The 72,089-nt window shown below is 35.0% G+C and overlaps 1 protein-coding gene across 1 annotated transcript; it reads right to left on the bottom strand.

Annotated features, from left to right (window-relative positions):
- Positions 1–22,499: 22,499 nt before the first annotated feature.
- On the bottom strand, positions 22,500–48,434 carry ADGRF4 (adhesion G protein-coupled receptor F4). Its single transcript, XM_051997116.1, has 9 exons — positions 48,337–48,434; positions 46,523–46,577; positions 42,222–42,373; positions 38,012–38,275; positions 35,333–36,709; positions 33,390–33,431; positions 33,035–33,094; positions 28,223–28,279; positions 22,500–23,093 (listed from the first exon to the last, which is right to left on the bottom strand). Exons 1-8 carry the CDS (start codon positions 48,427–48,429, stop codon positions 28,226–28,228), a joined length of 2,097 nt encoding a protein of 698 aa, XP_051853076.1. The 5' UTR covers positions 48,430–48,434; the 3' UTR covers positions 22,500–23,093; positions 28,223–28,225.
- Positions 48,435–72,089: the final 23,655 nt, after the last annotated feature.

Here is a 72,089-nt window from a genome sequence, read left to right as displayed (position 1 = left end):
CAGGTTCTTTAATTTCAGATTCAGTGCTCTTCCATCTGTGTCACACCTAGAGAACTTTTTGTGGGGTTCTAAGTGCAGAAAAAACTGAAAGACCATTGTTCTAATCCTTCATTCATATGACACCTTTAAAACACCATACCTTCCCAGAAAGTATGATCAAAAAGCTGTTCTATTTTGGAGGACTTTCCTTGGGAGAGTGTACCTTATAACTGAAGCCATTTGATTTGCCAATTTCAATATTTCCATGTTTTCATCAGATTCTGCCTCACCAAACCCTTTTCAGGATTTGATTGCTAGAGCTTCTTCTGGGAATGTTAACTGAATCAATATAGCAGTTTCCAAGAATGAAAAAAAAATGTAATCACTAGGTGGCAGTAAAGAGTTTCACTTAATATTGTCAAGCAAAAAATTTACATACATTCAGTTGAATAGAAATTTCATTTTAAGAAACTGATGAATTGGGTAGAACTAAATAGCATTAGATATATAGCAAGGACTTTGGGAAAATTAAAAAATAAAAATTCATTTTCTCCTTTGCCTCCCAGTCACAGTCTCTGTCACCTAGTATCTTTTTAAATTTAACAAACATATAACTACTGTGTTCAAGGAGCTCTGTTAGGCAATGGAGATAGAGACAAAAATCAAGTAAAAAAACATCCCTCTTCCTCAAAAAATTTACATTTTACAACTGTCCTTTGGCTGCCAATGCCCTTATGCCAGTCCTACCTCCTCAAAGGTCCCTGTCCTCAAAAAATGACTCTCTCCCTTCTGACACCAAGTCAAAATGATTTCTTTCATGGTTTTGAAGAAGATGACTAGCTCAAGCATAGTTAATAAGCTAATTCTTATTTTCTAAAAATACTCAATAAACTAAGGAATAATTCTATTATTAAGAATATTAATTAATTAATTAATTAAGAATATTAAGAATAATATCTGTCCCAGGGAGATCTATATTTTTAAAAGATTGTCCAATGGTTAAACAAAGTGGGGTACATGAACATGATGGAATATTGCTGAAATTATAAACTTGATGAATACAGAAAAGCATGTAAGGACTTATATGAATGAAAGCAGACTAAAGCAGAACCAGAAAAACAATATATTCAATAATTTCAACAGTGTAACAGAAAGAACAACCACCACAAAAGAATCAAAACTGAATGTTGTAAAAGTTTGATCCTAAAGAAGAGGATTGGGAAAATATCTACACACCTATGACATCCCTCTTTTGTGAGCCAATAAATATTAAGTACCCACTATTACCAAAAACTATGCTAATTTGGAATACAATAAAAAGCAAAAAACAATCTTTACCCATAAGGAGTCCACAATATAATAATCCTCTTTTGTAGAGATCCAGATTCACAATTGTGGAACATTGCATAAAAATTCTATGTATTGATTAATTTTAGTAAATGCTTTTCTTTCTTTTTTTCCTTTTAAAAAAGTTCTGTTATAAGGGATAGCACTCTCTCTCAGACTAAGGAAGAGCAGGGATACATGAGTAAAACAAGGAAATTTTTTAAAATAATAATATCCAAAGGAGTCAATGATTTAATCAAAGGAGTTAATAGCTAATAATGGATTTTCCAGAACCAGGGAAAACCACTGGAGGAAATACTCTTGCAAAGCAAGGATTCTTAATCTTTTTTGTGTCACGAACATTTTCACTTCAGTCTGGTGAAATTTAAGAGCCCCTTCTAAGAATACGGTTTTAAAATGTATAAAGGAAAATATATCAGATGACAAAGGAATCAAATATGTTGAAATACAGTTGTCAATTTTTTTTTAAAGCAAGGTCATGAATCCCACTAAGAACTTTTATCTTGTTCAACCCTTTATTTTATAGAAGAGGCAAAGAGGTCTGGAGCCATGGTATGATCCTTGAATTATATAGAAAAGCAATTGATTGTTTCTATGGATGTCCTCTGCATGTTAGCATATTTTAAAGAAGGATAAGGTACAATATATTTAATTAGAAGGAAAGTGCAAAAAAACAGTGTTGATAAACTTCCTCACTCAGACACATTCTCTCCTTCTCTCTCCTCACCTCCAAGATCTATTTTTCTTTTCATTATTTAACTTCTTTGATTGAAAGAAAATAGTTAGTTTCAGAGTGTACATGGAAATGTAGAACCATTATCAATGTTTACACACATGAGTATCAAAATTATTACTGGTCTTTTGGGGGAAAGAGGGGGAGTCTAAGTTGTGTTTGTTTCTACATCCTCTTCTTCCCAATTAGCTCAGTTCAACAAACATTTATTAAGCACCCAAGTGTAGACCATGCACTAAGAGCTTACAGTTTGCCAAAAAGAATATTTTTTTTTCATGAATACATTTGATACAAAGTAGAGTTTGAAGGAACAGATGAAAGATGAAACACAATGTTCTATAAAAATTGGAAGAGGAAAAGAGAATCAGGGATGTTTTCATGGAGATGGCAAGTCTTGAACTGAGCCTTTAAAGGATAAAGAGTTCTACTAGGAAAGAAGGAAGATAGGGAAAGTCTTAATCTTATTATAAACTCAGAGTATTAATTGAAGGGAGTGGGAAATACATGGTACCACCAGAAAAACCAAAGCCAATATAATACACTGGTAAGAGTATTGGCTATACTCTCAAAGAGCTCAAAGGAAAAAGAAAAGGACCTTTGTGTACAAAGCTATTGACAAGGGCACTTTTTGTGGCAGCAGATAACTAAAAAATAGTAGAGTACTCATCAACTGAGGAATGGTTAAACAAATTATGATATGTGAATAAAATGGATCATTATTGTGTATTATGAAATGATAAAGTAGACTATTTCAAAGAAACCTGAGAAGATTTTTATGAATTGATGTGAAGTGAAATAAGCAGTACCAGAACAACAATGTATTCAGTAAGATCATAAAAGTACACATCATTCCAACACACAAATCCACAATTATGAATTGAGCTAACCACAAATCCAGAGAACTGTATGAAGCATATTACCATCTCCTGACAGAAAAATGATAGACTCAACATGCAGAATGAGAAATACAATTTTTGGACATGGCTAATGTGAGAATTGGATTTTTCTGATTATGTGTGCTTACTTCAAGCTTGGAGGATCTGTGGGGAAGCAGGAAAATAGGATAAAGAAAAAAATAGATTTTAGCTGACAAATAAAATAAGATTAAAAAAAGAAAACCAATGAATTTAGAGTTAAAAAACTTATGTGCAAATCCTACCTCTATGACTTTGGACAAATTGCTTGATCTTTCTTGACCCTTTTTTCATCTGTAGATGAGGTTTGGACTAAATAATGAATAAGGTCCCTTCTAGCTCTAAATTAATGTTTCATAAGAAAGAAAAAATATACCTAATGAAACTGATAGCTCATCAACACTTTTAGTAGTTTGCTTCCTAACCCCATATTAACTCTGCTAGTTTCACATCTGACTTATTCCTATTTGAATGCTCTTATGATAATTAGGAAATATGCATATTATAGGAATTATATACATAAGTTATTTGTGATAGATTAGAGGATTTGAAGTTCATTCTTTCTTTCCCAGATTTAGTATTTCCTTTATGGGATAATCTGTTTCTTTTTGGAGTCCCGAGTAAAAAGCATTTAACCTCCAATAAAAGATTCTCTACCTTGGTGCCAAAATCTTTAGACATACAACAGAGTAAATGCTTTAAAAACGGTGGTATTTAGAAGCTCAAATGAGATTAACAGACAGGAAGCATTGTGCAAATCTTAAATCATTTTATTGGTTTTTTTATTGTTATCATTATTATTAGCTTGAAGTCACCAGATCTCCAGATGGGTGGTAACTTCAAACCCTAAGTCTTTTATTAAATTTCTGCAGAGCTCAAGCAATGTTTACAATGCAATACAGGAATGTGCTAATGAATGTCTAAAACAATTCTGCAGAGGAAAATGTACATCTAAGTTTAATCTGCATGATTGGCATTTTATTAAATCTAGATAACTAACAAAAGAATAAAACAAGTCCTAATTTGTAGTAATTACAATTTCAGAAGTGTAAATGCTCACAGTTAAATTTTTACCATGAATTTTCACATCCCCATTAAAGACAGTTCCAACATACCTCTGCTACATAATCAATCTTTTCTTTGGACTTCCTGGTTCATGGGGCTTGGTTCTTTCTAGAGATCTCACCTTATTTGATGATGAACAATCCAATTGCTATCTAATTTTAATCTATGAAGACTAAATTATATTTGGTCATTACCTATGAAAGGGTTTATTCACCCAATAATTACCATATGCTCTGTAGTTGAGTACTGCTGTTTTTTTTTTTTTTTCTATTACAAATCCCTGATGTTTTTACAAGAAGATGAGTAGGTGAGGGGAAGGCACTGAGATAATACCAAGCTCAGCCTACCTGCCTAACCACATTTCTAGCTTTTGATATGCATATATAACATTGAGCTTGTCCTAATGTTATCTTCTCTCTCAAGACCACTTCCTCTAATCTACCCTCATAAGATATGGTCTTCAGTCTTCTCATCATCTTCATTTACTTCTATGAGATGTGCTCCATTTTCATAATATCCTTCATAAAATGATACCAAGAAAGGAAGAGTATATACCAGATGCAATCTCACGAGGGCCAAGTATAATAGTAGCATTATTTACCTTGTTCTGAGCACCATGCCTCTATTAATTCTAGCTTAAGTTCACATTAGCTTTTTTTTTAAATAACACATCACACAAATTTATATTGAACTTTCAGTTTACTTATAGCTTTTATTTTTTTTAAATATATGAAGCATTGTATAACCAAATGTTCACCATTTTGTATTTGTATAACTGGGTATATTTTTAAGCCAAAGAAAGGATATTGCATTTATCTAAATTAAATTTTATCCTGTGGAAAGCCACCACATATCTAGTCAAAATATTTTTAGATGCTGCCTCTGGTATGCCATATTTTAGACAGAGATCTTATATTTGTGCTATTTTCAGTCTTGATAAATAAGATATCTTTTTCCATCGGATACAATGGTAAAAATATTGAACTTCATAAGCCAAGGACAGATCTCTGGATCATTCTACAATAGATCCTTCTCCAACATGATATCAATCACTACTCTTTATGAATAGTCATTCAATCAATTCAAATTCACCAAATTGTTCTGCAATTTCCACCCCAACTTTCTATTTTATCTGCTAGAATAAAAAAATGAAGCTTTATCAAATGCTTTGCTGAAATACAGGTTATTATTTATTTATAATATTCTATTAATTTAGCAGTCTAGTATTTGTCAGAAGAGGAAATTAATTTTATCTTATTTAACATGTTCTTAAAGAAGCCATGTCAATTTCTTATGATTATGACTTCCTTTTCTAAATGTTTATGAATCATATTTCTAGAATTTTGCCTGGAATGGAAATTAAGCTCATGGATTTGCACTTTGAAGTCTCTATGGTCCTTCTTTTTTGAAAACTGTTATATTTTCTCCCCATATCTTTATGCTTTGGTGAATTAATAAAACTCTATATTATACTTTTCCTTAAATTCCCTTGTCCCTTTATATTGTTGCTAATCTTGTGTGCCAATGGGATCTAACATAAATTTATGTCAAATAATCTCAATTGAAATCTCCCTACCATAAGACAATCCTTTCAATCTAATCCATTCACCATCCTATTCACTAAAGCAGCTTTTCCAAACTTTTTTGTTTTAATAGTCAAAGGATGTGAACAGACAATTTTCATTTGAAGAAATTAAAGCCATTTCTATTCATATGAAAAATGCTCTAAATCAGTATTGATTAGAGAAATACAAATTAAGAGAACTCTGAGGTACTACTACATAACACTCAGATTGACTAAGATGATAGGAAAAGGTAATGATAAATGTTGGAGGGGATGTCCGAAAACTGGGACACATATATTGTTCATGAAGTTGTGAACTGATTCAATCATTTTGGAGAACAATTTGTAACTATACCCAAAGGGCTATCAAACTTTGCATACCTTTTGATTCAGCAGTGTTTCTATTGGGCTCATATCCCAATGAGATCATAAAAAAAAAGGGAAAAGGACCCATATTGCAAAAATGTTTGTAGCAGCTCTTTTTGTAGTGGCAAGGAACTAGAAGCTAAGTGAATAGCCAGCCATCAGTTGGGGAATGGCTGAATAAATTATGGTATATGGATGTAATGAAATATTATTGTTCGATAAGAAATGATTGGCAGGCTCATTTCAGAAAGGCTTGGAGACACTTACATGAAATGATGCTAAGTGAAGTGAGTAGAGTCAAGAGATACATTGTACATAACAATAACAAGGTTATATGATGATCAATTGTGATAGAGTTGGCTCTTTTCAACAATGAGGAGAGGCAGGTCAAGTCTAATAGATTTGTGATGGAGAAAGCTTTCTGCATCCAGAGAGAGGATTATGAAGACTGTATATGAATCACAATATAGTATTTTCATCTTTTTGTTACTGTTATGGTTTACTTACTTGTTTTTTTCTTTCCTTTTTTTTCCCCTTTTTGATCTGACTTTTCTTGCACAGCATGATAAATGTGGAAATATGTTTAGAAGAATGGCACATGTATAATGTAGTGGATTATTTGCTGTCTAGAAAAGAGGAGGTAGGGGAGAAGAAAGAAGAAAAATTTGGAATGCAAGGGTGAATGTTGAAAACTATTTCTGCATGTATTTTGAAAATAAAACCTATTATTAAAATTTTTTTAAAGACAGACTTTATCCTTTCTAAAATCTGCAATGGTTCCCTATTCCAACAGATTGCCCCTTCTACCAACTTCACTCTCAGTAATGTTCAGTTTCTCCTATCTGTGGCTTTCCTACTGAATATAAGTATATTGATCCCAACCTTCAAAACCTTTATTTAAAAAAAAAAAAACCTTTATTTGATTCATTCATCCTTACTAGTTATAACCCTTTATCTCTCCTCCCTTGTGTTATTAATTCTTTGATAATCTTGATAATCAAGGGCAGCTCATGGTGCAGTGGATAAAGTGCTGGATTTAGAAGACTTATCTTCCTGAGTTAAAATCTGTTCTCAGACATTTACTAGTTCTATGATCCTAGGCATGTCACTTAACCTTGTTGCCTCAGTTCCTCATATAAAATGGGCTGGAAAAGGAAACGGCAAAATTCTCTAATATCTTTGCCAAGAAAATTCCAAAAGGGCTCACAAAGATCATAATTGCAACAACTCACCAACAAAAAACCTTGATCATCTACAATGATAACTTCATTTCCTTTCCTCTCACTATCTTCTTAACTCTATCATTTTTTGACTTTTATCATTCACTTGAAACTGTTCTCTCCAAAGTTACTAGTGATCTCTTCCTTACCAGATCTAATGATCTTTTCACAAATTTTCATTCTTCTTGACCTTTCTGCAGTCTTTGAAACTGTCAATCACTGTTTTCTCTTTAATAGTCTCTTCTCTTTTGGTTTTCATCATGTTCTTTCATTTTTTCTTCTTATCTGTGCAACTGCTTTTTTCTGGCTCTTTTAATTAATTTTTATCCAGGCCATATCTTTTAATCATAGATGTCCCTCAATAGCCTGTCTTGGGTCTTCTTCTCTTCTCCTTCCAAACTATTTCATTTGATGGTCTTATTATAATCTATAAAATGATAATCAGTTGCCACAAACTCTCTCATGACCTCTGTTATTGGATCTCTAACTGCCTATTGGTTATATTGAAGTTGACATTCCTTAGATATCTTAACCTCAGAATATCCAAATTTAAAGTCATTATGTTTCCCTAGAAAGTCTTCCATATTCTTAACTCCTCTATTGGTTTCGAGGTCACTGCCATCTTCTCAGTCACCTAAATTTCCTTTTGTTAGTCACTCAATAAACAGTCCCTAAATATTTATTATGCTCTTATTATATGCCAATTACTGTGTAAACTCTAGGGATATAAAGAGACAAAAAAATATTCTCTACTCTGGAGGAGTTCAGTCTAATGGGAAAGACAACAAGCAAATCAATAAGTACAAATAAGTTAGTAGATGATAAATGGGAAGAAAAAGAAGGCACTAGAATTAAGTGGAATTGAAAAAAAATCTTTCTTAAAAAGATAAATTTTAGTTGGGACTTAAAAGAAGCCAGAGATATCAATGAGAAGAGATAAAAATGAAGATCATTCTTTACTCTTCACTCTCCCGCATCCTCCATATATAATTTTTTATCAAGTTCTAGTGATTCTACTTGATGAGGTTTAGATTTGGGGTACCCAAATGAAATTAGGGTTTCTGTGGTCAGGTAGTTAAATGAGGTCTAGTGGCAGGTTTGGGGTTCAGGGAGTCAAATGGAGTTCCCCTACAACCCTCAAAATTCAGCACAAGGGTAGGGAGTTTGGGGAACTCCCTTCTGGTGGTGCAGTTCTCTGTAAAGGAATTTACAGACCCAAAAACCTAGATTGATAAAAGAGATTTATTATGGGGATTGGAAGTAAGGTTAAAGTCTAATTAAGGAAATAGGTGAGAGTAAAGAGAATATAGCACTGGAAACAGTATTCCAGTGGTCAGAGACCCTTGGCATGCCAAGCATAGGGCTAGCATGTTTGGAACCTCTGCAGAGAGGATTTTAGTTTGGCTCCTTTTATAATGAGAGATTTAGCTAAAGGGGGCCCGTGGGTGGAGTCCCAAGTTGGCTCAGATCTGATGGTGGCTGTGAGAGCCTAAGTTAGCTCAGATCCAGTGGGGACTTGGACAAGCCTGGATCTCCTATTGGAATTTAAAGGGGTGCTTTTGACCAGGACTTGTGAATCAAAGGTCCTACCTTCCTGAATTGATAATGCATCAGCCAGGAGGGGTTGGGAGTAATCTGAATCACAAATCAATCTTAAAGGATCTTAAAAGGACCACAACCCGCTTCACACCTTTATATCCTTTCTCCTTCCCTAATTTGATACTACTACCAATATGGTTCAGATTCTCATTATTTCATTCCTACTCTACCATAATAACCTCTTGGGTAGTGTCCTTTTCTCAAGTCTTTTCCTCATATATTATTTGCAAATAGCTCTTTCTTTATACCATGAGTTTTGTTAGGACAGGGACTGTCTTTGGATACATTGTGGTGCTTAATAAATGCCTCTTAACTTAACTTGTCTCTCTATTCTAGTTGTAACTTTCCTATTCTCCCTAAGTTTTCAGAAATTACCTGATAATAGCTCCACAATCACATCTACTAGGTCTGTCAGTAACATATTTACTTTGTCTATGCCTGATTACTTGAGCATATCAGGACTAAATTAGATGCTTCTTAACACATATTTCAGTTTCAGTTCCCTGTTAACCATTTTTTATTTTGTTTTTGGTTATTTTGTCTTTTTCCAATACAGCTTCATCTTTTCTCTATTATCATCACTTTAACACGAGTTCTATGCCTTACTGAAATTTTTCACACCAAACATATGAATAATTAGCCATTGTTATCCTTAGTATTCATCATTTAGGTTTAGGTGATTTGAGGGCTTTGGTCCATCTTTTTCATTCTTTCATATACGTCATATATCATCTGCCTTTACTTCTACATTCTACATGTAAGAAATGTGTGAGACTCAAGTCTTCCCGACAAACCTGGTGCTCTATCCACTGTGCCACTCCCCTACCCCATACTACAAATTTCTTGAGATAATAGTCTTAAGATCAATATACTATGCCCATAATCACATTCTTTTTCTTTTAAAAAATTATTATTTTTTATTACAGGTTTTTATTTTCAAAACATATGCATGGATAATTTTTCAATAATGATCCTTGCAAAACCTTGTGTTCCAAATTTTCCCTCCCTCCCCCCAACCATTCCCCTAGATGGCAAATAATCTAATATATGTTAAACATATTTAAAAACATATATGTTAAATTCAATATTTGTTTACATATTTATACAATTATCTTGATGCACAGGAAAAATCAGATCAAAAAGGGAAAAATGAGAAAGAAAATAAAATGCAAGCAAACAACAAAAAGTGAAAATGCTATGTTGAATCATATCTTTTTTCAATTACTAGGATGGTTATTTGAATATAATAGATGTTATATAAATGCTAAAATGGACTGAAGGATTGAATAAGATGGAAAGAAAAAAGATTCAGAGATTGAGATGTCACCTGGTCTCATAGGACACACAGAATCATAAAGCTAGAATTAGTAAGGGCACTGAGCAGCTTTAAAAAGAGGGAGTACTGAATAAAGGAAAAGGACATTAAAAGAAGAGCCTAACTATGGGCCTTGGTACTAAGAAATGATCCATTTCAATCTAGATAGCATTATATAAGTAGAGAAATGAGTATATTTCTTCCTGACAAAAATGGAAATTTGAAGTTCATTCTTCCAGAGAATGGAGACTTTCCTATAGAAATACCTCAGTTCTAAAACAGAAGATGTGACTTTAATTAATTTGTTTAGAATGCAAATTCACATCATAGATCTATACCAGACAGAGAGCCTAAAGATCACATCTCCACTCATTTTACAAATGAAAAAACTGAAGCTTAGACAGGATAAATTCAAGATCACACAGTTAATAATTAGCATGATCATGAATAGAAACAAGTACATTTAGCAAATATTATGATGTTAATTTCATCCATGTTAACTACTACTTAAAAAAAAAAAAACTTCCTGTGTAACTCTGGACAAGTCACTTAACGTTATTACACCTCACTTCCCTCAAATATAAAATGAAAATACTAAAGTACTAAAATACCACTGAAGTACCTTTTAGCTTTTAATCTATATTAGTTTCAATATATCTATCATTATTTCAAGAAATACAATCAGAGATAGTTGATGTGTAGGATAGTGTTAACTGAGATTTTTATTGTTTGCAAAAAGGAAAAAGAAAGTCATTTGGAAAAAAAAGTTCTTTAAATATGTATAAAATTCTAGGTACACTGACTCTAGCTATTTCATAAGATGTTTCTGTAGTGCTGTCAGTGTGCCTAGAAATGAAGAATCAAAACAAGCGAATGCTAACAAGGAATCACTGAGCCATGATGAATGGAACGAAACTCTTTGGAACTGATGAATCAAGGTGCATATGACTTAAACAGTCTGTTTAGATCTACTTCTACCTCTTGCTTTCATGCACACACTAACCAAATGCCATTGTGCAAAGCATTCATAGAATCACAAAGCTGATTGTATTGCAGAGTAGAAAATTTAAATTAATAAGATCACAGATCTAGTATTGGAAGATATCATTTAATCCAAACTTTTTATTTTATGGATAAGTAAATTTGGAGTAGGGAAATTAAATGGCTTCCTTAACTGGTTATTGGCAAAGCTAGGAAGCTTTAGGTCTCCTAATTCCCGTTCCAGTGTTCTTTTCCTCATACTGTAGAGATAAGGACAATCAACAAGCATGTACTATATACCTACTATGTGCCAGGAACTTGGCTCTGTACTGGGTCTACAAATACAATGAAACAATCCTTTCTCACAAGATTTTTCCATTCTGAGAAAAAGGTGGGCAAAACAGCTCCACTGGGGTCTGGAATCTCATTAAAGCCTTGACGTCACTGAAGAAAGAAATAGAAATGGCAGCAGTCATGGAAAGATACCTTCACATACAATACAACATGAAAAATTGTTAGTTTCCTCCCCAACTTCATCCTAGCCTGTCCATCCAACTTTATCTCCTATAAACACCTTTGTGTTAATCAAGACCATCTATTCATTTCTATTCTTAAGGTTTTGTTCAATCTGCTTCTGGAGTTTAGATTTTATACTCCCCTCTACATATCTATCAAGGCTCAGTTAAAGACTCATTCAGACCTCTTCTAAAAGCTTTATTGACAATTCTAATTTCCTGATATATATACTCCCTTTTTAAAAATAAATGTAGCCAGGGGTTCTTCATCATCTGTAAAATGAACTGGAGAAGAAAATGGCAAAATTCTCCAGTATCTTTGCCAAGAAAAACCCAAATAGGGTCACAAACAGTTGGACATTATTGAAATGACCAAATAACAATAGCAGCAAAAAGCTGAGAGTTTCAGGTATAAGTATTGGAAAAAGACTCCTCATTAATGGAAAATACAATTATTCTATGTTCTGTGTGTGTGTAAAGGATAGAGTTTGCAGAAGTCTGATACAAAAGCTCCTGATTTTGAGAAAGGACATACATAGTTCCAAATTCTCTTCAATGAGAGGTCCCTGAAGAGAAAGAAAGACTAGAAAGGGATTTGGGGGACTTTCCCCTTAGATGAGAATATGGATGGAACTGTGTCTCTTGGTTGAGTTAGTTTGAGTGCAATGAAAGCTCTCATTTACTCTACATGTTGTCTGATATATTCTTACCTCTGTAGTTTTCTCTGATATGTGTTTGCTAAAACCTCAGGTTATTTGCTGATCACTGTTTGAAAGGGTCTTTGTTTAACTAGCATTTGATAGAAAGGAAGTTGCACCTTTGGATATAGTTTGGAGTTTCTTGGTTTCTTTCTTGCAACCTGGAAAATGGCTTGAACCTGTAAATAATTTTCCCCAGATTGGCAATATTTAGGGGAACAGATAGATATAATTCTACTCCAGTGTCCTTTCCCTGAGAAGAACAGAATAGTCCAGACCCCCTGACCTCAATCTCCTGTTCCCCTCTGAGCATTATTCAAAATCTGTCTTGGAGAGGAATGAGCAAGTAGAAACTCCTTGTGAGAAAGGACTGTGAGAAATTGGGCAAGTGGGAAAGATTACAGATATCTTATTCATGTTTTCCTCAGAGCCATATTTAAACAAATCCATGTGAATTTATACTTAACCTACGTGGATAACATACATATTCATCTTACATTTAAATATCACAAATTTGGTATTTCATTGCTATGGGCCTTCCTTCCATTGAGTTATTTCAAAATCCACATACCTCAGATGTTAGTTGTCAAAATTATTTAGAAAATAATTTATAAATAATGGGATCTATGAATTAGAAAGCATGCCAAAATTAGAATTACATGACCCAGATTCAAATCTCAATGCTGATTACTGCCTTGTTACTTTGGCAAACCTCAGTTTACTCATATGTAAAATGAGCAGTTTGGACTTCTCTTCAATTGCTAAATCAAAACTAAAATCATACTATGACCTTGTCTCAGTTCCTGTCAAAATTTTTGTTTCTGTTAACTAGGTTGTCAAGGGAACATCTAGAAAAGAGAATAGTGATTTGAAAGTCTGCATGTCTCCATTAAGAACAAGTCATAACAGGCATTTTAAAATAGCTACTAAACTGGTAGATCAAGGAGTACAGAAGATGCCCAGGGGTGCTGTAAGGTTCAAATGAGATCATTATAAAGCACTTTGCAAATCTTAAAGTACCATGTAAACATCTATTATTATTATTATTAATATCATAATTATCATTATTAATCTATAGTCTCTAAGCCTCCAGGGTTGTGATGGCTTAATTCCCTGAGTCTTTTCCTACAATTATTCTAAGTTCTAGCATTTTTTAGAATAATAATGAAGTGTTTAATAATCAGGTTCTCAAAAAAAAAAAAAAAGAGTATGCACATAATTTAATGAGGTGTAAGTACACACACCAAAAAAATGGTTCTCAAACCTATTTAGAACTAATTCCAACATACCCCTAACAATACAGTTTACCTAGATTTTAGAAAAGCATTTGAGCTGGATGCAATGGCACAAGCCTGTGAAAACTGGCTCTCTTAAAGTCTAAGGCAATTGGATCACTTGAGATCAGGATTTCTAAGTTGTAACAGAACTTAAATTGATTGGGTATGCACTAACTTCTGAACCAATGTGGTAAATCCCTTGGATCAGAGGGTCACTGGGCTACTACCTAAAGAGAGGTAAACTGACCCACCTTAGAAATGGAGCAGTTCTATAAAGTTCAAAAGTGCATCAAGCCTAAGATGAATCATTATATTGAGAGGGATAAGAAAGTCCCGTCTCAAAAAGAGAAACGAGGAAAGCATTTAATAACCTTTCACACTATTGTGGAAAAAAAGAATAAATGTAGATGTTGATGACAGCACAAATAGGTAGATATAGACCTTGTTGGATATCTGTCCCTAAAGTATATTCATTTTTTGCCAGTTTATCTAGAATTTTTTTAAAATAGAATTTATCTTTCTGTCTTTTCCTGGTGGGTTTTATTGATAATATATAGAAATGCTGGTGATTTGTGTGGGTTTATTTTGTATTCATGGCTAAAGTTATTGTTTCAGTTAATTTTTTTAGTTGATTCTGGGGTTCTTTAAATATACTATCTTTATACATATAAAGCCTTTATACATATACATATATATAAATACATATAAAATCTTTATACATAAAAAATAAAAGTAATAATTTTATTTTCTCATTATTATGCTTATCTTTCCATTTCCTTTTTTTCTCTTATTGCTATACTTACAATATTGAATAATAATGCTGATAATGGGCATCTTGCTTTACCCCTGATCTTATTAGAAAGGCTTTCAATTTATCTTCTTTACATATAATACTTGCTCTTAATTTTAGATAGATGCTTTTTATCATTTTAAGGAAAGCTTTACTTATCTCTATGATCTTTAGTATTTTTAAAGGAATGAATTTTTATTTTCTTATTTTTTTTTCTGAATCTATTGATAAAATCACATGATTTTTGTTGTTTGTGTTATTTTTTGTGAGGCAATTGGCATTGCGATTTGCCCAGGGTCATAAGCTAGTAAGTGGCAAATGTCCAAGGCTGTATTTGAACTCAGGTCCTTCTGATTCCAGGGACAATGTTCTATCAACTGTATCATCATTAAACATTTCAACAACAATAAAATGTGATAATGATGGTAATACTAAGAGTGATAATGATAATGTTGATATTTTCATTAAAATCTATTTTTCCCCAAAATATCAAGCAACATTCACAGGAATCATCTTATTGATCCTAATATGATTCCTGTGTGAAAAGGAAGGATTAATATTGGATCACTTATTTTATATGATTTGGATGCAGTAGAGTAGTTTTCTCTGGATCACGTGGGGCAGATGGGACAAGGATCTTACTCTTGAGATTTCTATTCTAATGCTCTTAGAAATGGAAATCCTGGCAAAGAAAAGTTTTTCCCTAAAGAACATTCTGTCTTAAATGTCATTCCTCTCTATCATAAGAGTCATAGATTCTACCACCATCATTTGGTTTACTTGAGTCTGGCAGCTATGTGGATAAAGCAACTAGATTTTGAATCAACCTGAATTCAAATCTGGCTTCAGACAGTGCCAACTGTATAACCCTGGCCTAGTCACTTTATGTCTGTTTCTTTATTGTACAAAAGGAATAGTAATAGTACCTACATCCCAGGTTTACTATAAAGATCAAATGAGTGCATTGTTAAATACTTAGTATAGTGACAAATATATATTAAATTCTTTAGAATTATTATTATTATTATTGAAGAATTGTATCTAAGGCCACTTAGGAGTATATCTTTATAATTCTTTCATGCCAGTGGCAATTACTCTAAAAGTCAGGCTAACATGGGCTTTTCTTCTTGAGTGATGATTCCCTCTATTTCCCTTTTCTATATTTCTGCATTTTTCAACTCCCATATCTAGAATGCAATCCAACTTCTCCTCTGATACTTAGGATGTCTAGCTTCTTTCAATACTCAGCTCAAGTATTACCTTCTATGAAGCCTTTCCAGATTTCCCCCAGGAGTTTGTACATTCCTCCCATTTTACCTCTCCTCCAAATTCCTTTGCATCCATCTTGCATATGTTTTCAAAATGCATATATATTCCTTTGCATCCATCTTGCATATGTTTTCAAAATGCATATATATATATATATATATATATATATATATATATATATATATATAATCTCCTCTGATGGAAAGTAGTCTTCCTTGAAGGTAGGGACAATTTCATTTTTTCCCCTTTGTATTGTCATTGTGTTTTGCCAAGCCCCGTGTCTAAAAAAAATGAATGACACTTAATAAATGCTTGTTCATTGACCAATTGATAATTTCCTCTGTATTGATTAGTTTTCCAGAAACTTCCTCTTACCTTAGCAACTGGCTCCCTCCTCCCTGGGCAGATGGATACATCTTAAGAAGCTGTCAGGCTGGGAAGACAAGTATGGCCACAAAACCACTCCTTCATTGGAGTAACTCAAGATTTCCACCACACCTCTAAAAGGAATGAATGGGGAAAACAATGACTGGCTATTACCTCACTGCCATCTACAGGGAAGGTATGAGTCTCTCACAAGGTACACTTTTTGACCTTTGGAAGCCTGTAATGAGAGCATATGGACCCTAAGACAAGTATGGTTCACAATACTTGGAACATAGTAGGTGCATAATGTATGCTTGTTGACTGAATGATAAAGGGACAGGTTCTGAATGGAAAGTTAACCCCTTAACTAAATAGCATGAGGATCAAGGCATTTCTTTTCCTCATTTTTACTGAAATGTTTTTCCTTCCATGTTGGAAAATACCATCTTCCTTAGCTGGAATGTCACACATTGACTCTTCTTGTTCCCTAATCCAATAATTAGTTCTCCTTATGCCAAATTACCTTGTATATACTATGCAGATGCAATGCATGATAATATAATAATAATAATATTGTTTGTGACTCTCATTTGGGGTACTGTTGTGATTTGTCATTCTTCTCTAGCTCATTTTACAGATGAAAAAATTAAGGTAAACAGCGTTAAGTAATTTGCTCAGGGTCACACAGTTAATAAGTGTCTGAAGCTGGATTTGAAGTCAAGAAGAGGAGTCTTCCTGACTCAGATCTGGCAGGCCATGCTGTGCCACCCAGCCCTTTTTGTAGTGGCCAGAAACTGGAAACTGAATGAATGCCCATCAATTGGAGAATGGCTGAATAAATTGTGGTTTATGAATATTTTGGAATATTATTGCTCTGTAAGAAATGACCAGCAGGATGATTTCAGAAAGGCCTAGAGAGACTTACATGAACTGATGCTGAGTGAAATGAGCAGGGCCAGGAGATCCTTATATACTTCAACAACAATACTATATGAGGATCAATTCTGATGGATGTGGCCCTCTTCAACAATGAGATGAATCAAATCAGTTTCAATTGTTCAGTGAAGAGAACCAGCTATACCCAAAGAAAGGACACTGAGAAATGAGTGTGGACCACAACATAGCATTTATACCCCTTCTGTTATTGTCCGCTTGCATTTTTATTTTCCTTCTCAGGTTATTTTTACCTTATTTCTAAATCCAATTTATCTTGTGCAGCAAGATAACTGTATAAATATGTATACATATATTGCATTTAACATATACTTTAACATATTTAACATGTATTGGTCTACCTGCCATCTAGGGGAGAGGGTGGGGGGAAGGATGGAAAAAGTTGGAATAGAAGATTTTGCAAAGGTCAGTGCTGAAAAATTACCCAAGCATATGTCTTGTAAATAAAAAGCTATAATAAAAAAATTAAATTAAATTAACTGTGCCACCCAGCTGCCTTATTAACTAATGCTCAGAATAATAATAATAATAACTACCATTTATACAGCATCTACTATATTAAGCTCTTTACAAATATCTCATTTGATATTTTGGGCGTATTACGTACATTAGACCATAGATTTAGAACCAGAAAGGGTATCAACATCTAATCCAAAATTTCTTAAAACTGCAGATTATGGCCCCATACAGGGTCATGTACTGAATGTGAAGGACACAAAATTATGGTTTATTGTCAATAAATGTTTGATTTGTATACCTATTTTATATACTTATATACCCAGGGTCATGTAAAAATTTCTCTGGCAAAAGGAGGTTGAGAGTGGAAAAAATTTAAGAATCCCTGATCTAGTACTTTCTCATTTGATTGACAGAAACTATGGTCTCAGAGGGGTTGTAATAAAAGAGGTATAATTCAAATCTAAATCCCCTGACTCCAGTTGCAGTGGAATCTGCACAATAAGGATTCTCCATGCTTTTTTTCTCCCCAATAGAAAGTAGATTTTTGCAAACAGAGTGCATATTATTTTTATACCCATATCCCTAAAACTGTGAATACATCATGGCACAGAAAAGGCATTTAATAATTATTTGTTGAATGGGACCTCATAGAGCAGAGTGTGAAAGGCACAATACTCAGTGGGGATGATTATTGGAACATAATCCTAGATCCTTGTGTCACTTGGCCTCTGTGTGACCTGGGAAATCATAATGCTTTTAAATGCCCTTGCTTATCCATATGAATAATAATTTGGTCCTCTCCTTTCTTCACAGTAATAATGTTAAGACTAATAAGATGATTCATGTGAAAGTGCCTTGAGTTCTTTTGAGAAAGGCATTTTATGGATTATTATTGTTTTACTCTTTAGTCATTTTCAGTTGTGTCCAATTCTTTGTGATGCCATATGGGGTTTTCTTGGCAGACATACTGGAATGATTTGCCATTTCCTTCTCCAGCTCATTTTACAGATGAGGAACAGAGGCAAACAGGGTTAAGTGACTTGCTTGGTATCATACAGCTGGTAATGTCTGAGAACAGATTTAAACTCAGGAAGATGAATCTTCCCAACTTCATTCCTAGCACTCTTCACTGTGCTACCTAGAAACCTGTTGTGCTATGTGGAGCTGTTGGTATACACGGGAGCCACCTGACAGTGGCTGATGGAGATCCAACGCAGACCTGCAGAATGAATCTCCTCTTGTGAGAGGATGATACAAGGAGACTGAGAGGCAGTTGCTGTTCTCTGACCTTTCTCCTCTTCCCTCTGCCTCCAATTTATCTCATTCCCAGTCTGCAACACCTGTGTCAACAAAGGCTAGTTTGCAACTTCTTCAGATGTTATGATTCACAGCTGGGGAACCTCTAGAAGAATTGACCTGTCCCTTAGCAGCTACCCATTTTATGAAAGTAAGATATTAATATCATACTCAATTGGTCCCTGGCATTCTCTCCTAGTCCACATCTAGTTCCTCACACTTTCCTCTTTATCTTTTCCATTTTCTATCATGAGATTCTCTTCCCCACCCCGCTTTTTCTTCATCTTGCTATTTATTATTGGACGTTTTTGTCCTTGGTTCTAGTAGACCAGACACCATGACAGGCAAGTGAACTGAATTTAAGTGAGGGAGAGTTGTGCAAGGTCACCTACCTCACTTTCCCCTCCAGAGCCATCTGGGTCCAGTGGCAAGATATAGATCTGGAGACTGGAGGTGGCTCTGGATGCAAAAGACCTTGTCCTTTTTAAGCTAAGGTCTTCATCAAGTCTCAGTTTGACTGAAGCCACACCCATTCAGTGATTAAGGCTAGGAGGTGATTGAGGCAAAGAATCTCCACTTTTATCTAGTCCCCCCCCAAAAAAAATCTAAATAAATAAAATGAATCTGAGAGGAGAAGACCCTCAGGATTTCTGGCCAAAGCAGAAATTACTATTTACTTTTAATTTGAGTCTATCAGGACCCAAACAATGATCAAATGGGACCTTGCTATTCATTTTTATCATGAATTTAATTCAATCTATGTCCCATATTGTTTTTCCATTTTTAGCTTCAATTTTGTCTCCCATAGCTAGGCCAAACTAGTCAGTCTGGAATTTTGTCTTCTCTCCGACACAAACCTCCTCTCAACTCTGACAGATCTCTTCACATTTCTCTATACTACCAGCATCTATACCATTTTCATTCTCACCCTCATGGCTTTGTGATGCCTCCTTCTCTAGAATGTCCCATTCACTCCCATGCATACATTCAAATTCTATATACCCTTCAAGAACTGGCTCAAATCCCAGCTCTTCCACAAAACACAATCTTAAAGCAATTATTTTCTTTACCAAACAACTGAACATTTGATTACAAATGACTAAATGTTTAAAGTATATTTTTCCTCCTTGTCCACAAACTATTATTAGCCACCACCAAAAAATATATATATATATATATACATATATATATATTTGAGCATACTGTCATACTTTTTTTATCCCCTATAGAACGGATGTCAAAAATCACATTGAAACAGGATCACTGATCCATACATAAAGATCCCTACATAATGCATTTTGACACAGTTTTTAAATGTAATAATATTTATGTTTTATCATATTTTTATTTATTTTGTGAAATATTTCTCAATTACATTTTAATCTGGTTTGGTCTCATTCAGGAATGTGGTTGGCTCATGAGTCTCATGTTCAATACCTCTTTCCTACAATGTCATTATATATTTAATAATTTGATATTAATATTGACAATTGGTTGATTATTGAGCAAGAACTTCATCTCTCTCCCTTCTTTGTGTATGGCTAACTCAATCATTTTTTCAGCAAACACATATTACATGACTGCTGAGTGCCTGGCACTGTTCTACATGCTTGCAAAAGTATAAAATTGAAATAAGATGTGGTCCTTTCCTTCATGTAACTTAGAGTAGGGTGAGAAGATGCCAATACTAATAGCAATGATACACAACAGTGATTAAGTTTATTCAAGAGTAATAAAATAAAATACTACAATGAGGGTCTGCAGGAAAAAATCACTATTAACTAGACAGATGAGGGATGACTCACTTTGTACTTCTTTGATTTCTCTACTATGCTCTCTTACTGAATACCTCTCCCTCACCTGTCTTTTTAACTTTCTTTTGAATATTCTTCCTCCATCAGATTGTAAAAGCTCCTTGAAGGCAGGCACTATCTTTCTTTTTCACATTTAGCACACTGCCTGGCAGATAGTAGGAGTTTAATAAATTCTTACTGATTATTAACTGCCTAGAAGAGGTAGCTATTGGAGTTAGATTTTAAAGGATGGACATGGGGCAAAGAAAAGGAGGGATGATATTCCAGGTTTGAGCAGAGTATGAGGAAAAATATGGAGATGAGAAATTCAAAGTATGTTCAGGGGATAATGTACTATAGTTTCACTGGAGTATAGAGCACATCATTTAGCCTATATCCCAGGTGCAAACACAAACCCTCTACTTTCCTCATTGCTTCATCATTCTCCTCCAATACTTTTAAGAGAGGCAGCAGCAACAGCTGTCGAACACGTAATAAGTATAATAGTCATCTTTCTCAGTGATACTTTATTCTCAACACATGTTAAATATTGACAAATAGAAGATCCTAGGAAGAAAATAGCCTAAATAAATAAATAAAAATAAAAGTCAAGAAATTCTTGGCATAGATCAAAGCTGAACTAAGGCCCAGAAATTGATATCTGGACTTTCCAATTCATGGGTCAAGAGGAAGAAATAGTTAAATAAATGGTGGAATAAATAGATGGTGAGAGCTGGGGGGGAGGAGGGGAGGGTAGAGAGAAGGAGAACTCCTGAAGAAAGATGCTAGCCATATCCAGAAAAAGAATTGCTAAAATTTAATTAATATCAAAGCATACTATGTTTTCCTTTTCACATTAGGATTAATATGGAAATATGTCTTACATGATCGTACATATATAATGTATACCAAATTGCTTGTTTTAAGGAGACAGGCGGGGAGAGGAAGGAAAATTTGAGAGTTAAAATTTTTTTAAAAGGAATGTCAAATATTGTCTTTACATATATTTAGGAAAAAAATACTGTTTTTTAAAAATAGGAAAAGACTGTGTTGGTGGTCAAGAAGAAGGAAACAAATATGGAACAGAAAGACTTTGCAGAGAAGTTTCATATATATTAAATCTAGCCAAACTTATGTACATAAGAATGAAGTAAATTTAACTGGGAAGTCAATTACAAGTTAAACCGAAGCTAGTATCATATAAGTAGTCATGATTTCATCAGAAACCAAGTCTAGTTCTTTTCCAGATGATCCAATATCAAAGTGATGAGCAACAGCAAAGTTAAAATGAAGCCAGTTGTAAGACACTCACCTTCTTGTTCATGATGACTCAGCAGCAGAGATGATAAAATATTTCCTCTGAATCCAAAATATACTTAAGACAGAGAATCCCATTCCCATGCTTATCTCACTTTGCTTCAGCAAATTCAATTTCAAACCAAACTATCGTAGCTTTCACTGAAGATAAATATTTCCTGCCACTATACCTTTGTACAGACTGACCCCTATGCCTCTTTAATCTCTGCATTCTGTGATCTTTATTTAGCTTTTTTCAAGTTTCCTCTCAGGTGTCACCTTTTAATAAGAAATCTTACAGGTAAAAGGAAACCCTTGGTTGTTAGTGTTTTCCTCCCTCCTCAAGTATTTTGTACTTACTTATCTGTGAAAAGGTTGTATCCCCCCAGTATAAGGTAAGTCCTTTAGTATAAGGATTGTGTCTTGTTTTGTTTTCATAGCCATAGATTGTAGCACAGAGACTGGCAAATACTTCAATATTCATCAAATGAATTATTAAAAATCTTTGGCCAGTCTGTTCCTGCCATTGGAACCAATCAACCAAGCTTTTAAGTACCTTCTGTGTGCCAGGGATTCTATTAGATTCTGAGATAAAAAGATAAAGATAAAGACCCTGCCCTCAATGAGCTTATATTTTGTAGCTCTATCTGGATTAAAGAACTGGCCCATAACCTTATGAAAATGAAACATACACACAGGGAAGGAAGGCTTGTATATTTTTAATACAGAACAAAAAGCATATCATTTTTATAAACACTGCATACACTAATTTATACGTATGTACATACACTTATATGCCCCCACGAGCACCTTCTAATATTATTTTCCCCCTTCACAAGTGAGGAAACCATGGTCCCAAGAATGCCTTTTTCAAAGACTCAAAACTGAACAAAACAATCAGGGCTTTTCAAGTGTACCCCCCTTGTCAGAAACCATCTTGCATTCACTTTTCCCAAACTATGTTCTGTGTACCTCAGCTGCTCCTATGTATCCCAGCAGAGTTAGGGATCCATACATAGGAAGGAAGGCCCTATTTCCTTGAAAGAAATTGGCAAGAAAAAGCCAAGCCAGGAGTATTCTTCCTCTCCTAAGGAGAACACCGAAATTTTCAGGCAGATTCATAACCTCTACAAGCTTCAACATGCCACAGACAGGTCATAGGCTCAGCTGAGAATTCCTTAGGCAGCAATCTTCCTGATCTTATCTCAGTTCAGTGGGGGATGGAATTGAAAAGAAAATCATAAGCCCCACTTTGTCTTCAATCTTCTTTTCAAACACTTCTCACCTGGAAGCATGCCTGTAAGTCATAAGAAACCAAGAGTTAATATATAAAAGGAGGCACTTGAACTAGCTTGTAGGGGGAGTAGGGGGGAAATTCCATAGGCAATTATTCTTTCATGCCACCCTACCCTAGTTTCTCTTTTTCATAATCCATTTCTTCTCCATTCACTACCTTCCCAGTTCCCCCACTGATCCATTTCTACCTTAAATATCCAGTGCCTCCTTTATTTATACCAAAACCTGTTCTTGGTATAGGATGTGGTATCATTCATCCTGAAGAAGGATAGTGATAAATGGCATTAAAAGAGTTCTGAATATTCAATCAGAAAACAGAGTTTCTTTTCTGGCTCTATCACTTACTATTTGTGTGACTTTAGCCAAGTCATGTTACCATTAGATTGCGAATTCTTTGAGGCCCTCTTTTCTGTATCCCCTTTAGTGTCATGCATTTGTTGTTCAAAGGTTTTTTTCAGTCATATCTGACTCTTTGTGATACCATTTGGAGTTTTCTTAGTAAAGATACTGGATTAGTTTGCAATTTATTTTTCCAGCTCATTTTACAGATGAGGAAACTAAGGCAAATAGGATTTTACTTGCCCAAAATCACATGCTGATAAGTGTCTGATGCTAGATTTGAACTCAGGAAGGATGAATCTTCCTAACCAGACCAGCATTGTATCCTCTATACAACCTAGATGCCCATATCTTAAATAAAAAGGTTCTATTCCTCTAATGTCCTTTGTAGGTCCAAATCTATGATCCGTGTAATACACTCTTAAGTTTCCTTGTATACTAGAATGTTGGCCAAGAGCAGCTATGGAACTTGTCTTTAGAGGGGGTCTCGTGCTTGAGGGTAAAGCACAAGACAGGATAGTAAGTTTGTCTTGTATTAATCAATGTATTTCTAAGTAAAGATGTTTTCACTAGTTAGTGTCCAGAATGCCTAGTTCATAGGACAGTACCTGTCCTGTGAGGAGGCAAATTTGGAAATTACATCTTCAATGTGATCAGCAAGGATACTCTAAACTTTTCCCATTCAAAATATATCTCCTTCTCCTGGCTATTATGGCATTAGCCACCCCACTGATCCACCTGAAATTTCTACAATTACAATTTTTTCTTTTGAGTTAGATAACAAAGGCTAAACTGATGTGTCCAGAAAGCTACTTAAAATGAAGGGCATATAACCAGAAGTGGTAGAAGGATTCTTTCCTATAAATACAGTTTACTTTTTACCGGGGTTCTTAATCTAGGGTTTATAGGTAGCTTTTAGAGGTTTCATGAACTAGGTTAGAGAAAAATTACATCTTTATTTTCACTAATTTCTTTTTATTATTTTTTATTAAAGCTTTTGATTTTCAAAAAAAAGCATGGATAATTTTCAACATTCACCCTTGCAAAACCTTGTGTTCTAAAATTTTTTCCCTCCTTTCCCGCTACCCCCTCCTCTAGATGGCAAGTAATTCAGCATATATTAAACATGTTTCACTAACTTCTAACTGAAATTTACTTAATTCTTCAGTTATGGATATAGCAACAATGATGGTATTTAACAACCAGTTCTCTGGGAGAATTGGGATAATGTAAACATATCACATTTTTCAGTTTAATCCACACTACTATTTTCTCCATAGTTTGCTGAAGTCGAGACAATCAATAAAGCAAAACATTGTTATACATTTTGCTGATTTCCAAAGTATAAATGCTCACACAGAAAATAATAACTGCCTATCTTCATATGAGCTGGCTCCAATATATCCCTAGATGGAAACATAATCATTTTGAAAAAAAAAATGATAGACACTCTATAGACAATAGAGCCATTGCCAAAAAAATTCATGCAAAAGAAAAAGTTTGTTAATGAATCCTTAGAAGACAAAAGGCTTACATTAAGATATAAGATATAAAGTAAATTTCCATATGGAAGGAGAAACATAGCCTTCCAGAGAATCCTAAAAGTATTAATAATATTGTATTACTAAAGTATTAACATAAATTATTAAAGTATTAATAATTGTATCTGTTGTTTACATGTTTTAATGTTGCAAAACTTTTTACATACTGTTATTATTCAATCTTTTCACTCATGACTTCATGTGAAGTTTTCTTGACAAAGAAAAGATATTGCTTTTTGCCATTTCCTTCTGCAGCAATTTTTTCCAGATGAGGAAACCGAGACAGAAAGAATTGAGTGACTTGTCCAAGGTTACATGGCTAGTATCTGAGGCTAGATTTGAACTTGGAAAAATGAGGCTTCCTAACTCTAACCACTGTGTAAGCTAGCTACTCTCTTTACAATGTTTTCTCTCACTTGATCCTCGCAAACTTCTAAGATGTATGTCATTATTATCCTCAATTTACAGATGAGAAAGCAAACTGAAGGAAGTTCAATGACTTAATCAGGATGACAGAGTTAGGAAGCGTCTGATGTGCTTCCTTCCCAAAAGTTTTTAGCACCCTTGACACCTGGCCGTCTAGAGAAATTGCATGTACCAAGTCAAATTTGATAACAGAAGGCACACCCAGGAAGAAGGCTGAAAGGGTGGAGGAGGGAAAAGGTGAAGATAAACTTTTCCTACTCCGAAACTTTGCTCCACCCAATTGTTAACTAATAACAAATATCACTTTTGAATTATGTTACTGGGTCAGATTTGAGAGGTAGAGGGATAAGGGGAGAGAATATCTCATATCGTTTAAAGTAGAGGGGCCCTGCTAAATCTCATTAGAGAAAAAGTTCATTCCTCTCAGAGATTTTGCCACAAAAGCCCAAACACAGAATGAATTCTGAAAGATAGGGTTATTATGAAGTTCTTTCAAAGGGGGGAAGAAGGAGGTAAATGTAAAATACCTTTCAGTTTAATCTGCAATACTAAGGTTTTCTCTATAGCATTCTTAAGCCTAGATAATAAAAAATAATAATAAATCATTTTTTGTAGATTTTGCCAGTTTTAAGGGGTAAATGCTCACACTGAAAGTTTAACAATATCCATTTGAGTCGACTCTAGCATATCTCTGGATGGAGCCAACAAACATTATTCTTCCCCACCACTAACTGATCATTTCTAGGTCCCCATGCACATGTGTCAATGTCATGACATTCCTGGGTTATCCGTCCTTTCTGCACTAACTCTAAGATGCTACAAATATATCAGACAAGCCCAGGATACTCTACTCTTTTGCACAGTGATCTCACTTGATTTTCCCACACATTGCCCCTAGTAACTGCTAGCCCTCATTCATATTCTTTTCATTGTTGTTTTTTCAATACTGTTTGATTCTTCACTACATGAGGGGTTTTCTTGGCAAAGATATTGAGGTGACTTGCCATTTTCTTCTCCAGCCCATTTTACAGAGGAGGAAACTGAAGCAAATGGGATAATTAACTTTTCTAGTCACATAGCTAGCAAATGTGTAAGCTCAGATTTCAACTCAAGGAAATGTGTCTTCTTGGGTCCAAGTCTAGCACAGTATCCACTGTACCCGATTCAGCAACATCCAAGGGATGGAGGAAGAGGGAAGGGTGATAACCCCAAATGGCAGCAAAGTGTAGTGTGAGGAGAGCCTTGGACTTGATGAACAAGAATCTAAATTCAAATCCTCCAATGCTGTTTAATACTTGCATGACCTTGGACTTGCATTGCCTCCTCTTTTGATTTTAGTTTTCCTCATCTAAAAAAGAAGGCGTTTGGACTGGGTGGCTTTTCCAATTTTAAAGCCAAAAGCTATAATCCAATTTACTTTCTCTTTCTACCTAGGGACTTAGGCAACACAGGAAGGGAGTTGGTCCTCCCAGGCTCCCTGATTCTCCCTACTTAAAATATCAGTCTCTAAGATAAAAAGATAACTCCTGTCCCAAAGGCAAGCTTTCCCTCATCTCTCCCATGTACTTCAAATTTCAGATAGCCCCTTTGTGATTTTCTCCCCTTTCATTCTACTTTTGGTCATTTTATTCTAATTTTGTCTATGTAAAACTAAATGAACCCAGAGGTTTTTTGAAAAAGGAAGAGGAGCACCCTTTCTAGTAATATACCCATCTCCTATACCACTAGGAATATCCTTGGATCTTACCTCAATTCCCCTTCTAGAGAGAACTCTATTTATCTCAACTTGACCTCTTGTCAAATTTTTCTAACTATACCTTAAGGATGTATTCCATGTCTTACCACTCTGGGAGAAGATAAAAATTAAAATACAAGGGAGGTAGGAATATTGGACATACTATCAGACAAATTCATTTTGTTTTGTTTAAACTACTTTTTCTTTTTTACATAAAAGGCCTCATTAAACAGGTAGGTGTCTTGAATTTACTGGGATGTAAAAACAAAAGACATTAATAAAATTTATTTTAAAAACTAAAGTAAATTGAGGCTCCAGAGATCTGTGAACAGAAATGATATTGCTTTTATGAAAGCAAATGAAACCTCCCTGTATTCTTCCTCTCATCATGGCCAGGAGATAACAAACTGCTGTAATTATTTCAATATATAAATTGGAACTAGGATGACAATTTTTCAAATAAATTTATTTATTTCATAATAATAACACATTCATGTAGCATGTTGCTTAGATGTTTTCCTCATAATAACCCTATAAGGTAAATAGTTTAATTATTATTATCCTCATTTGACAGATAAAGAAACTGAGTCAAAGAATTCTAAACCTAGTCTAAGGTTATTCAGCTATTAAGTGTCAGAGGCAGGAATCAAGCTCAGATCTCATTTTTCCAAGGTCAGTGTTCATATGTCTACTTAAGCCTTCAAATTGTGCTTAGATTGTAAAGGGGGTTACTCACTCATTTTGACATTTTCAGGTCTCGATGTAAATGTTAATTTCTCTAAGGATATGCAAGATGATTGTCTTGGTAGATAAAAGTATGGCTATTACTCATTCACGCGTTAATTTGTTCATTAATTCATTTAATATGGACTTACTAGGAAGTAAAAATTGAGTTCAAATCAAAATCTCCTCATTGCTACTTTAGCATTCTATCACATCAGGAAAAAATCCACTTTAGTCTCTAACTTTAAGTAATAGCAAAATGTTAACTAAGTAACCTATTAAATTAACCCCAAGTAATAGCAAAATTTTAGTCAAGTAAACTATTATAGAAAAAGGAACCTTTTGATTTAGGTTTAAAATACTCACTTCTCATCGTGAACGAACCACTAATTTAGATCCATGGTTAGGATTATATGTTGAATTCTAAATAAAAGGAAAAATAACAACACAGTTATAAATTCCCCTTAAAATAGTTTTCATGATATTTCATAGTTTATAAAAATCTTCCTTCACGGGAAAGGGACCTGTATGTGCCAAAATGTTTGTGGCAGCCCTGTTTGTAGTGGCTAGAAACTGGAAATTGAATGGATGCCCATCAATTGGAGAATGGCTGGGTAAATTGTGGTATATGAATGTTATGGAATATTATTGTTCTGTAAGAAATGACCAGCAGGATGAATACAGAGAGGCTTGGAGAGACTTACATGAACTGATGCTAAGTGAAATGAGCAGAACCAGGAGATCATTATACACTTCAACAACCATATTGTATGAGGATGTATTCTGATGGAAGTGGATTTCTTTGACAAAGAGACCTAACTCAGTTTCAACTGATAAATGATGGATAGAAGTAGCTACATCCAAAGAAAGAACACTGGGAAATGAATGTAAACTATTTGCATTTTTGTTTTTCTTCCCGGGTTATTTATACTTTCTGAATCCAATTCTCCCTGTGCAACAAAAGAACTGTTCGGTTCTACAAACTTATATTGTATCTAGGATATACTGCAACATATCTAACATATATAGGACTGCTTGCCATCTAGGGGAGGGGTGGAGAGAGGGAGGGGAAAAATCGGAACAGAAGCAAGTGCAAGGGATAATGTTGTAAAAAAAATTACCCTGGCATGGATTCTGTCAATATAAAGTTATTATAAGATAAAATAAAATATATGATAAAAAAAAATCTTCCTTCACTACAAGTCTTCCACTTTGGTTACTAGTTCTATAATCATGGGCAAGTCAAGCCGTGCCTTAACCTTAGTTATCTTTTCTACAAAATGGGTGCTATCAACCTCAGGGTGTGAAGAAAATGCTTTGTTTAAAGAACTCTAGATAAAAAGGGTAATTACCATTATCATTTTGCAGATTGGAAACTAAAGCTAATAAAGTGCTACTTGTTCAAAATAAAGTGCATACCTTATTAGTGAACTGAGACTTGATTTCAAGTTTTCTGACTCCACACCCAGTGTTCTTTCTCTCTGACTGCTTTCCAAAATGTACTCAGGTATGGAAACCTTACCTGATTGTTCACCACATCTTAAGCAAATAGTCTCTTCCTCCTCCAGTCATTCTATCCCATCTTATCCCATACCCTATCTCCCTTCTATCATACCAGGACTCTTGTTGCAAAGGGTAATATAATGTCCAGTGTCACTCCTATACCGATTCATTATTATACTTTACTATTACATTACTACAAGTTAATATATTTTACTACTATACTACAACTTTACTAATACATTACTATTACTACTGCCCCTCTGCCACTTACTAGTTATTAGAGCTTAGACGAAATACTTTACCTCAATTTTCCCATCCCTAAAATGGGGATAGTAGTAAATTAAAAAAAAAAAATCAAAATATTTAGAACTGAAAGAACCTTTAGAAATTATATTAGCTAACTCCATTTTAAAGAGGAGGAAACTAAAATCAAGAGGAGGGAAGTGATCTGCCCTAGATCAAACAGCAAATAATGAATGAAGGGCAAAGGCTCACTCCAGGTCCAAACTAGGGCTCTTACTACTAAAGCTCACTATATGTACTGGTTATTTCATAGAAGTGTTTTCTAAAAGGTGCTATGTGTAAATGCCAGTCACTGTTCTAAATAGCTCCTATCTCTGATTTTCTTTTAGCAATCTCCCTATTGTAGCCAATTGTGGTGATTTATAGACTTTGGGACAATAAGATCTTTTTTCCTCACACCATAATTGGGAATCTCTGGTTTATAGGAAAGAAACATAGAGGGGTGTTTTTTTTAAGAAAGTTAAAAAAGAAAAGAAAAGAAAAAAAAAACTTGTGTAGATTTAGAACAATTTTCTTAAAAGATTTATGTAAGGATTCTACTATTTCAGGTATGCATATATGCAAATGTGTATATATATATATATGTGTGTGTATGTAGACACACATTTATAATGAATGTATATCTGTATGCATGTATATGTATTATACATATATGTATATGTTATGTGCATGTATTATATGTGTGCATCTATGTGTACAATATAATAGCTATATGTGTGTGTATCTCTATATACATGTGTTTATATCAAATATTTAATTGTATATATAAAATAATATATATGCAAAATAGAGCATTGTCTATGGAAATTATATATGTATATGTGTGTATATGTAGGATATATGTGCATACATATATGTACATATTTTTTAATTTAACAATACCCTAAGGCATATGGGGAATTTAGTATGTATCTGTGTATACACATAGCTACACGCATATGTATACATTGTATACACAGCTACATATGTGTGTACTTGACTGTTTTATATGCATGCATATGTTATACATATATACATGTGTATAAATCTATTTTAAATATTTCTATAAATACACACAAACACTCCATGGACAAGTAATCATCTCAGGGGATAGAGCAATGGGCCTGAAGTCAGGAAGATTGGAAATCAAATCTATTCTCAAATACTTCCTTGCTATGTGGCCCCAGGCAAGTCCCTTAAGCTTTATTTTGTTTTGTTTCATTACTATAAAATGACAATAATATACCTAACTCTAAGGGTTGTTGTGAAAATTAAATGTGATAATATTTGTAAAACATTTAGCACATAGTACCATGTAAATATTAACTATTATTAAATATCATTATTATATTTGTGTACATATATATTATGCATGTGTGTTTGTGTGCATGTATACATAAATACACAGCGTATCCCCAAAGCCTTATTGCCATTCTAAATTTTAACAGCTCAATTTCCATATTGAGAGTTTTCTATCGTAGGCAACTAGATGATGCAGTAGATAAAACATCAGCCTCAGAATCAGGAGGACCTGAATTCAAATATGACCTCAGATACCTAATACTTACTTGCTGTATGACCTCTGGCAAGTCACTTAACTTCAATACTCGCAAAAACAAATAAAATAAAGAGAGTTTTCTATCCTGGTGGAATTATAGATCTGTCCTAAATAAATATAGGACAACCCTATATCACAGTGCCTTTCCAGATGTTTACATCATTATAATATAATATAATATAATAACCACCATTATTTTTTTTTTATGATCCATAGCTATTAACCAGACTTGTAGAGTCGTCAAGTACTATCATGGCTTTGCTTTTCTCCATGGAAACTCCTCTATTTCCTTCTAGTGGAGTTTAATCAAAAAGAGTTCTACTATTCTACATTACCATTCTAAGAACTGTCTGATTCATTTCAATCTAGCCTAGTTCAATACCTGTTTTTTCAATGAATAAACCAATATTTATTAAGTTCCAGGCACTGTGCTAGGCCTTAGAAACACCAAGATTAAAACAAAACAACATCTGCCCTCAAGTAATTTAATTCTATCAGAGGAGACAATACATCCCTATAAAAACATATACAAGAGAAATATAAAATGAATACAGGACTAATTGGTAGGAGTTTTGTTATTTAGTCAATTATAGAGTCCTACTCTTCCTATCCCATTTAGAATTTCCTTGGCAAAGATACTAGAGTGCCGTACTTTTTCCTTCTCTGACTCATTTTGTAGATGAGGAAACTGAGTCAAACAGGGTTAAGTGACCTGCCCAGCATCACAAAGCTAGTCCAGGCCAGATTTGAACTCAGGTCGTCCTGATTCTGAATCCAGCACTCCAGCTAGCAGCCTTCATAGAGGAAAGACTAGAAACCAAAGGGATAAGAAAAAACTTAATGTAAAATGGTGGCACTTATCTTGAGTTTTGAAGGAAATTGTTTTTCTAAGAGAATAGGCAAAGAAGGAGTGTTCCAAGCATGGGGGATACATTCCATTCAAAGGCATGGAAACAGTCATTTGTAAGAAACAAGAAAGCCAATTTGCCTGGAGCAAAAGGTGGGTAAAGAAGAGAAATATATAATGTCTACAAAGGCAGACTAAAGAGCTTTAAATGCTCTAGAAGCATTTATATGTGATCCCAGAGTTAAAAAATGAGTCATTGAAGTTCATTAAGTGACATGATCAGAACATTGAATAAAACCACTCTGGCAGTTGTGTTTACGATAGAGTAGAGAGGAGAGACTTAAGACAGAAAAACTAGTTAGGAAACTTTTATAAAATAAGTGAGAGGTGATGAAAGCCTGAAATGATATGCTAGCTATGTGGGGGAAGAGCATTTAAATGCATGAGATGTAAAGGTAGAAACAGCAAGATTTAGATATGGATTGAAAATGGGAAGGTGGGGGATAATAATTCAGGATGAGAATCTAGAGGACTGGGAAGTCAAAAAAGGAGTTTCAGGAATAAGATAAGTTCTATTTCTGATATGTTAACTATATCTCATATCTGCCTGATATGAGATGACTATAGGACATCCAGATATTACTAGTGAGCAATTTGTAAACTGGAGGTCTGGACAGAGACTAAGATGAGTAGTCATATGTGCATAGGGATGAATACTTAAAAAAAAAAAAAAGTATTCACTTTGTTGGGTATTGAATGTATCCAATTTGAGATCCAATTAATTTGGAATTGGAAGGAGTGATTCTGAAAGCAATAGGACCCATGCATAAAAAGACATGAAATATCTTCAAACACTAAATATTGCATTCTCCAGCAAAATCTGAGCACTAAGCTAGTTTATTTAATAGAATAGTTTCCCTCTATCCTTCTTTCCCACAACTCCACAGGCTCCATGATGTTATGAAGAAAAAAGAAGAGGCTTACTTACCTCTTCTATCTTTGATGTCCCCTTCAGGGAAGACATCCTCACCTTCAAGGCTTCTCTTGTCTAAAACCAAAGGAAAAACCAATTGTTAGCAGTAATTGTCTACTGGAAAGCCTAGGGAAAAGTAAAACCCACAAGACTCAAATGTGCCCCACTTCAATTTGAGTAAAAGAACTCTAGATTTATGCTCACATGCAATTGGTAGTTATGTAACTATTAATCAAAAAGAATTTCCTCTCTCCCCCAACTCTCTTTCCTTCTCTCAATTTCCACCTCCAACTATATATTCAGGTTTTGATTGCTCACTTCTGAATTTTTGAAGAAATTGAATCCACTATATGAAGCAGGCAAAGTTTACCTTTTGATCCAGAATGGTTCCAAACAGCAAGATGAAGAACCCCTAGGATAATGATCAACATGTTTAAGAACAATCTCCCAGATATGTTCCCTTCTGATTTCTCCCAGAATCATAACTTGGACAATACAACTGGAGCTTTGGTCCAGGACACAAAAATTTAGAGGGTGCAATTAACTCAAATAAGGACATTCAAAGAATGTGCAATATAATTTGTTGCATTTCTAGGTCAACATCACCTGCAGTCCTTCAACAGCATAGAGACAGCAATGTTTAATATTTAACTTACAAGAAAAATAGGAAGCTAGTAGATAACAAGCATTGTTAATCATACCCATCTGTAAACTATTTTAGTAACTAATTCCCCTCCTACTTAACTAAATTTGCTTTAATTACCTCTTGTATTATTTTCATATCATAAATTACAAAGTTGATTTGTGGGTATACATTTAGAATTTCTTGCCCCAGGCATCAAAATTTCTAAATTCATGGCTCTGGGATTAAGATTCATAGAATTCTTTTTTTTAAACTATCTGCAAGGAAAATATTAACCAGAATTTACATATCATTTGCTAAATCAAAAAAGTATTTTTTTCCTTTGAGTCTATCTTTGTTACTAGAATAGAGTAACTTCTTTCCTGGGTATAATTGCTATTATTATAATATATCATGTTATGTTATGTTATGATGTATTCTATTACATTGTATTTTGCTACAAATTACATATGATATGTTTTTCTTCTTTGTTTTACCTTTTGTAATCTGATTTCATATGATTTCATATATATAAAGTTTTAATATTGAATATATATGCATATGAGAGAGAGAGAGGAGGGAGGGAAGAGAGAAAGAATAGAGGAAAGATATGGAGGGAGAGAGACAGAAAGAAATAGGAATTTTGGACAAGTATTCAATATTATTAAATGTGAGGCATCAGGAGAAGGCTTATACATTTGTTTTTCCCCAGAGCTGACAATAATTTTCAATTACTAAATGAAGGATTAGAAACTGAATCTTATGTTGAAGAGTAGCATAGGAACCAATAAGAGTTGAGATATTTATCCCTTCATTCAATAAACCTTATTGAATATTTATTATGTACAAGGCATTATACTAAATGCTGGGAAAGAAACAGTCCTTACCTTCAAGAAGCTTATATTCTATTGGGGGGAAATAGCATATATGTAGAAAATTAAATATAAAATATGTGTTGAGGAGATAATATACTCCATCCCATACATTAGGGTCAGACTGTACAAAGGTATGAAGATGGTGAATAAAAAGTCATATATGGAAAATTAACCAGTTTAGCTAGAATGAAGTGGAAGAAGGAAGTAATATGAAATAAGTTTGAAAAAGTAGGGAGATACATATTGTAAAAGGCTTATAAAAGATGCCTGGAGATGGTACAAAGGTATGGAGATGGTGAATAAAAAGTCATATATGGAAAATTAACCAGTTTAGCTAGAACGAAGTGGAAGAAGGAAGTAATATGAAATAAGTTTGAAAAAGTAGGGAGATACATATTGTAAAAGGCTTATAAAAGATGCCTGGAATAAAGTAGATTTTATAATAATGCTTAATTTATAATTATTCTCTCATTTAATGCTCACAGCAACCCCGGGAGGCAGATACTATTATTATCCCCATATAATAGATCAGGGAACAAGGTCAGGTGACTTGGCCAAGGTCACACAATTATTCCGCGTCTGAGATTAAATTTGAATTCAAATCTTCCTGACTCCTGGTGCAGAATTCTATACTGAGCCATCAGTTGCATCTGTAGTTCTAACATCAGAGAGAAATAATATCTATTTGAGAAAATGGAAAATCACAGCCAAGTGGGAGAAGGAAAGAATTGAGTAAAGACATCCTCAGTTATCAAATACCCACCATTACAACTGATAAAGTTATTTTGGACTATGTCCCCAGTTTGTCTCACTCACCTGGAAAGCATTGAGTAAGGAGAAGATGATGTGGAACACTAAGGAGCCGCTGTCTATTAGGGTGGCTATTCCAAACCCCCAGGTCAGTCCCAGCAGTGGGGTAAGGATAGCAACATTCTTACTGATCCTCATAATGGTCACCATATCCTGAGACTTGGAGCTTCCTATAGAAGGCCTTCGAGTGTTGACAGCCACAACAAAAACCACAATCAGATTTACTGCCACAATGGTCAGGGCTGGAATGACAAAGGCTAGAAGAGCTCTGGAGTCATCCCAGTTGAGCCAGCAGGCCTGGGCCCTCACATAACCTTTTCTTGGTTCTGTAACAGAAACTGTAATGGCAGCAATGACCAGGGGGCACCCGTAGCCCACAGAAAAGGCTATGGTCATCATAGTGGACTTCATCATCCGGCGGAACACGATCAGTATCCCATAGAGGATGAGGAGGGCTTTGATCAGCATCCAGAAGAACAGAGAAAGGTAGAAGTAGTGACTGAAAAATGTCACCGCTACACACCAGCTGTAACTCCGCGCTGCGCCATCAAAGAATGATGCGACAATGAACCAGACGTTGGCAATCAGGAGGGACGTGGCGATGTTCACAATGCAGACATGACGCATGTAGGAGATCTCTGTCACCGTCACCTGGGACCACACTGTGATTTCAATGATCAGACAAAGAATAAGGCTCAAGATGGAGATGCTGAGACCAATGCAGGTAATGTAATCCAGAGTTTTATTGGGAAAGGTCTTGGGAGACATCAGAATGGAGAAGGACATCAGCAGGTTGGTGTAATTGCAGCGGCAAGAGGCTTTATCCATAACATCCATTGTTGTTTCACAGGCTTCCTCAACCCATCTTCTCTTGTGAGAGTGCCAGCCCACACACTGAGCTTTAGCACTGTGGGATTTATTGATCTTTTCAAAAGTGAGGAAGACTTGTTTCAGCCTTTTTGGCAGGATCACTGAGAGAACTAGTCCATTCACCTGTCTGGAAAGGCTCTCATTGTGCAAATGAGCTTCTTCCAAAATTTGCCCCAGGGTTGGGAAAGCAATACTAATGGCCTGCGAGGCAGGAGGGAGTTTCTGTAGCTCTTTCCAGGGGATGATCACTGTCCCCTGTACATCCTCCTCATTATCAGGTACCCTCATAGAGAAATTAAAACTCTTCCCTTGGGTGTTTTGATTGATTCTGAAGCCTTTGGTCTGAATAAAGGGCTCATTCACAATATTCTCAGGCTCATCACTGATATTGAGATTCTCTGCAAATGAATTGACTGACTTGAGCAAAACTGAACTAGTAGTTCTTTCAGGAATGAAGGCCCAATTTGAAATGGCTGATCTGTTGAGGACATGGTTAGCCATCGTGCTGAAACTCTGCCGATGGAGATTAGAGATAATTAATAATAATAATAATATTAAATCATACTACCAACTTCACAGATATTATATCTTTTGAGTTTCACAATAACTCTGTGAAAATCAAGCTAAGCATTATTGTCATCCATTTCCATTTTAAAGGTAACAGAGATAATTGAGATCTGCTAAATTTATGTGACCTAACCATAATCCCATGTCTAGTAAGGACTGATCTAAATCTGATTATAATAAATTCATAAAATTACAGGTCTAGGGGTGCTACTTGGTGCAGTGGATAGAACACCAGCCCTGAAGTCAGGAGGACCTGAGTTCAAATCTGGTCTTAGACACTTAACATTTCCTAACTATGTGACCCTGCACACAGGTTTAAAAGTAATAGATCAGAAGCCACTCTGTCTAGCCCTGTTATTTGAAAACCAAGGAAACTGAGGCTCAGTGAGACTATTTGCTCAAGTCATATAGGTAGTAGAAAGACTCAAACTCAGGTCCTCTGACTGAAAGTTCAGCATTCTTTCCATAGCATCTCACTGCCTCTCAGTCCAGGTCTCTCTCCCCCAAATAAAATCATATTTAAAAACAAAACTATAGCATATCTCCCTTCTAAGCCCTATCAGTGATTTTTAGCATTCCCTATGGCAACAGAAGAAGAAAATCCCAAGTATCCCAAGTATGGATTGTGGTCTGTTCCATTGGAGGGAATGCCAACCTGATGAAATTATGGATACCCTGGAGAATTGAGATAATCCTTTCAAGTAGCCAAATTCTGTTGGGGAGTGATTTCTTTTTTAATCACTGGTCTAAAAGACTTTTTGGTCTAAGAATTCCCTATTAAAATATAAACTTCATTGGGAGAAGTTATAACAAACTGTTATCAATGCATACCTTATTAGGGATTTCTTTCCAAATATGACAGAAGACTGAGACACCAAGACCTAATGGAATACTGGAATATAAGATAGATCCCTGAGGGCAGAGAGCAAGTTTGAGTCTAGGTGCAAAAAGGAAGATAAGAGGCTACTAAAAGCCAACCAATTTTTGTTGTTGTTCAGTTTTTTCAGCTCTCCCTACTTTTCATGACCCAATCTGGGTTTGTTTCGATGGATTTTTGGAAAAGAGTGATAAGCCATGTTCTTTTCCATCTCATTTTACAGATAACTTGCCCTGTAAGTATCTAAAGCCAGATTTGAACTCAGGAAAATGAGTCTTCCTGACTTCAGGCTGGGCACTCTCTCCAATACACTACTATCTGCTCTTCTAAAAAATATAGTTGATAACATTTTACCACAAAGAAAAATATACCTGCATCTTCCTCCGGTTGATATTTGAAGATAATTGTGTGGATATGTTTTTCAGCAATTCAACTATGAAGGCAATATTTCCAGATGTAACTTCTGAAGATCTCACACTATTGATTATACAAGCATAATCATCTGGACACTTCTTCTGGATTCCTTCAACTGCTGACTCAATGAACTCTTCATTAGATGGACTTAATAATACATCTGAAGAAAACCGTGAACTACCACTTAAGCTTGGTTCATATATTGAAATTCCATTAGTCTCCTGTAAAAAAAAAACAACAACACAGAAACAGTCATTGCATTCTGTAGAAAAGAGGCTTTACTAAAATCTAGGGTTCTCTTATTGGTATTTGAATGCCATTATCAGACACCCACAAAAAAATCACATTTTTGCTGGGACAGAAAATCAGGCTGAGATTAGGCAATATCTCTGTGATCACCTAAAAGGTTCTGAACAATTCTTAAAATGAAATTAATTAATTCTAATTAATACAATGGTTTGATGTTATTATTTTGCATTCATATTTTAGGTGAGGGAAAGAAAGATAAAATTGAATACATAATTATTGGGTGTAATAATTTCCAAAAAAACTTGGGAATTTAACCTGATTCACCTTCTCTTTGAGATTATCCCCTATCCATCCTGAAGATATATCTTGTTTGTACATAATTGTATGGTTTTTCTCCCTTTAGACTGAGTTTCTTATAGCCAGGTCTGGTGTTGTTTGTTCATTTGGTCTTTCTGAACATAAGGCCTGGCACATAATCATAATTTAATAAAAGCTTATTCATTCATTAACTTGATATCTCACTTCAATACTTTCTAGATACATGATTTCATGTGGATGCTCCCTCCACCAACAGCCATCACCACCCCATATTGTTTCAGGGGTTGCTAACCAAAATAAGTCATCATCCTGTGGCCAGTTCTGTGGTAATGACTCTCTCACATCAGATTAAAAAAAATAATAATAATGTTTATTGTTTCCCCATTCACTCATGAATATTAATAGTATCAACAAACTTTTAAAAATTCTTTATGCCTTATACCTTATGATTGTACATATTCATATTCAGCAGCTATCCTTGCTGTAGTATCAGAAAATGAAGTAGGGTGAGTCAGTGCTTCAGTAGAATATGCAGAATCTGGGGGGAGTGGGAGGAATGGGCTGACTGGTGATACCTAGCTATAAGGATATAAAATAGATCTTACTTTCTGCATTCCTCTAAGGTATCTAGTCTCTTGTTCCATGCTCAAAGAAAGCATAAAAATATGTAAATTGATTCAGTATTCTTGTCAAGCTATCTGGCAATGTATAATGTGTGTTATAAAACAGATGAAACAACCCTTTCATCCTAATGATCCCCATACTAAAACTATATCCAAAGGATGTTATTAAAGGGAAGAATGGGGAAAGAGATTTCTCTGTGCAAAAATATTCATAGAAACAAAAGCCTATTTTATTTGTAAGAGCAAAAAAACTATACATAATCTACCTACCCAAATATTCAAAATTAACTAAACAGATATTAGCATATGAAATACTATTGTTCCCTAAGAAATGACAAATATTAAAAATAAGAAAAAATATAGGAAGATATAAAACAAGAGCAAAAGAAAGCAGTATCAAAATAATAACATACACAATATTGTTCATAGAGATTACAATGCTTTTGGTAACTGGCAAAAAAAAAAAGTAGGGTTTAAAGGTCATGAGTTCCTTCAACTCCACCAACCATTTTAAGTTTTGCTCCTGAGTTGTTTAACATGGTATTATAAGGGTTTTGAAACCCCTTTTAATTTGTTCAACTAGGTTTATTTATTACAAGGAAAGTGTTTTGGTTTTTTGTTTTGTTTTGTTTTGTTTTGTTTTTAAGGATTGGAATTAGTGATAGCCCCAAAAAAGGGAGGAGAAAAGAAAAGTCACTGAAAATTTTTTCTTATATGCACAGAAATTGAGAAGATACAATTGAGGATAGCTTTGAAACCAATCTGTTGAAGTTATTATATACTTAAAAAAAACAAGCTGCATTTGATAAAGATTTATGATTCCATATACAATCTTTTTTATGTTCTTTGCTGTGATTGTGTTTGTCAAGTTCAGAATAACAACAAGGAAAAATTATTTAGAAAAGAATCATCTCACCACAGTTCCTTGGACACTTCAGCTCAGTGAGGGCCCTGAGATCATTTGGAGAAATCAAAAAGTATGTTTCTCAATTCCTTTACCTTTTGTCTATTAAATATTTCCTATTTATCCTGCATATAGTTTGCTTTGTGTGTGTAAAATACATATACATATACACTACACACACAAAAAAAAGTAATATTTTATCTTCTTTTTAAAAACTATTCCTGGATGACCAGCAGGATGAATACAGAGAGGACTGGCGAGACTTACATGAACTGATGCTGAGTGAAATGAGCAGAACCAGGAGATCATTATATACCTCAACAACGATACTGTTTGAGGATGTATTCTGATGGAAGTGGATCTCTTCGATAAAGAGAGCCTTAATTGATCAAAGATGGACAGAAGCAGCTACACCCAAAGAAAGAACACTGGGAAATGAATATAAACTGCTTGCATTTTTGTTTTTCTTCCCGGGTTATTTATACCTTCTGAATTCAATTCTCCCTGTGCGACAAGAAAACTGTTCGGTTCTGCACAAATATATTGTATCCAGGATATACTGTAACCTATTCAACATGTAAAGGACTGCTTGCCATTTGGGGGAAGGGGTGGAGGGAGGGAGGGGAAAAATCGGAACAGAAATGAATGCAAGGGATAATGCTGTAAAAAATTACCCTGGCATGCGTTCTATCAATAAAAAGATATTAAAATTAAAAAAAGAAAAAAGAAAAAAAAAGAAAATAAATTTTCTTGACTCTACCTGCAAAAAAATAAAAAAATAAAAATAAAAACTATTCCTGGCCCAAAGTTCCACCCTGTCCCACACCCAACTGATACCCCAAATAAAGAGGTTTCTTTTTTTAGTTGAAGACTTTGATCAATCATCCATCCATCTACCTATGTATTTCATGTAATATATACATTATATATAAATATGACGTAAGTTGTATGACTCCAAACAATTCATATATACAGATGTGTATATACACACATATATCACATACATGCACACCTACATACATAGGTACATATATGTGCATGTAGCTATGCATTGTGATCTTATGTGCATGCATGTATGCATATATGTGTTTATATGCATGTCATTTTTCAGTCATGATCTGTCTCTTTCTTGGCAAAAATACTAAACTGAGTTTGCCATTTCTTTCTTCAGTTCATTTACAAATGAGGAAACTGAGGCAAACAGTGTGAAGTGGCTTGCCCAGAGTCACACAGCTAAAAAGTGTCTATAGCCAACCTTGAACTTGAGAAGATGAATCTTCCTGACTACAAGCCCAGAATTCTATCCACTAAGACCCCTCGCTGTTCCAGGGGGAAAAAAAAAACTCTTTATATACTCCATTTTCAGATTCTTTTTGAAAGCAAATTTTGACAGCAAGAAATTTAAGCAAATTTTGACAGCAAGAAATTTAAGCAAATTTTGATAGCAAGAAATTTAATTTAGTGGCTAAAGAATGAAGAAGAGGCCTGTTCAAGAAGGAAAGAAAGAAGAATTTGGACATATAGGGATAGCTGTGGGATAGGCATGTTGTTATATGACAAACTTTATGTCAAGATTTTTCCTAAATAATAATTGTAACTTACATATAATTAGGGCTTTAAGATTTCCAAAATACTTTACATATGTTTTGTCATGTGGTTCTCACTAGTCCTTTCCAAAAATTAAAAGTAGGTCCCTTTAATATTTACATTTTACAGATAAGAAAACAGAGCATGAGAGAAGTCAAATTAATTGCCCAGAGTCCCATAACTAATAAGTACCTGAGGAAGGATTCAAATTCAGGACATTCTGACAAAAGGTCCAGTGCTATATTGGACATACTATATACACCGTGAACATAACATGTCAGGTAGCCTAGACTGAGACCATCTGAAATACCTCTATAGATAGAAATATTTATCAAAGCTTATCTGTGCTTCACAAAAACTTAATGGTGTATTAAGGTTGAAGTGCTATTATCCCCCCAGATTGGTAAGGTCAGCTTCCTCCCACCAAACTCTTAGCAATACCTTTGCATTCACCCATACCCAATAATGTAACAAATGTACCATCACCTGAAAAAGTGTTTGGACAGTTAGACTCGTGCATGTTTCATTGGATTTTTGCCACCTTTTGTTATTACATGTGAATCCTATTTCTCCATGGAAGGGAGTCTCACAGAACTGTTTGCAGTGGGAGCCATTCATACAGTTGCCTTGACATTGCCCTGAGGAAAAAGAAGTGAAACCCAAGCAGCATTATCATGGGCCAGGCAGGTAGCTATTTTCACCTGATCTCCAAGGCATTTTAAGATACCAGTCAGATAATCCCTATACAACTTCAGCTGTAGGAGAAAGCTATCTTATAATAACTCTCACTTATATAGCTTTCCAAAAGTCCCAAAGTCTTTTACCATGTACATTACCTCACTTGAACCTAACAACTCACCCTTTCAAGTAGGTGTTAACAAGTATTATTATCCCCAGATTACAGGTGTGAAAACTAATGCTCAGAGAAGTTGGGATGTCCTTAGGTACATGGCTAGAAAGATCAGAGGTGAAATTTGAACATAGATTTTTCTAACTCCAAGTCTAGAATTTATTTTCTTATGAAACTTCTCCAACTAAATAAGGCTCTGGATTCCTTACTCTGCATTTTATTTTTCTAATCACAAGGCTAAGTTGTACTAGTGTAAACATTTTCCTTTCTGCCAACCAACTAGCTAGGTGGGCCTAGGAGTTGCTGAGGACATGCAGAAGCAAGAAAAAGAAAACAATGTCTTTACGGTATTTCTGCCATTGTAGCAGTTGTTCTTTCTGTCATCTCATAGTTTGAAGAGACCTCAGAGATTATACAGGAATCCTTTATACAATGTCCAGAACAATTAGTTGTTTGGCTTATGCCTGAAACCTCCAAGGAGAGGGAATTCACTACTCTATGAATAATAATCATCATAATAGCTAACATTTATGTGATAGGTACTGTGCTAAGTATTTTTCAATTATTTTCTCTTTTAATCCTTAAAACAATCCTGAGAGATAGGTGCTATTATTATTCCTATCTTATAAATGAGGAAACTGAGGCAAACAGAGGTTAAATGAGCTGCCCAGGGAAGTGTCCAAGCTCTAATTTAAACTCAGCTCTTCCTAACTCTACGCCCAACACGCTATCCATTGCACCACCTATCTGACCCAATTATTCTATTTCCAGACAGCTCTAATTGTCAGAAAAGTTTTCCTTTGACCTAGTTGAAACTTGTCTGTGTAATTTGCAAACCTCTATGGCTGTTATAACAAAATAATAACATATTATTTTGCAAAGTACTTTGCTTCAGAACAATCTTGGGAAATAGAACAAATCTAATTTGGAACAAGTCTTATCTGGAAGCCCTTCAAATGCTTGAAGATAGTGATGATTATCCTACCAAGTTTTCTTTTCTCCGGGGCTAAATTCCCAATTCCATCAACTGATCCAAAAATGATACAGCCTTTAATGCTCTCATAGTCTAAGTAACCCTCCCCTGGATATAAACTAACTTATCAACAACAGTTCTAAAATGTGGCAGATGTGTTGCAAGCAAGGCATGCAACATTAGTCCGGGTCATTGTGAATTTATTAACAAAATTAACATTATTGAGGTGTTTTGCTACTATGTGTTACATTCTTAATGAATATTAACCTTGCAGTTCACTAAAAGCCCTAGATAGTTTTTTACATTATTTCCTAGACACATTTCCCTTTCCCTTGATTCAATACAAGTGCAGATAGTTCTTTAAATGGAAGTATGGGATCTTATATTTATCTTTAAAGGCTTTCTTGCTCTTAGATCCAACCTATTTCTAGATTGCTAACATCTTTCTTTTCCCTATAATCCTCTCTTCTTCTTAACTTCCCTATCACTGTTGAGGATACCACCATCCTCCTACTTACTCAGGCTCACAACCTGGATGTCATCCTCATATCCTAACTTTAACTCCTCCCTCCTCCTCCCAATCCAATCTGCTACCAAGTTCTGTTGATTCCACCTTCACATCTTTTCTATATATTGCCTTCTTTCTTCTGATACTTACACCACTTTGGTACTGGCCCTCATCATCTCACACCTGGACTATGCAATCATTTTCGGATTATTTCATCCCATTCTCTCCATTCAATTGTCAAAGTGATCTTCCTAAAGCACAGACTAGATCATGTCAAAACCTTACACCTCTCCCTGCTCAGGAAGCTCCAGTGACTCCCTGTTACCTCTAAGATCAAATATAAAATCCTTTTTGGCTTTTAAAGCTATTTATAACCTGATTCCTTTCTAACTTTCCAGTCTTCTTCTACCTTATACAGCCTTCAACATATTCTTGATCTGGTGATTTTAGTGAACTTGCTGTTCCTTGCAAATGACACTATATCTTCTGACTTCATGCATTTTTATTGGATGTCTCTCCTGGTAATTTTCTCCTTCTTTATCTCTATTCTCACTTTCTTCAGTTCAGTTCAGTTCAGTCTTTTATCTGTCATATCCAACATTCTGTGACTCCATTTGAGGTTTTCTTGGCAAAGATACTGCAGTGATTTGCCATTTCCTTCTCCAGTTCATTTTACAGATAAGAACACTGAGGCAAACAGAGTTAAGTGATTTGCCCAGGATGACATAGCTAGGTAAGTGTTTAGGCCAACTTTGATTCCTCTGGGCCACCTAGCTTCCTTCAAGTCTCAATTTAAAATCCTATTTTCTTCAAGAAGCCTTTTCTAATCCTTAATTTTGTTTCTTCTCTTTTAGAATACTTCTTGTTCACAAACATTTTTTTTAATAAACAACCATTTGCATATTATCTCTCCCACTGGATTATGAGCTCCCAGCAAATAGGGATGATTTTCTTTTGTATTTCTATCTAGTGCTTAGCACAATAACAGGTCACTTAATAAATACTTCTTGACTTGATTTTTCAGATTTTTACTTTAACATCCACAATACTAATTCTGACTCTAGGTTCTGTCAAAAAATCTGAAAATCACAGTATCTATATCTTCTTCCAAGTCATACTTAAAAAATGTGGAACAGTACAGATCCAAAGACAAATCCTTCGATCAATCCATTAATCTTTCTTCTGGTTAATAATGATCTCTGTGTGTATGTGTGTGTATGTGTGTGTATCCATCACCTATTCATTTATCTATCCATCTATCCCTCCAACTATCTACATATATAAACATATATTCACATGTACATATGTATGTACATATACATGTGTACATATATAATTATAAATTATATCATATATACTATAAACATTTTTGTTTTATAAACTACAATTCAAATTTTATAAAGTATATATACAGATACAAAATATGTATGCAATTTAACTTTACAAAATTAAATATTAGCTAGTTATTAGCTAAATTATTAACTAATATAAATTATTAATTATTAGGTTGAATGGTACAATGGAAACAGTGCTGGACTTGGACTTAATAAAACCAGTGTTCAATTCCTGACTTAGACATTTACTGGTTTAATGATGCTAGCCTTCACCACTCTGTGATTAAGTTTTAACATCTGTAAATTTGAGGATAATAATTTTTAAAAGGCATTTTGTGCATATCTCACAAAGTTGTAAGAATCCCATGATATAACTTCATTTTTAAAAACAAAGGGCTACATAAACATTAGCTATAATTGATAATAATCATTTGTCAAATTCTCTAAAATAGAAACCTAATTTTAAATTGTGATAGTGACAGTAACAGCAACAGCTACCACATACATTGACATAACTAAAGTTTATAACATAAACTTTCATAGTACTTTGAAAAAGAAAAAGAAGTTTGAAGCAAAGGATGAAGGTTCAAGTCTCCATGGTGACACTCTTAATGGGACCTCAGACAAGTCACTCAACCACCCCTGGGCCTAGTTTCCTTATCTATAAAATTATTTCTGAAGTCTCTTCTAGCTCTAACTAGACGCTATACACTATTTTATTATGACCCTTGCAGGTTCATGGTAAATCTTCAAGGTATGTAGCACAAACATTATTATATTAATTTTATAGGTGAAAGAACTGAAGTTCAGATAAGTTCAAGTGAATTTTGATCAGGGTTATATGGGTAAAAATTGGTAGAGTCATAATCCAACTCCTTTAACGCCAAACTGTGTTCTCTTTCCACTCAACATGAATTCATTTATATCATTCACTACTCTGCAAAAGAAGGCACAATGCTAAGAATAAATATTTTACTAATAGATTCAGGGGAAATACTCTCAATTTGTTCTAAAAGCTCAGATACCCTTTGTTCCCCAAATGAAAGGTGAGAGGGACCTGCTTTGCTTTTACACATCCTTCTTGATTTCTGGAATAATAAAGAATGTTCCCCGACTACCTACCTGGGAAGTCCCTGGTCTTTGATTTTTCATTCAGACCTTGAATTTTGTCACCAACCTGAAAAACACAAATTCCCAAATGTGCTCTTTGTTATGTTTTTCCTACTTTATGCCTATTTATCCCTGAGATGAGATCATTTAGTACACTTCTTCCACAGGGCTGCTCATTAAACACAATATCTTGGATTAGAGGACTATAGGTCTAAAACTAGAAGGGACCCCCAAGAGTCATCTAGCTCATTTCTTTCATTTTACAGTGGGGAAACTGAGGAAAACAAGGTCAGTAAGTATAATAGGTAAGAGCCAGAATGATTTTTGGGGGGGCACCTAGGCCAATTTCTCTCATTTTACAAATGGGGGAACTGCAGATGGGGAAATCAATAATAACAGAATAATAAAGTTAGAGGTAGAAGGGACCTCAGAAGGCATTGCATATAATTCTCTCATTTTATTGATGGCAAAACTGAGGTTAGGATGATCAGTAATAGTGAGGTAAACATTAGTAATATGGAAATATGTTTTATGTGGTACACATATATAACCTATATCAAATTGCTTATAGTCTAAGGGAGGGGGGAGAGGAGGGAGAAAGGAAGAAAAACTATTTTTAAAAAATTCAGGCAAAAAAAATTAAGAAGATGGATCTGAAGCAGAAAGGGACTTCAGAAGGCATCTGGCTTGAGCTCCTCATTTCTGAAGTCAAAATGGTCAATAACACTAGAATAATAAAAGTTGGAGCTGGGAGAGACCTCAGAAGATACCTAATCCAAACCTTTCAATTCACAGATAAGGACATGTGAGCCCCAGAGAAGGTAAATTATTTACTTGATGTCATCAGAGAGGAATTTTGAACCTGGATGTTCCCTATCACTGTTGAGGATACCAGTCCGGAGGACATGCCCATTCCATGGTACCATACTACCTCCTTAATGGAAATAACTCTGAATTAAAAGTCAGAAGCTCTCATTCCTTGAATGGGACTTTAGACAAGTATTTGCATAAATTCACCTGTCAGAGTCTCAGCTTCCTCACTATAAAATGTATATAATAAAACTTGCACTATCTCACAGGGATGTTTTGAGGGAAGTAGTTCCTAAACAATAAATCTCAAGAGAATGATGAACTATAGGAAATATGTATGTGATTGCAGTTTACAAACAAATTGTTCCTTCATGTAGGCTGGAATCTTTATTCTCCCACTGTCCAATTAGTACTTTTGTGGAAATTATGTCTCCTTGGAAAAGCACAATCCCAGCACTATCACCAATAAGGTTCTCCGTGAACAATACAAAGCTAATCTTGTCTACAAAACATCATGAAACATGTCTTCAGTTCCTTAGAAAAGTGGTGAATGAAGTTGAAGAGACTTTAGTAATCGGTCAGATCTACCCTTCATTATAGAGGTAAATTAACTTGCCAAATGTCACATGGCTTATAAATACTAGCACCATACCTGGAATCTAGATCTCTTTGACCCACCTAGTCCACTAGTACATTACATCACAGCATCTTCCTGTGGTCTTCTTAGCTTGCAGCATTCAGTTTGTCATCTGATTATTTCCATGATGATCCTTGTTCCTGTGATGGGGTTTTTGTTGTTGTTGTTGTTGTTTGCTTTAACGTCCTCAATTCAACTTTCCCTTGCTTACTTCTTAATAATGCTTAGAACAAAAATGAATTTCTAATTCCCAGAAAACTTTCTGAAAGCATGCAATAGATTCATTGTAACCCTGAAATTCATTTCTTCATCCCAGCTTTAGAATTTATGGAGGATTGAAGCAATAAAGAATTTTCATGGTTCTTGGTCACAAGCTTACCTTTGGATGGAGCTTTGATCTCTGGTGGTAGCATTCTGTGACCAAAAATAATAATAAACAGCAAAATGTGGTTCCTGCAGATACCATTTTCATACACAAATCTTTTTACCTGGAGGGAAGAAAGGATGAATCCAGTTATGGTATTAATACCATTTAATTAGCCTAAACAAGAAGTTGTGGTAAAGCCTTGCAGACTGCTTATTTTGTAAATCTTACAGTTCTAAACAAATGTGAGCTATCATCTTTTTTAATCAGAACTATAATTTCATTAGTATAAAGAATTCCCAAAGGGAAAAAAATTCCTCCTTCCAAAGCAGACTGGTACCAACTCTATAATTTAGAGAATTGCTAGGCTAATGAGACATTAAGTAATTTACTTGTTCAGACTCATACAACCAATATATATATCTAAGCTAAAACTTTAACCTAGGTCATCTTTACTTCAAGGGTAACTCCCTATCCATTACACCAGCCTGAATTGGGAAATATTTAACAAAATAAACAAAAAATTAAATAAAACATATATAACATTACATTTTTAAATTAATTAAAATTAAGTCAATATATACTGCCCAGATCTTTTATGTCCAGTGGAGTGGCCCCATGAGTTTAAGATAGCTGCATACATCATCCTAATGCTTCTCTGTTGTTGCTATTTATTGTCTTCATTCTTCTAAGCTTATGTGCAATGAAATTCAGATAAAAAGCATCCTGTGACAAGTTTCTAACCTTTTTTACCTTTAATGTTTAAAGGACTGACTTTTGCACAGGTGGATAAATGCTGCATATAAGATTATTGGGGGGTTTGTCCTTTTTATTATTTGGATTTGGGACCATTCCTCTTGCGAACTTTGATTAATTTTAGTCTCACCCAACAAAGAGTTGTCCATGGAATATAAAAATTTACTTAGAACCTTAAGAATTCCTTGTTGAGAAGCCAGGGGAAGAATCTCAACTGCCACTATTCCTGAGTAACATGTAAATCCTCTTCCTCAATTAATATATTTGTATTCTAAATACAATTTAATATGTAAACTAACTTAGTTTACCTATAGTTTGTTTAGCCAGATTTGATTCATTAGGGGATGTATGATTCTGTTTGTTCAACTTTTATGACATTGAAATAAATATGGGATTATGGATCTGTCTTTTAAACTCTTATAATCTAAGAAGAAGGTGCAACATTATAATTTGTAAATGAATTCTTTCTCTCTCACTCTGACAAATTTTTTTTTTGTAAGAAACCTTTTTAGCATACTAATTTTTGTTCAGATTTCCTCTGTGGCCTGAACCCTATGCTTGAGTATAATAATAAAACCTAATTTTTTTACCTTCATAATTTCTGCACTGTGGTAAGTATACATTTGGCAGCAGTTATCCACCACATGAATTCAGAGAAGAGCTACTTTTTTCTACAACATTTTTTAAAAGTCAGGGAAATAGAAGACATACATTGAGTCAAAAGAAGTGTGGGAGGAGTGATTGAGGGAGAGGTGATTGAATCACCCAAATTCCCCACAATTCACAGAAAACTGACTAAAAAATGCCTCCAAAAATGAGCAGCATATTCCCAAAGAATGCAATTTCTGGAGTATTTTCAGAGCAGAAAAGCTATGTAAATGCCTAACTTTTTTGGGTATTTAATTAATGTATGATTTCAAAGAAGCTCAAAACCAGTTATGTTATGACCTCCCTAATCCCTTTTCCCAGTGCTCCAGTACAGATTTTAAGTAATCCCTTTTTGAGATGAAGAAGTTAAGGTCCAGAAACAATCATATTCCCCAAAGACAGCATCCTGATTCCAGTCACCATTCTCCCATTTCTCCTGGTACTTTTGAGAAACCATCCTTGAAAAACCCTTTTTATCATTACAATTACTGTACTACAATGGCCATATCATAGTCGTATTCTCTGCAAGGGATGATAACATAATCATGCATTTCCCAGTTCCCTGATTTCCTCAATCTTTAGTGCTCACTTCCATCTCAAATTACTTTGAATAGACTTCTCTGTGTAGTTTTGGGGTGATAGGGGCTGGGGTTTACCTTTGTATCAATCAATGATAGGAGCAGCATTTCCCCAATGCAATACTTTCCTTCATTCCCAACTTCTTGGGATGAGATTTTACCTAAAAAAGACAGATTTGACCCTCCAAACCATAACTGATCTACAAAGTTTCGTTCCCTGGCCTCCTCCTATTACTACCCTAACCAATATTGGGTAGATTCTGGACAAATCTCCCCTTAGGAAAAAGGAGCCTCATTGACCCCAGCTTCCCCGATGCAGTATCCTGTTTACCTAGCAGCCACACAGAGTTTGGGCCTCTCAAATTTGCAGTGTGCCAGAGATCACCTAAACTACCAAATCCTGATGACATACTCACCAGAGGCATTTCCAGGTGGAGACAAGACTTCCAGACAAATTAAATGCCACTTTATTCTTCTTGTATATTTGTGCTGAGTTAAGGCAAAATAAATCTCCTTTGTTAAATATTTATTGGCATACAAGTGCCTTATTTCACCCTCCTTTCCTCTCAACATCTAATCTGAACTAAGAGAATGCAATAACTACATAAATATCCCTACTACTAAGAAAAAATAAATATTTGTTGATTAAATTGTAGAGCCCTAGCCAGTTGACCATTTGCTTTATTTGGTCTTTTAGACACAGGAATAGATTTGTCTGGTCCAGTCTCACTCTTATTTTTCTTATTCCTTGACAAAGATCCCACATATACAAGACCAGGATGCATTTCATACTACATAGACTATGGCTTATGAGTAAACTGTACCACACTATTCTACTAGTATGACCTGATTAGGACAGTGCTTTCTTTAACTGTCATACATAACTAATTAAAGTTTTTTTGTTTGTTTTTTAGACTTTCCACCTCTGTAAGATTCCTTTTCATTAGATAGGAGGGATGTATATTGTAGAAGGGGCTGAGCCAGGCAAATCTAAGCTTACAAGAATCCACAAAAATGCTGAAATGATGAACTAAGATCTTGTTTCTAATTTTCACAAAAATTTAGCAAAAAGGTTCCAGAATTCATCTTCTCATGGATAAAGGTTTTCAACCTGTGATCTTAAAGTACATGGAAGGACAGAGAAGAATGAAAAATAAATCCAAGACATAGTGTGCTAAGAATTGACTGAGAGCTATGGGATAATGTATGTTTTGAAAGGAATATTGTGTTCATTATCTAATCTAGCTGACTAATATCTAGAAATAATGAATAATCAGCATTTTTAGTGGCATGAAGTCATAAAATTATAGATTTTTGAACTTGAAGAGAATTTAAGAGATCAACTAATCTAAACCTCTTTTTGTAAATAAGGAAACTGAAATTCAGAGAAGAAAAATTATTCTTCATTGTGAGAGATCACATCAATCCTGGAATTCATACCTAGGAAGAACCCTCAGCCTCTTTGACCTCTTCCCTCTGATTGGAGAGCTTCTCCCAGAATCTCCTCATGAGGAGGGGGCACAGGCTAGCCATCTCTTCATTTCTTATCAGAATATACTCCCTGGTATTTCATCCTCCCTGACCTTTTCAGCTTCAGAATGCAAGTTTCTTAAGTCTTTCTTCTTTCATTTGTATTCATGGAACTTAGCACAGTACCTGACACATAGTAAATGTTCAAAAAATGCTTGTTGATTTTTGTGTTCATCTCATATTGGTAGTTGATAAAAAAAAATCCAAGATGTGAACTCTGACCCCAAATTCACTGTTCTTTCCACTATGAAAGGCAGATTATTATTCACTTAAAACTGTGGTCTGCTCCAAAAATTTTCTCTAGGATCTAGCATATGATAGTATAAAAACAGTGCATATGCATAAGTTATATCTTTAATTAAGTTGATCAGGTTGAAATTATTTCCACCCAAATTGACAGTTTATAGTTTTTGCTTCACTACTCACAAACTTCCTCAATATATATATACAATTAGAAAGACAAAACATGAACCAAGCCAGGAGGAAGATTAAGGGGAAATGATGAGAGGCACCCAAATTCTTCTGCAAATGAAAGAGCATTGGTCTAAAATATAAGTAGATGACCAACATACCTCCAAGAAGAGCAACTCTATGTCTTCATGAGATCTGTCTTCTGAACTCTGAAATATGAACAGAATCACATTTAAAAATTTTATCAATCAGGAAAAAGACATTAAAAGGGTGCAGCACAAAACATAGACTATCCCAATCAGGTGCAATAGTGCTTTAAAATGAGGATGATCTATCTCCCAGGGAATTCGGATCCAATTTCTAATACATGCTCAATGACCTCCAAGTCAACAGAATTTGTAAAGAAATAATATAAAAGGGAGGTTTCAGGGGGGATAAAACCAGGCTATAAGAAAAGGTTGGGACCTTTGGCAATAGTGTAATGTGATATAGGGTCAATAGTCCAAAGGATAGCTATCTACTACAATGTCAGAATCTTGGAATAAAACCCTAGTGATTCCACATTACTTTTATCTCCAGGAAGAAGTCATCACATAAAATCAGCATTATCAGAACTCTAGTTTGTCACTAATAAGCATAAAATCATTGATAAGGTATAATTTGCAGGAAAAAATTTTCCTTATCAAAAAAAAAATCTATCCTCTAGTATTTAGATCTATATTTATATCAAAACAATGAACTATATTAATAAATGAAAATGTTTACAAATAAGCAAAAAAGCATTTGTTAAGTACCCACTATATATATACTATGCATTGCATTGAGATATAGATGCAAAAATAAAAATAATAGAATCCCTGTCCTCAAGGAGCTTATGTTCTGTCAGAGAAGACAGCATTGTATATAAGTAACAAAAAGTAGATAGAAAAAAAAAAAAGTAAAGTGAGGATGATAGCTTAGACCTTGAGGCATGAGGAAAGACTTCAAATTGAAGTGATGCTTGAACTAATCATTTGTTTTGCTTTAGCAATGAATCGGTATATGAGAAATTAATAAATGCCATGAGGCTCTAGGAGAACGGGAAAAGACAGAAGTGGTAGGGGAAGAAAAGATCAAGAACAGTCTGGAGCAAATAGCAAAGTCAGGGAAGCTTGGAGAAGGGAAAATGAGAGACTGAGCACTTGGTAGTAGTGGAAAATATCCTGAAAGAAAGAAAAAGGATACTTAAAGTGGGTGGAGGGCAGCCAAGAAAGAGCTTCACAACCTTGCCTCTGGTGATGACACAAAAAATTAACTGGCTGACTAGGCTTTGGCACAATGGAAGCCAAGATGGATGGGAGCTGACACACCTCATTACCAGTAGCCTGCTGTACAGTATCCTTCAAGGGCATAAGCACCCAGTCATCTGGAATGGCAGCTTCTCCAAGGGCTGGAACTAAACCAACCACATTTTCTGCAAAGGAATTAGGAAATGTGCCAAATGTTAGCCTCCTTTTTCTTAACTATCCACACTAAACACATATATAATACACACACACACACACACACACACACGTATTGCCCCCTCCTATTTTCTGATTGCTAGTCTGGGCATGATAATTATGGACAGCCAGACTAAATGCAAGATACTCTGCTTTAAAATAACAATGATCCACTTCCCACAGGGAGGGAAAGGAACATTTGATTGATCCATGGGGATAAAGTCATTATGGGCAAGCAGAGGCAGACCAAGAAGAGGGAAAAGAAGACTCCTCCTACAAGATTGGGATCATGCATTTAGAGCTAGAAGGGACCTCAGAGACTCATTCTTTTTTGCAGAGAAGGAAACTGAGGCCCAGGGAAATTAGATTATTTAACTTAACACTGGTTTTGTCAGAAGCAGAATTTTGAATTCCATTCCTACCATTAAAATTCCTGCTCAGTCCCTCTTTCTCCCTTCCCCAAGCTTCCCTGAGCTTGCTATTTGCTCCACACTGTTCCTGACTTTTTCTTCTCCTATTAATGCTCTCCCATTCCTTTGAAGTACCATTGTGTTTAAAATTTCTGATATACCAATTCATTGCTAAATCAAAAAAGCTCAGTTCAAGTATTACCTCAACATGAAGCCTTTTCTGATGCCTCAAGGTCTAATTCCTTGATTTCTTAGTGAGAATATTTTCCATTGTACAATACTGCCTCCTCTTTCTATTTTCTATTACTTCCAATATCACTCCAGTCTTATCTTCTAGCAATGATTATAATATCATGAAAAAGGAGCAAGAATTTGCCTGATTACTCAGGCTCAGAACATAAGAAAAATATAAGAATAGAAGAGTATAAGAATGTGGTAGACATGCCTCCCTATGCTCAGCTCCCAGCTACAGGGCTACACTAGCTTCTAATGGTCTTAATGAAGAATATCACTATAATGATCCTAATCAGTTGTGGGAAGATCTAGTGAGCATTTTTTGGTAGGTTAGTAGATTGTTCCAGATTAAAATATAATTGGTTGAATAAAATAAAATTGAAAATTGAATGCAATATAGATAGTGTTAAACTCTGATTTTCAAGCCATTATTCAGCCTGCAGGAATCTCTTATCATTTGAATTTTATGCCACAGGTCTAGGTTCACCCTAGGTAGCATTACAAACTGTGTTAATAATCACCTAAGAAATTGAGTGGAATATTGGAGTCAGGTAGACGTGGATTTAAGCCTTGCTTTTAAATCATATTAGCTGTACACTCATGGATAAATTGTTCAAGCTTGCCTCTGTAATTGTACCTGGTGCAAGGAAGAGATACAAGGATACTAAGGTTGATGGATTTCTTGAGTTCTGAAATTCTGAACTTAATGGATCTTGTCATTTTGTTGTCTTTACTAAGTTTAGCAAGAAAGTGATAAGTCTCTGGGAACTGAGGAAGGGGAAAGATGGAAAGCACAGAGTAGAAACCCAGGTTGCCTAAGAAAGAGTGAACAACTTGGAAATTGAGCAGGTCAAAGCATCCATGCCAGTAATCTTAAGGCCTATGAAATAACTCTGTAACTTTCTAGCCCAAGTAAAATGGGTAGAATCAGTTTTGTTGAGTTTTTTTTTTTTTTTTTTTTGGTTTTGCCTTTAAAAAAAATAAAGGTCACAACTTCTGTATACCACTAGATAACTCTCGAAAACTATAAGTTACTGAAAAATTGCAAGTGTACACCAGTAGAGAAAGTTTCCATACTAGGAAATCCCCACACCAATGAACTCACAGGTTCAGATACTATTAAACTCCCTCTCCCTAACTTAATTAATGATCACCTACTCCATTTATTCTATACTTCTCTAATTTTTAGGTGGAGGGGTTAAATGATTGTTTTCTTAGATAAAGGTACAATATCCAAGCATGTTTTCTCTTATGAATTTTGTTTTTCTCTCTTCCTTGGTTATGGGCTTGCCTTTTTTCCCCCTGTATCTTGAGTTTACTTTTTGTGGGTTAATTGGAATCTAGAATAAGATCAGTGGACCGAAGATCTAGGCAGATAATATGCTTGTTTCTGTTTAAGTCTCCAACCCAGTGAAATTACACTGTGTGATTCATTCTGAAGTCAGTTCAGTCATCCTGTCTGAGCATGCTGAATTAAGTCTGGCCCTCAGGGATGCTTCCCCCAAAATAAATGAAAGTGATAGTAGAAGCTATAATACAGTAAACAAGATAATAACATATTTTAAAATGTGATATTTGCTGTCTCTTTTGGGTCTCAACATAAAATATCCTCAAGGGAGGGAGATCCAGAAATTAGTTTTGTTTTTATTTTTTCCCCACTATTAAAAACAAAGCAAACACTTACTGAATTGTACCTCAGTGGTTTCTGTATCCTCCCATGATGGGTTTATGGCCACTACTTTTATAGTACATGCTAAGCTCTTAGTTATTAATTCATTTCAGTCTCTTTGAAGAAGTTTAGTGTCTACTGGGATTTTCATAAAGGTTATCTAAAGATTAAGAGAGGTACTTTTTGATTGCCTATTTGTATGTGTGTATGTATGTGTGTATACTCATAAACTTGTTGTATCTTTCTTAAACCTAACTATTTCAGGTATAATTATAATCTAGCCACATAAAAATGCTGGAGAAAAAAAGGAAGGGAGGAAAGTAGAGGGAAAGAAGAAGGACAGAAAAGGAAAGGAAGGAAGGGGGGAGGGAGGGAAGGAAAGAAGGAGGAAGGAAGGGAAAAAGGAAGGAAGGAAAGGAAAGAAAGAAACAAATAGAGAGGGGTAAGGAGTGGGAAGAACAGAAGCACAAATGAATGAATTATGATTTTTTTTTTAATGCAGCAGAATTTACACATCCAAATGAGTGTGGTCTCATTCTAATCTTTAGATTTCATGCATTAACTCCAATTGCTTAAAACTTTTCTGGAGTTTCTCCTTGAGAATCACCTTCAGAGTCATTTTGTGAGCCATACAAGAAAATTAATCTCATTATTTTATATTTCAGTCCTTGTTTTTGGATTGACTAGTGATCCAAGATTGTTCACAAGATCTTAGAGTTTGCTTAATCAAACCCTTTCAGGATAATGAAAGGGAAACTGAGACAGAAGATTCTAAGTTGCAGAGCTGGATTCAAAGTCCTCTCATTCCAAATACAAGGCTCTTTTTATTTCACTGAACTACCTTATTCACATAACTTGGATTGGAAGGACTGTTTCCCAAAACCAAGTCCACCCACAAAGTACAAAGACTTGCCACCACTGGGGAATCATGAACACTAAAGCAATTCTCAAAGAGAATCATAGGTCATAAATTTAGACTTGGAAGAGATTTTAAACACCATATAATTCAAATTCTTCATTTTAAGGGATGAGGAAATTGCATCCCAAGGAAATTGTTTCACCAAAAATCACAGAGGTTTTAAGTATCAGAGACACAATTTTAATCTCTTTTTGGTGCTGTTGTTGTTCAGTTTGTTTTCAGATTTGTCTGACTCTTTGTGATGCCATTTGGGGTTTTCTTGGCAAAGGAACTGGACTATTGCTATTTCCTTCTCCAAATCATTTTATAGATGAGGAAACTGAGGCAGAGTTAAGTGACTTGTGCAGGATCACATATTCAGTAAGACTCTGAGGCCAGATTTGAACTCAGGAAGATCAGTTTTCCTGACATCAGGTCCAATACTCTATCTATGGGACCACCTAGTTACCTTGCAATCCCTTTCTTTAGATTAATGAAACAGGAGGCATAATAGAACAATTCTGGCCTCAGCATTGGGGCAAGGAGAGTAGGTTCCAAAGGTGCTGAGTCACTCAAAGCAATGAAAGATGGCATTGAATGACACATGACTGTGACTGGGATAGGGAATGTAGAGAACGATGAAAGAAGGAAGAATAGTTTCTGCTTTTGAATCAAGATGACAGCCAAGTCCATTAATCCCACTGCAACTTTCAGAGTAACACTGGAGTGCGTTTAGAAGGAATGCTGGCTTTGAAGTAAGATGTCTTCTTACATTCAGATACCACTTATTACACTCCCTAGGTGACATTGGATAAGTCACATAAACTCCCTGACCTCAATTTCCTCATATGTAAAAAAGAGGAAGTTGTCCTAAAAGACCTTACTGGCTGTGTGACCCTGAGCAAGTCTCTTAAAGCCCTTTCTCCTCAACTGTAAAATGTGGATAATAATAACAGCTATCATCTAGGATTGTTAAAAAGATCAAATGAGATGATATTTGTAAAAGCATTTGGCAAAGTGCCTACTATTTTTTAAATAAATGCTTGTTTTCTTTCGTCCTTCTTCTGAGGTACCTTCCAACTCTAAATCCATGATAGTATGGTCCCATGATGCTATGAGTAAATGATTCTGAACTAGAAAATATCCTAGCTTCACCTTCCAGACCAAAGAGAGTCAATTAAAAGGAAATTGGGGGAGGGGAGGAACGGTGATAGAGAGCCTACCTCCTGCCAAGATGTCTATAATTTTTATTCCAAAAAGCTAGCAATTGGAAGTTTTGGGGAAAAAAACTTTTTGAAACAAAAATAAATATAAAAAAGGCTTAGAAAAGGTACCACTCTGACTTTGAAGTAATAGTAGGTAGAGTGCCTGCACACCTGGGTTTTCCAGATGTTCTCACATCCAAATATCTCACTAATTCTTTACTAGATTGAAGAGAAACCCATATTTTCAAAAGGAAAAAAATGGGCAAAAAACTGAGTACTCACCATCCAAGCAAGTTAGCAGGCCAGGAGATCACCCAGCAAGATGGCCAGCCCTGAATTTTTTATAATATTCCCCAACCATCTTGTTCCACCATCATGGGGGTCTGAATGAGCTCTGCCCCCCGTATGTCACTTTGGAAAGCTAGGATCCATTCTCTTCATTCTTCAAAGGTTGTGTCAGTGGCCCTGGTGTATACCTTCTGATGTTCAGAGACAATCTGAGAATTGTCAAGCAGCCTAGCGTTTAGAGGCTTGGGCAAGTCTGTGATTCACACCACAATGGGATAATCAAACACACCTAAGAGAATTACAGGTTATCTTCCTCTGAAAAGGAATCCAGTAAAATGAGTCACTTGTTTGTTCCTTGCATTCATAGACTTTATCTTTCAAAAGATCATAGGAGATCATCTACTCCATCTACTGGTCTAATAAAATTAGAACTCCAGGGCTTGATAATAATGTTACATGATGGTGATGGTGGTTAAGAAAGAAATCCTACAAGTTTCCCTGTTTTCATATTGAACTTGAGGGAAATTGCCTGAAAATTCTATGAAGTCATCTTGGTTTAGTCTCTTCTTCAACATCTAAAGCAATTTCATCTTTTAGCAAAAAATATTCTATATCTGGAAACAATAGCACTGGGGACCATGGGTAAGAACTAATAGTTTGAAACCAGGCTTTCCTACTAATCATTTGTCTAGGTTCATTATGCCTCATCAGTGAATAAAAGGGAAGGAAGTAGACAATGTATACAGAACTTTTTCCACATCAAAGAGTCTATGAGTCAGTAATTATTCACTAAAGGCCATGTCATGTACTCAATGCTGCTAGTTGCTCTGAGAGAGAGGACATGATACCTACACTCAAGAAACTTCGATTCTAGTCAATTAAGAAGTCAAGACAGTTCCAAAAAGTAGTCATATTAGCTTTTAAATCAGAATATTAGAAAGGAAGCATATTATAGTGGATAGAGAGCTGACTTTGGAACCAGAAAAATCTGGATTCAAGTTCTAGCTTTTACTGTGAGACCTTGAGCAGGTTTGAACAACTCAATTATTCTAAGCAACTTTCTAAGGTTATGAATTAGAGAGAATATGTTGACCTATGTTGATAAAAGGAATTTCCTCATGTTTTCTGGGAGTTCACAGAAATCACATATAAAGTCCTTTTCCTATTACCAAGGCAGATAGCACGTGTCTCCTATCTTGTTCACTTATTTTCCACTCTGACCCCTAACCTCCCTTTCCCCAAGAATAGAACTTCATAATTCCATTTTAATGAATATTTATTGAATATATTAATATATACAAGGCATCATTATGATGGAAGATAAAAAGAAAAAATAATTCCTGTTGGTTTAGTCCTTTTTCAGTTAGTTATTTCTGATTCATGATCTCATTTGGGGGTTTCTTGGCAGAGATACTGAAATGATTTGCCATTTCCTTCACAAACATATTTGACAGATGAGGAAACTGAGGCAAATAGAGTATGCACCCAAAGTCACACAGAGTCTGAGGCCAGATTTGACCTCAGGAATCTTTCTGACTTCAGAGTTGGCATTCTATCCACTGTGCCATCTAGTTGCTCCAAATAATTCCTATTTTAAATCAATATGCAAAGGTATACTTTCTCATGTTGAAATATGAAATTACCTCTTAATATCTAGTTATTTATATAGTGCTTGAAGCTTTGCAAAGCACTTCAGAAATATTAACTTATTTTATAATTATGATCACCATAGGAGATATTATTATGCCCATTTTATCATGAGAAAACTAAGACAAGCAGAAGTGACCCACCCAGAATCACATAGCTAATAAGGATCTGAGATTGGATTTGAACTTAGGTCTTTTGACTCCAGGTACAGAGCTCTATTGTGTCACCCAAGTGCCTTTTCATAGTTATGGAAGGACTCCCTTCATTAGTTTGCTCAAAAAAAAATTTTTTTTGAGGTTAACTCAATTCCATTTGTTATTTGCACCTGGTTCATTTTTGAATGTGAAAAAATATTAACATTAAATAACCTCCACTCCACCCCCCCCAAAAGAACTTCAGATGAAACCAGTCTTTCAAAAAATATTTATTGAATGCCTCCTACATTCAAAGTGCAGTGGGAGATATAAATATAAATTGGATATACTTGCTTCCCTCAAGGAAATTACAGTCTAGTTGAGATAACAAGACATGTGCTAACAGTGAATGAGACAGGTGTGCAATTTGGTATTTTATCTGTGATTAGGATAAATATATGAATGCAGTATTTATCAAATTTGCAAGTGAACTAGACCTGAAAATGACAGCTGGCATGTCAAATGACCATTAAGATTCAAAATATCTTTTTGAGCCAGAATAATGGGTTAAATTTAAGAGGGAAATTTTAAAAAGAAAAATTCTACTCATAAATATCTCATCTTTTAAAAATCAGTGTTATCAGTGGATTTAAAAGCTTAATAGGATTCAAAAGTGGGATGTGCTAGCTTAAAAAACTAATGTAATAGGGGCACCTAGGTGGTGCAATGGATAGAGGACCAGCCCTGAAGTCAGGAGGACCTGAGTTTAAAATCTATTTCAGACACAACACTTCACAGCTGTGTGAACCTGGGCAAGTCACTTAACCCAGAGACTAATGCAATAATAGGATAAAATCCTAAAGGAGGAAAAAAGAGGAGAAAGAAGATGAGGAGGAGGAGGAGAAGGAAAAGGAGGAAGAGGAGGAAGAGGAGGAAGAGGAGGAAGAGGAGGAAGAGGAGGAGGAGGGGAGAAAAGAAGAACAAGAAAAAAAAAAAAAACTAAGGCTGAAATGAGTGGCAAAGTATCCAAGTAAAGGAAGTCATAGTTCCATTGCACTCTACCCAGTTAGGCTAAATTCAGAGTGTTAAGTTTAGTTATGAGTGTTATATTTTAGGAAGGACACTGCTAAGCTTCAGATTATCACAGGAAAATGACCAGGATGAAAAAAAGATATTGTTTTGCCTCCATATGAGAGTAAATTGAAAGAATCAGAAATGTCTAGTCTGAAAAAGAGAAGATTGAGGTGGGGGGAAATGACTGCTTTAACTGAGTTGTCACATAGAAGAGGGATCAGACTGGTCTTCAAAGGGCAGGAATAGGAAAAAGGGATAGAAGTTATAAAGACGTACCTTTAGTTCAAAATAAGGACAAATTTCTTAACAAATAGCAATCATTAAAGATGGAATAGGTTGTCATGGTGGGCTTCCTTTCACCTTAGGTCTTTTTTTTTTTCTCCTTCATTTAACTTAATTTTTTTTTATTTATGGAATAAAACAAATCTTTCTATGATACAGTATGTTTTTTTTAAAAATGATTGCACATGAAACTGTAAAACTATTACATATAACTATTTCTTTTAAATATATTATAAAGCTATGTAAACTTTTTCCCTTTCCCCTTCCTTCCCCTCTCCAGTCTAGAGATGACTACTATTAGACACAACTATGTGTGTGTATATATTATATACATACATATATATGCAGATACATGTTATGTATATGTATATACATATATATATGTAAAACCATTTTATACATACTTTTATTTATCAGTGCTTTTCTGGATGCAGATAGTGTCTTCCTCTGTAGTTAATTTGGGCACTTATAATAATCAAAATGACTTAGTCTCTCAAAATTGTTCTTGAAATAATATTGCTTTTACTGCATGCAATGTTCTCTTAGTTCTGCTCATTTCACTATTATTTCATGCAAATCTTATCATGTTTTTCTAAGATCACTGAGCTCATTTCTTATAGCAAAATAATATTTCATCACAATTATATACAACAGCTTGTTCAACCATTCTCCAATTGATGGCATCTGCACAATTTCCAGTTTTTTGCCACCACAAAGAGAGCTGCTATAAACATTTTAGAGCACACAAGTGATTTTCTTTTTTCTCTAATTGTCTTTGAAAATAGACCCAGTAGTGGTATTGCTAAATTAAAGGATAGGTGCAATTTATAACTTTTGGGGCATAATTCTAGATTGCTCTCTAAAATGGTTGGAATAGTTCACAATTCCAAAAACAATGAATCGGTGTCCCAATTTTTCCACATCCCCTCCAATATTTGACTCTTTCCCCTTTAATCATCTGAGACAATCTGATAAATATGAAATGATATCTCAAGGTTGTTTTCACTTGCATTTCTCTAATCAATAATGATTTTTATATAACAACAAATTATTTTTATATGTTATTTTGATTTCATCATCAGAAAACTGCCTGTTCATATATTTAATATTTGTCAACTGGAGATTCATATTCTTATAGATTTTATAAATTCTTTATATATTTAAAATATGAGAAACTATATTTTTCCCCAAAATTTTCTGCTTTTATTCTGACCTTGTCTACATTTATTTAAAGAATTTAGCTCTTTAAAGGCTGGAAATGATTTGTTTGAGACATTATGAAGGGATTTCTTATTCAAGTACAGGTTAGACTAAATGGCCTCTGAAGTCTCTTCTAAGGTTTTCTGAAATACAAACACTATAAATATTAAGAGGAAGAAGATAGTATTAAAAATTTAGAGTTAGAGGAAACCTCAGAGATCATCTAATTTAACTCCCACACTTCACAGGTAAGGAAATGGAGGTCCAGAGAGTTTCAATGATTTGGCCAAGTTCATAGAGGTAGTACAAAGTTGAGATTCACTCAAGTCCTCTAATTCTAAAAATCCAGAAATATTTTCATGTATGTTAAATTTTCCTTTGTTATGGTCCCCCTGACCACTATCTCTCTGCCCCTTCTAGTAAGTATAGTAAGTTTAAAAGTAACTAGTATAAAGGAAGTGATGCACAGAGATCAAAGAGATATAATTTACAAATTGTATCAAATATTAGCCAAAATTCAATTCTGGTAACAAGGGCTGAATCAGCAAAAGCCATCTAGGTACTGCTGTCAGAGTCTGGCCCTAAAGATATGTAAATCTCAGACAAATTTTAGATATTCTCAGTAGAACACCAAAAGGTGATGATAATTATTAGATGATGTAAACATGTTAATTTTAAAGTTTTACTGACAACTCTGAAGTGATTTGGATATGTTAATGACTCCTAAGGTGGTATAGATAAAAGTTTATTTCCTCAAAGAACCCTCTAAAAATGAGACCTCCAATTCCTTCCCCTGAGCCAGCTTCCATCTTCGAAGGATCTATGCTGCCAGTGCTCCCAATTCCATCTACTTATGGTAACATGAGTGATTATCTGTGCCTCTCCCTCTCATCATCCTCTCTGTTCCTTCACTAGCCCATCCCTTGTCACCTCTGCTTCTGTATCCCTTTTGTTGTTTGTCTCTACCTTTATGAACTTTTTGTCTCCATTCCCTCCAAGCTTAATTAAAATGTGATTGCCACCCTATTTCCTGCTGTCCGGCATGGCCTGGTCTTTTTTGGTGAGTACCCAAAGAACGAATTATGTCTGTCCTTGTTTCATAAATTATCAATTCATTTTAGTATTACTTTGCCTCCCCCAAGACACCACAAGGAACTGGCCTAACTAGGGAGGGCTTCATTGAAGGGATAGACTATATTTTAGATTGGAATTTTTAAATTCTTCTATAAAACAGGAAAATTAATTTCAGAGCAAGGGGATAGAATGAGAGAGTATCATCTAGCAAAAAGATTCTACCAGCCATTGATTCTAAATGAGCAAACCAAACCACAGCTTGAGGAATACTAAACTTTCCACCTAACCCATTCATGTTTATGTGTATATAATACCATCAATCACAATTCACCTAATACTGCCAATTGTCATTTCCACTACTTGAACTAGGCTGTTGAAATTTCAGCAAAGCACTCTACCCACTACCTACTCACACAGGTGACAGTGAGCCCTCAAGTGCCTCCCACAAAAAGCATTTCCTTTTCTGAGCTGATGAATGACATGCATTTAGGTAGTATAATATAGAGGAATGAAGGCTGTAGTTAGAGTCAACAGATTCAGGATCGACACTAATATTACTTATGGAATGTTGAGTAAATAATTATGCTCTCTGAGCTGCAGTTCCCCTTTCTGTACAATGTAGAAAATAGCCTGCTCCCTACCTCACAAAGGTTGTACCTTCTATTAATAAGGAAAGCATTTTATAAAGCTTAAAGAACTCTAAAAAATGTTTTATTATTATATGGAACCTTCTTGAACAGAGTCATTAATTCATTCATCCAGCATCTTACCTAAGCAAGCCTTATTTTGCATCCTTAGTGGGGTTGCTTCTGTACTGAGAGATTCCAGAGAAATCCGATACCCTGATGATTAGTCATAAGGGCAGGGCCATAACCACACTGGGCCTTTTGAGGTTATTATCCCATTTCAATACAATTAGGGCTTAGGCTAAGTATCTCTAAACACATACAAATATACACAGAGACACACACCATCACCCATACTTATGCAAAACACAGGTAAGAAAAATAGTGTGCATTCAAAAACATCTATTACATTTGAAGAAGGCCCAAGGTTGTTAACCACCTTGTACTGAATCAATGGGTAGCAGAAAGTGCATCCAAAGATTCTTCAGCATGCTCTTATCCCATCTTTTTATGGCCGCACTATCAATTAACATTAGGTCAGACAATTACAAAGTAATATACCCAGAGAAAATGCCAACTAGAAACCTCAGAGAGTATAGTAAGTATTGATACTTCCTGTGTAACCTTAAGTATGAGGGTCTTAAACTCTCTCAGTTTTAGTTTCCTCATCTGTAAAAATGAGATAATCATAACATTTAAAGGCTTATTGTAATAAAATGAGATGACATGCAAAACACATTGCAAACCTTAAAGCTTTATACAAAAAATAGCTATAAAGATTATTATTGGCTACATTTTGTTAAAGACAGTATAATCATCCAGTGATATTAGTGTGCCTCATCACTTTTGAGGGATTTAAAAATGCCAACATACAGAGCAACAGCTGTTTTTATTTTTTCCCTCCTTGGTATCAATCTAAAGAATGACAATAGATCAGATATTTTATTTGCTTACTATATAATAGCAATGAAGAGTTTTAAAATGAGTTTTAGACTATGAATCCCAAGACCTAAAGTTCCATTCTTAGCTCAAGCAGTGGTTCATTCTTGGTCTTAGGGCAAGAATTTCCCCTCTCTGTGCCTCAGTTTTCCTGTTGGTACAGAGGGACAATACCTCATCAGTGGCTTCTCTAACCTATGTGGGTCCTTAAAGGTACATGAGAATGATTTGATAATTCTATTATAGACCATTCCAACATCCTTCAATAGAGTTACAACTATTTCTCTAAAATATTAATCTTTCTAAGAATAGTTTATCTTATTAGTCAATCCCTCTCCTTTTTGATATTCACTTACTTAGGCATTTTGCATTCCCAAATGTCCATCAAAGAATATAGCTTTATAGTTGGAAGACTGAAATAGTCTTGTCCAAGTCCCAGTGAGTCACAAAGTGGGCAGAGGCAACCACTCAACCACATATTTTCCACTTCACCACTTTATATAAAATCACTAACACTGGACAGGTTCCTGGTATATATCAAAACTCTATCCCTCACCTATATGTGCAAGAAAGTTTGTGGCAGCCCTCTTTGTAGTAGCCAGAAACTGGAAACTGAGTGGATGCCCATTAATTGGAGAATGGCCGAATAAATTGTGGTATATGAATATTATGGAACAGTATTGTTCGATAAGAAATGACCAACAGGATGATTTCAGAAAGGCCTGGAAGACTTACATGAACTGATGCTGAGTGAAATGAGCAGGATCAAGAGATCATTATATACTTCAACAACAATACTATATGATGATCAATTATGATGGACATGGCTTTTTCCAGCAATGAGATGAACCAAATCAGTTCCAATAGAACAGCAATGAATTGAACCAGCTACGCCAGTGAAAGAACTCTGAGAGATGACTATGAAACATTACATAGAATTCCCAATCCCTATATTTTTGTCTGCCTGCATTTTTTATTTCCTTCACAGGCTAATAGTATACTATTTCAAAGTCCTATTCTTTTTGTACAGCAAAATAACTGTATATTTGTATTTAATTTATACTTTAACATATTTAACAGGTATTGGTCAACCTGCCATAAGGGGGAGCGGATGGGGGAAAGAGGGGAAAAATTGGAACAAAAGGTTTGGCAATTGTCAATGCTGTAAAATTACCCATGTATATAATTTGTAAATAAAAAGCTATTAAAAAAAAAAAACTCTACCCCTCCTATCTTTTCCTGATCAATAAGCTTTATTTCCTACTCCTATTGAGTGCTCTGACTTACACAGTATTTTTTTGTTTGTTTGTTTGTTTGTTTGTTTTTGTTTTAGAACAGCCCCTGCCTCCTACCTAATCCTCCTCCTTGGGCAGTTCTCATTTTTAAAGGAGATTTGCTTACACACAAAGTTAAGGAAATAAGCTGATCTCTATCTGAAATGTGATCTCTTTCCATCTCCACTCCTCTAATAAAAGATACTCTTTTTAAGGATTAATCGGGCATTGCCAGACTGGTCCAAAGAACATTCTTAAAGGTAGAGTGTGGCAGTAAGAGAACTGAGTCTGGAGTTAAGAAGAATTGCGTACAAATCAGACACTTACTAGTTCTGTTTGACTCTGGGCAAGTGAAATAATCTCTATTTGCCTTAATCCACTACAGAAAGAAATGGTATTTTAGAAAACACCATGTTCAATATTGTCATGCTAAGGTCTATGAGATCACATGTATCCAACAGAGTTGGAAACAACTGAATGACTGAACAAAAGTGTGTGCTAGTGAAAAATACTATCCTGGAGTTAGGAGCTATATTCTAGTTCTATCTCTTACACACACTTTCTCTGTGACTTCAGGCAAACCTACCTTCCCTGAGTCTGAGTTTTATCATCTCTAAAAATAAAGCAATTGAACTAGGTGATTTTCAAGGAGCCTCCTAGCTCTGATAATCTATAAATCAGAGAAGTAATTTGCTGTCTGAATCTGAGCAAGGTCACTGCCTTCATTATCCAGAAGCATAATATCCAGCAAAAACCAGACTGATCACCCATGCCATCCAAATTTGAAGAGATTTTTTTTAAAATGTGCATGACATTCTCATCCTTCCTAATGAGAGACAAAGATGACCTAGTTGGAAACAGTACAATTCTCAGGGATTATACATGCACTGAGGAATGTAGGGAAGACTTGGCCAAAATTGTCACTCCCTCAACTACACAACATAGGCTCAAGTAAATCTTTTATTCAGTTGAACTGGAACTGACTGCAGAAAGCTCTTGACAACATGGTGGACAAATTCAGCAAAGATGGCAGGGAAAGGCCAAAGAGAGGTTTTACCATATTCTGGTCAAAGTCACTGTGAATACAGTAGTGAATACACTAGTTATTTCCTGGAACTATTAAGAAAGCTTGAATTACACCTACAGAATAAAATAGAGCAAACTAATTGATAATAGGAGCAGCTAGAATGCTTATCCTGGAGTCAGACAAACTCATTTCCCAGATATCAAATCTGGTCTCAGACACTCATTAGCTGTGTGACCCTGAGCAAATCATTTCACCTCATTTGCCTCAGTTTCCTTAGCTATAAAATGACCAGGAGAAAGAATGGCAAACCATTCTAGTACCTCTGCCAAGAAAACCCCAAATAGGGTCATGAATAGTCAAACTTGGTTGAAATACAACTTAATAACAATAACAATTACTAATAACTTAAAAGATTGAGAAGCCACAGGGAAAAAAAGAAGAAAAAGAGCAAGCTCACTCAAAAGAAAAGATGTTTAGGTAAATGTTTAACAACTTTACTCTCCAGGGGAAAAAAAATGTACAAGCAACATGCTTTTAAGTTTAATCTGAATTATTAACACTATATCCATCATTATCTTAAGTCTAGAAAATAAATAAATCAAACTCTGCTTTGTAGCATTTACTGATTTTGAAATGTTAATGTTCATAATAAAAATATCACAATCAGCTCCATAAGCCTGTGCCAGAGGGTTTTTGCACATTCCTACTTAAATGTAATGAGCCATATCCCATCAACAGTTAGAAGCCCTATGGCCTGGTAAAGAGGCAGTTTGTCACAGCAGTGGGCAAGGGAAGCTTTCAGGAGAAGCTCCTAAAGCACTATACATTTTCTAGAAATCCCCTATGACAGTGAGAGAACATTTTAGTGATAGGCATGATGTGTGTTATGTTTGTCTTCCTGCCAGTAGCTTTATTAAACACATGCTTATTAATTGATAATTTATCTCTTTTTCTTTTTGAAGATAAAAGGCCCTAATCAACATTATGGTATTCTTGAATTTATAAAAGAGAATAAAAGTTGGTTTTGGCTCTAACCATGATCCTGCCAATGATTTAAAATCACTTAGTTTATTTGAGCCTTAGATTCCTCATCTATTAAAAAATAATAACAGGGAGAATGAATGCTTGGAATTAAATATTCTCTAAGGCCACTTTCAGCTCTGATATTCTCTAAGTCTGTAAATTTTGAGAAAACAATGAGTAATGTTTGAAATAACACAGGAAGAAAGAAGATTCTAAGGAGGCCAAGAGGAATCAAAACTAAAATCAAGGCAAATATAAGAACATGATACAGTATAGAAAGAAAAAGAAAAAATTCCTGAACTTTTAGAGTTATATAATGAATTCATGAGATGAATTCAGGTCTTCTGAAGAAAGTAAAATATGATTCAGGAACAATAAGGAGGATTCAGCTACTGATCCCAACAAGATTATTTGTATTAGGTTCATTAGTTAAGAGATAAAGGAGCAAAAAGTGACTCAGTGGATAGAGTATTGGGCCTGGAACCAGCAGAACTTGAATTCAAATCTTGCCTCATTCTCCCTAGCTAGATGAATTTAACCTTTTTTGCCTCAGTTTCCTCATCTGTAAAAAATGCTCTAAGAAATAGCAAACGACTCCAATACCTTTGCCAAGAAAAGCCTAAACAGAATGGCAAAAAGTCAAACGTGACTGAAAAACAACTGAACTGACTTTCAGAGTTCCTATTAAACTGTTTACAATAAAATACTGCAACATAATATATCTGAACTTTTATAAAGCATTTGATAATGTTTAACCTGACATTCCTGCAAAACAAATGGGAAAATGTAGGATGAATGGTAGTAAATTTGAGTAAATTTGTTCAAGATCCTTCTTCTTAAAATATGTCAACCAGAATTGAACACAATAAAGCAGCTAAAAGTGTAACAGGAAAAATACCTTGCTATTATTGGAAATCAAATCTTTCTATGCAAGCTAAATTCCTATTAGCTTTTTACAGATGTATATATATCACACTTTGAACTCACATTGAGCTTAATCCACTAAAATCACCAAGATCTTTTTCAGGCTTATTGATGTCTATTTCCCACTTGTACTTACGAAATTTGTTTTTTGAATGCAAAAATAAAAATTTGTCCAGAGGTGTGCTAAAGGCAGCTCAAATCAGCTTGGGAATACCATTTGTTAAATTTCCACGATGAGTATTTACATTGCAGAAATCAGCAAGTGCCACAAATTAGAGTTTTTTAGTGACAAAGAAAATATTGATAACACAAATTAAACTTAAAAGTTATCTGTGTGACTTTCAGAGAGCTGGCTATTAAACCAGAGTCAGAAATTTCTTTATTTCTAAGACTTGCCCTCATATATGGCAGTAGGCATTTAGTCATCAAACTACTTGTTCAGTCATTTCAATCTTTCCTGACTCTTCATGACTAGCAAACTCCTGCATTTACCCTATTGCATTCAATCTCACTGGTTTCAACTCAGCATTTTAATCTGTCAAGATATTTTTTCTATCTAGACTCTGTCATCTAGTATGTTAGCTAATCTTCCCTGTTTTGTGTCATCTGAAATGTGAATAACTGTGCCATCTATCTCTTTTCCCAAAGTACTGATTTTTTAAAATATTTCTATGTCAGAGACAAGCACAGAAGCTTGGAACATTCCACTGAAGACTTGATGTGAAATCATTAACCACTGAGTCTGGTCATTCAACCAACTCTGAAACTATCTAACTGGGGACTCTATGTCTTCTATTATCTGAGCTCACATCTCCCACTTCCCCCACACCCAACAAAATCCCTTTCCATGACAACACTCTCAAGATTCTGTGTAATGTAGGGCCTGACCAAGATATCAAATTTGATGCTTTATAGAAAATCAGAAAGATCCCATACAACCGGATATAGTTTCATTGACCATAATCTTAATAAAATATTCAGAGAGCACTCATGTTGGATATTTACATTGCTAATTAGAGGGGGAAACAATTAGCATCTCTGACAAGCAAAGGTAGAGACAATGCTCAGCAGTCTGACTCTCCCTCTAGACACTGCTTCCCTCCAAAAAAAAGCCCAAACAAATGTATAAACCAGAAGTTTCCTTCAAATTCCCAAATGCTAAAAAGGCAAGACGATGCCTCTCTTGGAATCTTTTCCTCCAGAAGTACAAATGCCCTGCCAAGAAAGAGAAATAAAACAGTCTGTTATAAGCAATAAAAAATAAAATTCTCTACCCAACACTACAACTATCAATAGTTACATTATGGAATTTTAGACTCTAAAGTGTCAGATTCGAAAGGGATTTTGAGGATCATCTCTAGAGCTATCAAATTCAAGATCAGACAGGGGCAAACAGCCTGTAAAATTTCCCCTGCAGTCCCAACCAGTTAAAATGTTATTGGAAATTTTTCACAAAGTAAATTTTAAAATATATTAAAACAACTAATCTTAATTTGTAGTTTTATATGTCAATACAGGGGGAAATAATTCATTAATATTTGAGTTTGATGACATGAATTAGTCCAATTCCATCATTTTACAAGCGGTGAAAGTGAAGCATAATATTGGCATGACCCCTAGAACCCTGAATTCTTGATTCTTCTTAGGTGATGACCACTGGATCAGAGTATCATAAATTTAGAACTGTAAGGAACTATAAATGTCCCCTTGGTCCAAGTATCTTTTTTATAGATGAAGAAACTGAGGCCCAGAGAGATGAAGCAATTTGCCTAAAGTCACATAGAATGCTAAGCCCCGTTATTTTAACAATCTTACTTCCTTTCATTTTCACTCTCCATTTCATCCAAAATGCCTGATGAAATTAATTATATTTGACTGCAAAGCATTGGTTCTAAAGACCACTTTTCCAAATTTATTAATGACCTTCCCCTTCATACTTAGCAATTTTTTGGTCCTAGGTTGATTAGTAATGACTAAGAACCTACCAAACTACAGGCCCTCAGATTGATTGGGAGTCAGAGATTTGTCTGTCTCTAAGACTTGTGTTTATACATGGCAGCATGGGCTTACCCATCAAACTACAATTATTGCTTTTTGTTGTTCATTCATTTCAATCCCATCTGACTCTTCATGATCTCCTTTGTGATATTCTTGGCAAAGATACTGGAGAGGTTTGCCATTTCTTTCTCCAGCTCATTTTACAGATGAGAAAACTGAGACAAAAAAAGGGATAAGTGGCTCATTCAGGGTTACACAACTAAAAAGTTTCTGAGGTCAGATTGGAACTCAGAAAGATGAATTCCCAACTCCAGGTCTACCATTCTATCCACTTGTACCATCTAGCTGCTATCATACATCATCCTACTCGTGTCAAAAAATTCAACAAAATTCATTCAGATATATCCCCATTGTATCCAAATCACTTTGGTAGGTGCT

This window comes from Antechinus flavipes, chromosome 4 (assembly GCF_016432865.1).
Source record: "Antechinus flavipes isolate AdamAnt ecotype Samford, QLD, Australia chromosome 4, AdamAnt_v2, whole genome shotgun sequence".
Lineage (NCBI taxonomy): Eukaryota > Metazoa > Chordata > Mammalia > Dasyuromorphia > Dasyuridae > Antechinus > Antechinus flavipes.
Note: the sequence above shows the minus strand (reverse complement) of the source record. Positions and strands in the feature narration are given on the sequence as shown.

Excerpts from the sequence above, each read along its gene's own strand:
- ADGRF4 (XM_051997116.1), bottom strand. The coding sequence starts at position 48,429 with ATGAAAATGGTATCTGCAGGAACCACATTTTGCTGTTTATTATTATTT. Across the intron at positions 46,578-48,336 it reads GATCAAAGCTCCATCCAAAG|GTTGGTGACAAAATTCAAGG; the intron begins GTAAGCTTGTGA and ends TGTGTTTTTCAG. Across the intron at positions 38,276-42,221 it reads CTGTCCAAACACTTTTTCAG|GAGACTAATGGAATTTCAAT; the intron begins GTGATGGTACAT and ends TTTTTTTTACAG.